Source organism: Theropithecus gelada, chromosome 2, assembly GCF_003255815.1.
Source record: "Theropithecus gelada isolate Dixy chromosome 2, Tgel_1.0, whole genome shotgun sequence".
Taxonomy (NCBI): Eukaryota; Metazoa; Chordata; class Mammalia; order Primates; family Cercopithecidae; genus Theropithecus; species Theropithecus gelada.
In genome coordinates, this window is record NC_037669.1 from 109283223 (window position 1) to 109355311 (window position 72089).

Here is a 72089-nt window from a genome sequence, read left to right on the forward strand (position 1 = left end):
GCAGTAAACTGAAACTGGACCCTTTCCTTACACCTTATACAAAAATTAACTCAAGATGGATTAAAGATTTAAATGTAAGACCTAAAATCATAAAAACCCTAGAAGAAAAGCTAGGCAATACCATTCAGGACATAGGCATGGGCAAAGACTTCATGACTAAAACACCAAAAGCAATTGCTACAAAAGTCAAAACTGACAAATGGAATCTAATTAAACTAAAGAGCTTCTATACAGCAAAAGAAACTATCATCAGACAGAACAGGCAACCTACAGAATGGGGGAAAACTTTTTCAATCTATCCATCTGACAAAGGGCTAATATCCAGAATCTACAAAGAACTTAAACAGGTTTACAAGAAAAAACCAAACAGTCCCATCAAAAAAGTGGGTGAAGGACATAAACAGACACTTCTCAAGAGAAGTGCAGCCAATAAAAATATGAAAAAAAGCTCATCATCACTGGTCATTAGAGAAATGCAAATCAAAACCACAATGAGATACCATCTTATGCCAGTTAGAACGGCAATCATTAAAAAGTCAGGAAACAACAGATGCTGGTGACACTGTGGAGAAATAGGAAGGCTTTTACACTGTTGGTGGGAGTGTAAATTAGTTCAACCATTGTGGAAGACAGTGTGGCTATTCCTCAAGGATCTAGAACTAGAAATACCATTTGACTCAGCAGTCAAATGGTATATATATATACTGGGTATATATCCAAAGGATTATAAATCATTCTACTATATACATGCACATATATGTTTATTGCAGCACTATTCACAATAGCAAAGACTTAGAACCAACCCAAATGCCCATCAATGTTAGACTAGATAAAGAAAATGTGGCACATATACACCATGGAATACTATGCAGCCATGAAAAAGAATGAGTTCATATCCTTTGCAGGGACATGGATGAAGCTGGAAACCATCATTCTCTGCAAACTAACATAGGAACAGAAAACCAAATACCACATGTTCTCAATCAGTGGGAGTTGAACAATGAGAACATATGGTGATAGGGAGGGGAACATCATACACTGTGGCCTGTCAGGGGTGGGAGGAAGGGAAGGGATAGCATTAGGACAAATACTAAATGTAGATTATGGGTTGATGGGTGCAGCAAACCACCATGGCACATGTATACCCATGTAACAAACCTGCATGTTCTGCACATGTATCCCAGAACTTAAAGTACAATAATAAAAAAAGAAGATAGGCAGTTTACATATAAAAACTCTAAATATAAAATTAACAAATAGAAAAATTATAGCCCTACTAACAGATCAAAAGACCTTTAAAAAATACCATTAAAATTTACTGAACACACAAAAATAAGAAAACCTAATGTTGGCAGGACCATGGGGAACCTGGTATATATAAGATGTACATTTACTATGAAAAAATGGGCCAACATTGGAGAAATTAATATAGACAGGCATTATTCAGACCGTTGACCTAGGAATTTTATTTGGTAAAATTATATCACAACAGAAGACTACAGAAAAGAAAAAGAAAAATGTATACAAGATGTTCTCAATACACCTGACGGTAATGAGAAAAGGAAAATAAAAATAAAGGAAGAAAGGATGGAAGAAGGACAAAGGAAAGGAAGAAAAGTAAGAAATAAATTTTCAAATAAAAAAATGAGAGGGAGGAAGGAAGACAGCAAGGAAAGGAAAGGAGGTAAAGAAAGAAAAACTGAAATAAGATAAATGTCCAAGAATAAGGAAATAGATAAGTAAACTGGCATAGCAATATACAGAGACAATATATAATTAATTAAAAGAAATACATATATTGGACCAATGCATGGAGGATATATATTCATACGTATATATGTGTGTGTGTGTGTCTGTGTGTGTGTTTTTGTGTGTGTATGTGTGTGTGTGTTTATTGGGCATAATGGGTCAAGCACTATGCTAGGCTTTTGCTACATTTAATCTTCACAACCTCTCTGCCTTGGCAGATTATTTTGTACCAAGTCTCACAGCTTAAATTTGGCCAAATAAACTATCTCAACTGCCCCCCCCCTCAAAAATCACATATTCACTAAATAGCACTGCAAAAATATACTTTATATATAGTGATATAAACATTTAGAATACAAGAGTCATTTTAAGATTTCATCTATTAAAAATGATAAAAATTAATTACAGCTTCTAATTTGGCTGCAGTCTTGTCCAAAATATTTTTTTGGTTGGGGGGTGGTGGGGTGAGGGTGAGAGGGAGAACTGGAACATGGGACCAGTATTTTAAAAAGAATGAGTTTGATGAAAAAAAAAATATTTCTACCCTCCTCCTATATAAAATTATAGGGTTTTTTTTTTGGCGGGGGGTGATATAATTTTATTTTTTTGGGTTGTAAGACCTTGGCCTTCGTTTCTAAAAATCTTCTGGTTTCTACCAACAGGGAGAAGCTCCAAACTGTCTCCATTAACCTCTGATCATAGCATGAGGTGAAGGGGAATCAGGCAAACAGAGAATATTTAAATATTCTCTTTGCATAAAAGCTGTTTAGCTGCTGGAATCATTTCCTCTTGCTGTCCCTGAGCTAAAGAAGTGGATCGATCAGCAGGGGAGGTGAACAGATGCAGCTGGACAGGAAGAGAGGCTTAGGGGAATCACATTTGAGCAGCCATGGGGGATGAGACACGGAGAGGAGAGTTCACAGAAGCAGCTGGAAGGACGGAGCAACAGAGGAAAGGGGCTCAGCAAGGAGAAAGCAAGAGACAAGATGTGCTCAGAGAAGCTCACAGCTTGCAATACTCCCTAAATGTCTGCACAGAATGAGAAAGACACTTATTCCCAAGGGAGACTTAAGCCATTTCCCTTTTTGCATTACAGCCTGCAGAAAAATTGAACACACATTTCAATCTTCCATTTGCCCTTTTTGGACATCCTGACCTCTGTGATCAAGGCCCACCCTAGATACATAACCCTGCTGGCAAGTCTCCTATTGTATTCCCATTTCCCAAAGGGTGAAGTCATTCATCTATATTAGGCATTGACCAGGAAAAATGTCAGGGAATGCTCAGCATTCTTCTTCTCTATAAGCATCAGGGACTCACTTTCTTCTCTCCCATCCCACACAGGTGAATGCTACATCCAAATGACCAAGAGTCAGAATCCTTGAAAGAATAGAATTCCTGACAAATAGTGAGATTAGAACACATTGAGTGAATAAGGGTGAATAACAAATTAACACTCTTCAGAAAGCCTTTCAATGAAAACCAGCCATCTGGAAAAAGCTGAAAACTCTGTATTTTTGGAAGCCACTGTTTACAGAACATATTAAACTTCTTTATTATTAATGTTACAAATAAGTAGAGAACAAAAACACTCACACCTTATAGATAGTTTCATTTTATTCCTGAAGATCGTCCTGGAAATTAAGATAATGATAGCCTTTTGCATTAATATGGGCCTCTATAGTCTACAGGCAATTAATACATGGTTTATTTTAATTATTTTCCTTAATTTTAAAGGTGGGATTTTAAGGAGTGTATATCATTTAAATTTCATTGTCAGAGGTACAGGATATTCTTTAGAATAATTATTGCCTGTACATACAAGTGCATTTAAAAATCATCACTCGCCATTACCTAGTCTTATCTTGAATATATAGCTAATTCCTGACAGTCCCTTCAGCACCTAGGACAGTGCCTCATTTTCATCATCATGTAACTATCTGAAGAAATAAATGGTATCATAGAAGGATAGGACTCTGCTGCAGAACTCTTTACACATTTCAGGAGATGGAAAAAAAGCTGACCTTCAAGATATAGGCACAAAGTAAAATCATATTTCTAGACATCATAAGTAGCAAACTTATGCCAGTTTATTTATTTTAATTGTATAAATTTTTGGTAGCCTCATCTCAAGTAATACTAACATGAAAGGCACATATTCAAACAGAAATACAAGTTAATTTTCAGGGAACCATTCTCCAATGAGTTTTATATGAATAGGCCATTACTTTCCCTTTTCCTCCCCGTGGACCAAGGTTACTAACATTGTTCCCTTTTACAAATAGCAAATATATATATACATTAAAAAAAACAAGATGAGGGAGGACACCAGAGAATGAATTAATATATTAATGTTCATTGAGCATTTAAAATATGCCTGATAAAAACACTGACACTTTTAAAAAAGTTATCTTAATCTTCATAATAACTCTAATAAAACAGTATTCTTGTCTAGATGAAGAAACTGAAGCTCAGAGATTTTATGAAACTGATCCAAAAGGTTCAGAAAATCTAAGTGCTTCTATTAACCAGGCTCCTAATTATGAATAAATTTGTGTGTTTATGTATTCACTAAGTTTCTCTCTCTTCCTCCTGCATACACACACAGAAAGACACAGAAACACTCATTGTAGTTACCATGAAAACTACAATGAAACATGGAATGCTGAGAGCAACACGATGTTTTCTGGATAGCAGAGACCAATATAAAATCATAGAAATATTGCATCCTCTCATGGAAATCAGGATCAGAAACTGTCAGATGAGAAGTCTTGATGGTAATCTTTAGATAGAATGATTAAAATGTAAAGCTATTGGGTTTTAGGTGAGATGGAACCTTGTAAGTAGATTTTTGTCTGTTCACTGCACAGCACCCCAAAATTCATTTTCCTGACTTCTCCAAGCAGTTACTAAATCCTCCCCTTGTACTACCCCAGAATTTTTATTAAATGTCTATAAGGGTTTTGCCTTGTTTTAATACACGGAATCTCTCCCAGAAGTTCTAAACCTGTAGCTCACAGCCCCTTCCCTCAAAAAAAAAAAAAAAAAAAAAAAAAAAATTGTTGTGCCTTTGTGCATTTTTCTGCAATGATGTTTTATAACTTCCCTCAGATTTTTCACTGCTCTAAGCTATAAGGTCAATCTCCATATCTCCTCTGGGTAGCACAGTGCTTGGCCCTCAATAAATGTCTGACCAATAAATGAATAAATGGCATTTGATGAGACTCTGAAAGAAAATGTGCAGTCCTCTCTGTGCTCTTTGGCCTCCTAGAGTTCTGTAAAAATTAAATAGTGGCTGGGCGCGGTGGCTCACGCCTGTAATCCCAGCACCTTGGGAGGCTGAGCCGTGCAGATCACCAGGTCAGGAAATGGAGACCATCCCGGCTAACATGATGAAACCCCGTCTCTACTAAAAGTACAAAAAATTAGCCGGGCATGGTGGCGGGCGCCTGTAGTCCCAGCTACTTGGGAGGCTGAGGCAGGAGAATGGAGTGAACCCGAGAGGTGGAGCTTGCAGTGAGCCGAGATCGCGCCGCTGCACTCCAGCCTGGGTGACAGACAGAGACTCCATCTCAAAAAATAAAATAAAATAAATAAATAATAATAAAAAAATTAAATAGTTTTGTTTTAGCAGTGCTTCAGCATTATGTTGAGCACGTGAACTCTGCAGCCTTCTGCCTAGGTTCCTGTCTGGGCTCCACCACTTATTAACTGTTTGACTTTAGCCAAGCTATTTGGCTCTCTAAGCCTCAGTTTCTTCACCTCTGAAATGGGTTTATAAAAAGACTTGCTTAATGTATCTGATGTAATTAGGTAATGAAAAAATATGTTAAATGTGCCTGGCACATGCTAGCAGACACCCAGTGACTGTTATGTGAGGATGGCACTGAATTTGCTGGTGGTGACTACAATCCCAGAACTCCCCCAATTACCCTTCTGCATATCTGGGACATAAATTCAGATAACATTAACACCGTAGTAGAGCAAAGCCTATTTCCATTTTCTTAACATGTAATTTATTGAGCACCTACAATAGCCTGGCATAGTAAGTGGCATAAGATGAAATTCATACATACACAAAAATAGAAACAGAAAATTAAAAATTAAAATATCATATTTGAACTTTTAGGAGATTGTGGCTAAGAAGTTTCTCTTAGTGTTAGGTTTCTTCTGAGTATTTCCTTTAACCACCCCAAGTCACTATGACAGATAATGTCGATTTTACTGAAATGTCTCCGACAAGGATGGAGAAGAAGCAGGGAGATGTTCTCACAGATGGTTCAGGCCTGTGTATTTTTTTTTTTTCCAGTAGTGTCCTTCCTGGAGCAAAAGGCTCAGATCTGTCCTGGAAAATTTTGACTGGCTTCCTTTGAAAAGGGAGTGGTTTTGGTTCACTGGACTTTGTAATATGTTTACTGCTATATGCTTCCTCCAATTCCTCTATCAGTTTTAATTCTGAAATATTTTGGAGCAATTGTGCTAGCAAAGTATATTAAGTATATTAACAGTAAATAAATATTCTGAACTGTTTAAACAACTTGAAGGCTGGTGATTATTGGGAGAATAATGTACCAAAAATCTTTCAGTTGAATTTTATGTTTTATTAAGTAATATTAGTAAAGGATTTTAACATGATGATATATGCCTGGCTGGATGCATACTTGTATGTAATTATGTGTGCACAGTAAGTCTACATGAATTTATACAAATCCATGCTGAAAGTGGTATACACTGGATTCTAACAAATCAAGAAGCTCATTTAACACAATACATTTAAAGACAAAAAGTGCACTTATTATTGCAAAGAAACTCTTGTATTAAAAAATCAGAAAGCCTCAGATTCAAACAAGACTTGAATGAAGTGCGTTCTGTTGCTGCATTTCTCATTCTAACAGCCTCTCCTCGCTGAGTTCTGCCTGGTGCATCAGGCCTTTCTGCAGTGGGATAATAACTGATGGCAGGCTAACACAGAGCCCAAGGAGAGCTCCATCAGGAGGTCTCCTGGGCTTAGGGATCAGTGTGCTTAAAATATTAGGATTTGATAGAGTTAACACTTGCCCTTGAGCAGATGGTTTTGAACATTCTGTCAACACTGCCAGTGATTACTGCAAACAGATTCTTCATCCCAGAGGGACAGGAGTGAAGTGCTTTCTAGTTCCCCAGTCTCATCTAAGAGATGTAAAACGTGTCATTTCCAGGGTCTTCTCTCAGCCGTGAGAAGCGCAAACGGTTCCCACACCCCGCAGCCTGAGAGCCATGACTCAATCAAGAGCATTTTCCTGGGTTGAAGAGGAAATACAGACCTGGCTGAGCTTAAACTTAACTTAAAATTTTCTATTTTGTGCCATGGGAATACTTTGGGTCACTGGAATACTTTGTCACTGAATTTCTTTTTACAGCCTGAAAGAATGAAGATTAGCAGTAATTAGACCTCACAACAAGTGTAAGAAGTGTGAAAATGGGAAGATTCTGTGGAAACAAGTTGAATTCAAAGTTTCCAAAGTAGGAATTAACACACCTGCCAGTGTCTATTTTGAACTTTGGCAAAGTCGTTTTGTCTTTTTGTCATTTTTTCTTTCATTTGAAATGTCTCTTCAAATGAACAGCATACATAACCCACTCATTTCAAGTGAACTGGTTTCTAAGAATTAAGAAATGAAACAATCAATGATAGGAAATCATGGAAAGCAACTTGCAAGATTCTCATTCTACAGTAGAACAAAACAGTAACAACAGAGAAGGCATAGCAACTGCAGCATGGTTCAGTAAGGCCTGCTCTCTGCATAGCACTGCATTTTGAGGAATGCCATTAGCCAAACGAAATTTCCTGTACCCCAAAATAAGAGTTCAGAAGACAGAGCCTATATTCATAGACACTTTGCTGGAGAAGAAGCTGACAGGAAACCTCTTACCCACAATGATTAGGACTTCATTACTAGAAAATAATGTGCAAGATAAACACCTCCATCTCCAACCTTGGAAAATGGTTATTTTAGGTACTGTTTGCCTGGTCCTGCCTGCCAGTTGATCTCCAGTGAGTGAACCTGAGCTGCTTCTCACCATTACTTCTGAGAGGAAATGCTTTGCAGGACAACCAAGCCTGCCAATTCCAACATGCAGAGGGTTTTTTTTAAAAAAAAAAAGAAAAGAAAAGAAGAGTGAACTATGTGAGAGGCAAAGCTTAAAGAGTGAAGATCTAGACCCCAGCTCTCATGCTAAAGGTTTATAGCCTCCCCTTCATTATATCGTCTCGCTGTGAAGCCTCCGAACACCTGTGCTATTAAATTTTTTTCTTAGATTTTTTTAATAAGAAAAAAATTAACAAAGTAAAATTTGTTGACAGTATTCACAGTCAATGCAGTGGGTGTTCCACCTATGCGCTGTCACATTTTTCATGTTCATTTCTGCAGGTGCTAAACACATGCTGACAACAACATATGTTACCAATCTTAAATGTTTTTTTTTTTAAACTGGTAATTAAGGAGTGCACACAGCTTGAAAAAAAAATAATACAGGTGAAAGCTACCTCTGCCTAGAGTTCTTCTTATTTATTTTTCTTCTGCCATTTAGGTAGTTTTAAATGCAGCATATATAAAAAAGTAAGCTCTTAAAATTATTATCTATGTAAATAGCAGTCATAAAACAAATTTGCAACTTAATGCTAAAAACACTTGAGCTTACTTCCTCCCTCAGAAAACCCCATGTATTCCTTCCTTTTTTAAAAAAAAATTTTTTTATTTTCTTCTTGGCTCTTTGTTGTTTTTCTTGCTCCTTTTATTCATGCATTTGGGCTTTCTGGAGAATCATACAAACTCTCCAAAAAGTATTTATTATGCCATACAAACCTCAAAGTTGTAGAAACATTCTCTAAGTAGAATACAATTCTTTCATCCTTTCGTTACTTTCTGACTGTGTACAGGATCACTACTACATAGTTAAATAATTAGCAAGAAATCATTGTAATTTTATCCCTATGAATTTCAGAGACAATTTCTTTTTATTGGCCATTAGGGGACTGAATAACAGCTTCTACATTCTTCTTCTAGGGACCGATGGGGTGATTGACGATGTTTTCAAAACAGGCAAGACTCAATTCTCTGACAGCTGGTAAGAAAGAGTTTTGAAGTGTTCTCCAAATGTGACCAAGTATCAAAATCAGCTGGGCACTCAACCTTCCTATCATTGATCCTCACCTTTCCCCTAACTGCAGGCAATCGGCCAAGCTCGATCCATCCTCAGAGCCCTTGCTTCTCCTTACCCAAGACCTTCACATAAACAAGCTGCAACTGGGGCAGTTCCTCTTTGGAAGCCGTTTCTTGAACACCCTGTGTAATGCTGCTTCACCCTAGAACTCAGACACTTGGCCGTGCTTCATGGACCTTGAGGTGGTTGTCGCTATTATATGTCATTGTTTGCTTCTCCGACTAAAATGTAAGCCACATAAGAAAAAGGATTACTTATCTACTTTGTTCACATCTAGCATGGAACCAGCAAAAAGTAGATGTTCAATCAATATTTGTTGAATAAATTAATAAGTCACTTAAAGATACAAATATGTAGGCTGTTTTCCCTGGGTATTATGATTCAGTAGGTCACAGGGGAAGTCAAAAATCTCTAGTAAAAGCACTTCAGGTGGATTAGATGATCAGAAAAATTTAAGAAACACTCTCTTATGTGCCTTGCTACCCAGCACGGTCCATGAACTGGCAGCATCAGCATTGTCAGGGAGCTTGTGAGAAATGTGGACCCCCCAGGCTCAGCCCCAGACCCACTGAATTAGAACCTAGGTTAGCAAGATCTCTGGGTGATCGGTACACTAATTAATGTTTGAGAAGCACTGTACAGCCACATGTATTTCCAGACCAAGTCTCTCTTGCCAATGAGGTACATAAATGGCGACATCGCCAGGACTCTCTGGCAAAGACTCTCACCTAGGCCTGGCAGCAGAAATGGGAGCTTTGCGATGGAAATTATCAGCTCCATACCTCCAAAAATGAATATTTAACTTCCACACCAGCAGTTCTCATAGTGTGATCCCCAAGCTAGCAACATCAGTATCACTTGGAAACTTACTGGAAATACAAATTCTTGGGCCTCACCTCAAACCTACTGAATTAGAAACCCTGAGGGTGGGACCCAACTATTTGCCTTTTAACTGGCTCTCCACATGAGATTCTGATTTTCACTAAAGTTTGGGAAACACTGTTTTAGAGCAGAGTGTGTTAAAATCATTGGGGGTTGGGGAGAGGGCATGGGGGGATGAGTTGCAGAAATCTCAAGGCTTAGGCCACAACCCAGCTCAATTAAATCAGAATTTCTGGGAATGGCAGCCAATTTTCAGTGAACTAAATCTTTTAATTTGATTCTGATGGCAGTTGAGACTGGGAACCACATTTCTATACCAGAACCAGATCTGTCTGGCCACTTGGCAGTAGTTAGTCACCAGAAGAACTTGGAAGCAAAATTAGATTCAGACAGTGGTTCTCAAACTGCAGCATGCATGAGAATCTCACCTGCAGGTCTTATTAAAACACAGACTGGCAGGTCCCATCCCTAGAGCTTGAGTTAGCAGGTCTAGGGTGGGGCAGAAAGCCTACGTTTCTAACAAGTTTCCAGGTGATGCCGACGCTTCTGGTTCAGAGAAGATACTCCAAGAACCACTGCTCTGCAGTAATCAGTCTCCAGGATAGCCCAGAGATACTCAGTTTAAAGCAAAGACAAGTTTATTTTGCCAAATTCTATAAAGGCATAAACACAGAAGGCACATTTGTGCTGGATCTGGATCAGTTTTTATTGTTTCATTCCCCAGGTGGCAGCCTCAGCACAGATTTAACAACTACATTCTGATGTCTCCCCCATAGCCTGAAGGTTCCCTCTCATTCATCCTCCCTCATCCTCACTCCACAACACCCAAGCGTGTAGGATCTTATTAGGGCCCATTTCACAGGCTTTATTCAGGAAGAATACACATGTCTCCCAGACTCTGACATCCTAGATCTGACAGACTGCATTAAGTTTTTCCAACATGGTCCAACTATAGAGGTCACTGGTCACTAAGTAGAGTCACCTGAAGCCAGTGGGCTCCAATATTTTGATCCTTGTAAACTGTCTCCCCTCCATGCTTTCATAGTAAGGAATTGGAAAGGAGGAGAATCTATTAAGTAGATAATTAAGAATTGGATGGGCATGGGTTCAGATCATGGCTCTGTTCCTTTACTTTAATTAATTTGTTTAATCTTTCTGTGTCTACTGATCTATAAAGCAGAAAGGAGGCTTATGAGTTACACATTCCTTGGTGCAAGTTCCTGCTCAGCCATTTATTGGCTATGTATCTTGAAGGAGGTTGCTTCTTTACCCCTCAGGTTTGTTCTAATGATATTACCACCCCTCAGGGTTGTTGTAAGAAGCAAAATGAGTTACTTTATGTAAAGGGCACAGAGTATGTCCCTGGTGCTTTATATATTTTAGACTTTAAGCTGCTCAGATCTCTGGTTCCTCCACAAATTGTTCAACCACTCACCTCCCTGCTTCCAAATAGTGGTTTATAATCTTCTATTTCCTAGTCTCTCATCATGTCTTGATCCCAGTTATCTGGTTATGGACCCTACTGTTCCACAGGTACCTAGTAAACTAGGCATTTTACATGGACTATCTCATTTAATCCTGGAAACAAAGTTAAGGGGTACACTGAGGTATTCTTAAATTATAAATGGATCAACTTAGGTCCGGAGAGATTAAGTAACTTTCTCAAGGATACACATGTCCTTTAATAATTGGATAATTGGGACTTAAGCAGATCAGACTTTTCAGCTGACGAATAAGCTACCAGTGATCAAACCCAATGGCCTTGTTTCTAGATTCTTATTGTCCTTGATCTCCCTGGATCATCAAAGGCAACTGACTACTCTCTCCCTGAAAGTCTCTTCTCTCTGAACTTACCTGTCACAGCATTAGACTATTCTTTTTCCTAACTTTCAATTCTTTTTTAGATCTCCAAACCAGTGTTATAGACTTTGACCTCTCTCCTAAACTCCAGACCTTCATTTCCAATTGTCTGCTGGGCATTTCTGCCTGGGTTTGACCAGAAACTCAAAAGCTCCATATGCCTCTACCTAGCTCATTCTCCTTCCTTATTTATTTTTGTTAATGCCACCACCATCTCCCTTGGCATTAGGGTTCAAAACCTCAGAGGCAGGTAGTTAGTTGAAGCCCCTACTTAGCTATTTCTACTCCAAACTCACTCTTTTCACAAGCTACACTACCTCTCTAAAAGGGCTTTAATGCCACTTCTCAGCAGCAATGTGGGCAATGAAAATTATAGATAACACCCCTGCCCTTCCGCCAAAAAGGGAAGGGAATGGGAAAGGGAAATTTCAAAATTAAATAAAAAATTAGCCATAATCTTTCTTTGCTTTTTTTTTTTATTATTATTATACTTTAAGTTCTGGGATACATGTGCAGAACGTGCAGGTTTGTTACATCGGCATACATGTGCCATGATGGTTTGCTGCACCCGTAAATGCATCATCCAAATTAGATATTTCTCCTAATGCTATCCCTCCCCTTGCACCCCCAACCCCCGACAGGCCCCAGTGTGTGATGTTCCCCTCCCTGTGCCCATATGTTCTCATTGTTCAACTCCCACCGATGAGTGTGAACACGCAGTATTTGGTTTTCTGTTCCTGTGTTAGTTTGCTGAGAATGATGGTTTCCAGCTTTATCCATGTCCCTGCAAATGACATGAACTCATTCTTTTTCATGGCTGCATAGCATTCCATAGTGTATGTGTGTCACATTTTTTTATCCAGTCTAACACTGATGGGTATTTGGGTTGGTTCCAAGTCTTTGCTATTGAGAATAGTGCCTCAATAAACATACATGTGCATGTGCCTTTATAGTAGAATGATTTATAATCCTTTGGATATATACCCAGTAATGGGATTGCTGGGTCAAATGGTATTTCTAGTTCTAGATCCTTGAGGAATCACCACACTGTTCTCCACAATGGTTGAACTAATTTACATTCCCACCAAAAGTGTAAAAGCGTTCCATTCCTATTTCTCCACATCCTCTCCAGCATCTGTTGTTTCCTGACTTTTTAATGATTGCCATTCTAACTGGCGTGAGATGGTATCTCATTGTAGTTTTGATTTGCATTTCTCTAGTGACCAATGATGATGAGCTTTTTTTCATGTTTGTTGGCTGCATAAATGTCTTCTTTTCAGAATTGTCTGTTCATATCCTTTGCCCACTTTTTGATGGGGTTGTTTTTTTCCTTGTAAATTTGTTTAAGTTCCTTGTAGATTCTGGATATTAGCCCTTTGTCAGATGGATCGATTGCAAATTTTTTCTCCCATTCTGTAGGTTGCCTGTTCACTCTGATGATAGTGTCTTTTGCTATGCAGAAACTCTGTAGTTTAATTAGATCCCATTTGTCAATTTTGGCTTTTATTGCCATTGCTTTTGGTGTTTTAGTCATGAAGTTTTTGCTCATGCATATGTCCTGAATGGTATTGCTCTTGCCTAGGTTTTCTAGGATTTTTATGGTTTTAGGTCTTATGTATAAATCTTTAATCCATCTTGAGTTAATTTTTGTGTAAGGTGTAAAGAAGGGGTCCAGTTTCAGTTTTATCCATGTGGCTAGTTGGTTTTCCCAACACCATTTATTAAGTAGGGAATCCTTTCCCCATTGCCTGTTTTTGTCAAGTTTGTCAAAGATCAGATGGTTGTAGATGTGTGGCATTATTTCTGAGGCCTCTGTTCTGTTCCATTGGTCTATATAACTGTTTTGGTACCAGTACTATGCTGTTTTGGTACCAGTACCATGCTGTTTTGGTTACGGTAGCCTTGTAATACAGTTTGAAGTCAGGTGGTGTGATGCCTCCAGCTTTGTCCTTTTTGCTTAGGATTGTCTTGGCTATAAGGGCTCTTTTTTGATTCCATATGAAATTTAAAGTAGTTTTTTTCTAATTCTGTGAAGAAAGTCAATGGCAGCTTGACAGGGATAGCACCTAATCTATAAATTACTTTGGGCAGTATGTCCATTTTCGTGATATTGATTCCTCCTATCCAAGAGCATGGAATGTTTTTTGATTTGTTTGTGTCCTCTCTTATTTCCTTGAGCAGTGGTTTGTAGTTCTCTTTGAAGAGGTTCGTCACATCTCTTGTATGTTCTATTTGTAGGTCTAAATCAAAGAAAGATTACGTATATCCTGTACTCCATTTTTCCTGTTAAGAAGAACCATCTAGGAAACTCTCTTTTTACATGTGAAGATGTTTGTCTTCACATGTGAGAGGAGACAGTAGTTGGCCATGCAGCTGGGAGAATTAAACTTATAATCCAGTAGTACCATAATATAAAGTATCATGCTTAATTGCCCACTGTTTTTTAAAATAATTATTTCCAAATAGTTTGAAATATTTGGACAAACTTATTCAGCCGTGGTGAATGAAATGCATAATCTTTAAGGTCCAGGAGAATCAAGGTATAGCTTTAAATTGTTAGAACTTGAAGTCTAAACTACTTTAATGATCTGGGTTAACTAAATGCCAGTTATTTCTCAACTTAGAAGCTCAAAGTTAGGGCCAAGGGTCTAAACTCCCTTCCCTTAACTGGTACGTAAAATCACAGAGCTCTCCTGATAAGTTGTTTACTACCTCATGTGTGAGTTTCTCGTGTGTTTTTAGTGATAATCATAATACACCATCAGAGAGAGTGCAGTGGTCTTGAGAGAGATTGATTTCCAAAAGTACTTCCATGCTCAGACTGACATGCTCTGAAACCTATGGCCAAAAAGCAGTTTGCATCACTGACTGGTTGTGGAACTGGTTCTGGGGCTGGCTGGTACAGGAGACCAACTGTACAATGAAACACTGTCTCCTGGCCGCAATATACAGGGCAGGGACGTGAGGATGAAGTATAATTCACCGATGATATATAACAGGTTTTTAGGAGCTCAAACTAAATCACCTGGAATTTTGCCAGACTCAAAAAGGAAAAAAAAAAAAAAAAAGCCGTAACAATCTTCTTTCTGCTAAGAATAATTATGTGAAATGTTCTCAGTAGGGTTGCCACCTTATTAAGTACCCAATTGTGATCTGCGGCTGCTAGGGACTGGCTAACAACATGATGAATGCTTTGTACAAGATCTATAGGAAGGACAAGCAAAGTTAAAGGGATATGTTATTTGGAAACATAAATGCAGCTGAAGTTCAGGGGCTCCTAATGAAAACATGTCTTTAACCATAATTATTGGGTGTAACCACACTCCCATAATGCTGAAGACTGGCCATCACTATCTAATTTTATTTCTTCTACAAATCTATGTCTAGTTCTACTCTAAAGGGCAACATAGAGATAAGATACCATGAATTTAATTATTTTAATATTGTTTAAAGAATCAAAAGTCAATCACTATGAGCGTCTTTTACAAGGCACAATCCTTTATATAAATTTAATTCATGTCACTGCAAGAATAAGCTAGTATTCTATTTACAACAAAGGGTTAAAATACAGATGCTGTGAATGAGATGTATAATCCTTAAGGCCTTAGGGCATTAAGACATATCTGCTCCTTAGGGTCCATCTTTGTCCATAATCAATTTCTTCCCTTGGAGAACATTAATTGTCTCTAATGATAGCTTTCCATCAATACATTCTTGATCTTAAAAGGCCTGTACAGCTTTTTCCTTTATTCAATCAAATCATCTCTACAATTGCCCCCCTTTAGTAAGATAATACCTTTTAAGCCTTGTATTTTAATATAAAAAATAAGAGGTAGCTGCAAATTCTAATGGAAGTGCTAACATTTGAGAACCAGGATGATGGCTTCCATTATCCTAAATAATGTTTGAAGATTACAGAAAGCACTGTGTTTCAAAAGGTGGAAACTAATCCACCACTTTCAAATTATTCCTTGTATAAAAATCTGTTCCGACATTAGGAATTTTTTTTTTTGCCCCAGTAACGGCACTGTATATTTAAATATTTGAATATGAAAGATAATTTTTCAGCTCTGAAATGGCAAATAATTGCTATTTATAAGGACAAAATGCTGAATAATTTGAGGAATTGACAACTTTAAACACCAAAGCCCTTTATTTTGTTATTCTCCTGATAAGCCATTCGCACACTCTTCACTCAAACCACCACAATCCTAATCAGTAGTTACTAAAATTATTTAATTTTGTGATGGCTAAAAAAAAAAAAAAAGAGAGAGAGAGAGACCTTAGTCTCTTCATGACCCACTAATGTGTCTTGCTTTCTTCTCCCATTTGCCTTCCTCAAACCTGCTTTTCTAAAAGCATAGAAATTCTTTTTTTTTTTTTTGTCATTCTACTGATTGTTTCCATTCAAATAGAAGATTGCTCTTGCACTGCTTTATCTAGGTTACCCAGGACAAATCTGTGTTTCTGTCCAAGGCCTCACCACAACTTCTGCAGAGATTGCCCTATATTTATAATAGGTAAGAAAACTTGAGGAGAGCTACTGATAGGACAAAAGCTGTCTGCCCTACAGAATTCTTCTTTGGGTAATTTCTATATTCAGTAGGAACATAGCAAAATGTCCATGCTGCATATAAAGTATCATTCTTATCACTGCAAGATTAGGAAACCCTCCTCACCGGAGTCCATGGCTTCCATGTGTGCTTTCTCTCTTATAAAAAATCTGCCAGCATTCTAGGAAATAGATGAAGAGACTCTGTGGAATGTAATTAACTGCAAAGCCCAGGTGATTAAAAAACCGATTAAAAGAAAATAACACACACAACACAGAAAAGACCTTATTCACTGAAAAAAGAGAGGGGGAAGGGGAGACAAACAGAAAAATTACTAATTTATTTGGGGTTTTGTCTAGTAATATGTGCAATTCTAAATCCTAAATTTACATTATGAATTAAAATATAAGCAATATTTTGTAAATATATTGGTTGCAAAATGAATACCAAAAGAAATATTAGAATTTTGTATGGCGGGAAAAGGTGTATATGAGGTAGATAATATCACCCTAACAAATATCAAACCTAAACAAAACAAGCATACAAAGTGAGACCAGTTAACAACCAAGATAAGAGATGAAAATTGCCACTGGAGCAGATCAACTTTATTCAATGCCCTGATAAGCACCTATTTGCTCTTCCCCATTATGCTTTCTTAGTATTTATAAATTATCATTTAATTATGCTGGCAAGTGGTAATTGTCAAATAAAGCTCAGATAGGCATAAGCCCTCAGGCTGCACATGACAGAAAAATATCTGTTAAAGCTGGGCTGATTCACACGCTTAGGAAATAATTTCCTTTCTTCTTTTTATCCTTGCCAACAAATTATATGAACTGGCACTTTGTGCTTTGTAGGCATTTTGAAGTCTATGCAGATTACAGAAAAGAAAAATTAGTTGTTTCAATATCTACCATTCCTAAATTATTCTGCTGATTTAAGACTTCACGTACCGAGAGAACAAAAGAGTGCCAAAGATCAAGAAATTCAAACCTTCCTCTACTTATAGTTTATGCTCAGGGTCATTTTCAATTGAGGAAATCAAGATTTGGAGAATTATTTTACATATTGTACAATGGATTTTACATAAAGTAGGAATTGGAACATGACATTCATCCCATTAGGAGAAATACAGAAATCTCGTTTTCCTTAAGTCCCTTACTACTTAGGTTTAATTAGTACCCATCCATCCCACCTCTTTTGTATTGAGTATTCTAAAAAAAAAAAAAAAAAAAAAAAAAAAGGAATCTTCCAGCTAGTTGCACCACTTTGGCTTGGCTGTGGAGCATAAACACAAATAGAGGATTATGATGTAAATAAAAAGATAAGTTGAATACCAAGCGACAATTTAATTCATATCTTATATTTAGACAGAATGTTGCGTTTTGGTTATATATGTAGAGCCACTTGTAAATTATTTTTAATTCCAAGGCTGAGCAGAGAAGACACAGAAAATATCTTCTCCCTCCCTTGTGAGAAAGAGAGAGGAGAGAGAGAGACAGAAAGAGAGACAGAAGGCGGGGCGGGCGGAAAAGCAAAACTTGAGTTCCTCTTGTGAGCAAAGATCATCAGCCTTCTTTTTGGTTCCCCATCTCACTCCCTCCCTCCAGCTACCCTGGGCTGCTTTGGGGGCCCTTTAGTTACCATGTTCCCTCTTGTCTCAGAGTCTTTGTACATGTTATTTTCACTGCTTGGAAAGTTCTTTAAAACTTCAATCCCACTCCCTACAACACCTCCAATCTTCTCAATCTATATAAGTTCTACCCATTTTTAAGATGCTAATTCAAACATCTTTGCCTTAGGAAAGCTTTCTCCAAACTCCCACACCCAGTTCCAGTCACCTGGTGCTATATACTCTTGCAACCCTTATTACAGTGTAAGAAAAAAAATGATAATAGCAAATATATAAATTTTACTATGTGCTAGACTACTGTATGTTTTAACAGAAACCTCACAGCAACCTTGTGGAGGAAGACACTGAGGCATATTAACATAAAGTAACTTGCCTAAGATTCTGAGGCTAGCAAGCGGTAGAGCCAGGGTGCAAACTCAAGCCTGGGTTCTGAGTGTGTGCTCTTAATCACTACTTCTTACCACTGTACTTACTTGCACAATTGTCTACTCACTATTTCTTAATCGCCTCCTCTAACCCACAATAGTTGGTAAGTACCATGAGCCTGTAGTTATGTCTATTTTGCTAAGGCCTGATGCATAAAAGGGACTCAACAAACAATTATTGAATCAATGGCCAAACGTTGAGCTCAAAATAAACATACGAGTTGAAAGCTGAAGACTGCTTCACATCCCTGAGCTATTTTAGCTGCCGACATTGTTCCTCCTTATTTGGGGACCAGTCTACTACCTTAATCCAGAAAGATGGCTTGATCTGGCAGAAAATCTTCATGTGTCTTTACTTCAGTGAATAAAATGCTTTTGTTTTTTGGGCTTTTGTTTTTTTGTTATAATGCATTAATTCCTTTTATTTTAAAGATTTTAATTAAAAAAACAAAATGTTTTAAGTGTCATTGGTATTTTAAAACACATAAGTTATATAAAAATAATCCATTTACACAGATACTTTCTTTTGAGACTGAGTAGATATTGAGACTAGTAGCATATATTACAATGCAGACTCAAAAATATATACCACTCTGAATGCATAGAGACAATGGTACATTTGGCATATTTTGCAGCCAGAATGCAGGGTGCAATCTGTGTATTATTAATACTAGGTACAATCTGTGTATTATTAATACTTATTCATAGTCAACAGAAATGTTAACAATGTTTTGTCAAAATGCATAACTCATATTTGAATATGCAGTCTAGTCTTGAATAATTCAATTCACAGCATTCATTTGAAAAGTTAACCATTTTCCTCTTTTTGCTTGGTTTGTACATACTTTTAGAGCATTTTAGTCCATGATGTGGGCTATTCAGCAACTCATGCAAATTTTCTTTTTAAAAAGGAAATAAAATGCTTTTTAGTAATCGGAATATAAAAACACATCCTGACTGGCACTTGGGAAACCAAACATAACTTAACCTTAATTCAGGCAACCCTTTTTAAATAAGAGATGTTCCTAGGCAGGCTATTAATTGGCAATTGCAAAGCTAAACTACGTTCGTATCTTGGTATTCATAAATACTTTCTGAGTAATCAGGAATGGTTTTCCACTACTTATTTATTTTCATAGGCACTACTCTAACGCAACAGAAATTCTTTTAAAACGAAGCCGCCATTTTTGAAGAATGCTTTGCATCGTCTGTATTACATTGTTGTTTTGCCACTTATGATCTACTCAGGATATTGTTTATTGCTGTAGCATTGAAGCACTTTTCATTATAATTAGAGACTTAGCTTTCTAAAAAATAAAGCATTTACTTCTCATTACCATAAAAATAAAACAAAATAAAAATCTATCCCATTTGAAGATTGAAGAAACTAAGGCATAAAAAAAACCAAGTGCCTTGCTTAAAAAACTGAAATTAAAATATTGTCCAATGACAAGTCATTTTACTTAAAAAATAGTGAATTCTGTACAATCACAGAAATTCACATGGTTTATCTGGAAGAATAGTGCAAATATAATATCAGTAAGGCTGTCAAAACATAGAAAATATCTTTTAATCCAAAACATCAATATTTATAAAGTGCAAATAATCTCCTCCTCCCTCCCCTTCTCCTCCTCCTCCTTCTCCTTCTTCTCCTTTTCTTCCTTCCCCTTCTCCTCCTCCTCCTCCTTCTCCTTCTCCTTCTTTTCCTTCTTCTCCTCCTCCTCCTTCTCCTTCTTCTCCTTCTTCTCCTTCCTCTCTCTCTTCTCTTTCTTTTCTTTCTTGTGTGCTGTTGCTAACAAATAATATTCTGGATGACTCCAAGGCCTATGACACTGAGAAGTATGTTCTGACTCTTCAGAGAATGAATAAGATATGTTGAGTATATAGTTTGAGGACAAAGCATAGTGATTTTATTCCAGGCCTCTACATCCTTGCCACCCATATGTGGATATGTGCTAATTCTTTTCCACTAACCAAAGGGAACTTGTAAATAAAATTCTTGACTGTTTTGTAACAAACAGAAGATTTAATGGATCATTATAAATCACCTAATAGGATATTGGTGAGACAGTGTAAAAAAACAGAACTAATGTTTAAAAGGGGAGACAGATCAAATCCACAGACATTTCGATCTGCTTTTTTAACCAACATTTTGTATATTGATTGAAATGTCGTTAAGCCCTAAAATACATCATTTTATGCAATTGCAACTTCTCATCTAACTTCACGGCTTAATCATCTGTACATAAGAACTAAAAAGATACCTGTTGGTTGGTTGCTAAATAAGAACACCATTCTAGCACTGTCCAACAGAAATATAATGTGAACAACATATGTAATTCTAAATGTTCCTAGGAGCCACATTTAAAAAGTAAAATGAAACAGGTGGAATTGATTCTCATAATGTCTTTCATTTAACCAATGTATTCAAAGGATTATCATTTCAACATGTAAGGGGACTAACAAATTATTAATAAGATATACGACATTATTTCATTTTTGTACCAAGTCTTCAAACTCTAGTGTGCATTTTATATTTACAGCATGTATCAGTTTGGACTAGCCACTTTCAAGTGCTAGACAGCTACATGTGGCTCGTGGTTACCATATTGGTCAACATGAGCAATTCGAACCCTGTTAAGTGAATAAGTATTTTCTCTCTTGTGTTTTAAGTTAATGATGTTTTGGTGTAGCCAATAATACAAAATAATGTATTTTCCAATATATAAAATAAGTTGCTTTGACAATGAATGTTTGAGAGGTAACATTTGTGCTCCCAGTTCCATAAAAAAGGAACATTTATAATTATCTCTGTTAGTTGGATTATCTTTAACAAGTCCATACAATAGTGCCTGATAGTGCTTATTACCATTGCTTCTGAATTTTCCAGTGAGGCTTGTAACTACACTTGGAAATTAAACATAGAAAAACACAGAGAAAACATATGAAGTAAACTTTTAATCAAGACTCCAAGGATGGTAAAAATATGTGTCTATAGCTGGTAGCATCTATGTTCTTCTGTCTTGTTTTAATTCACCAAACATAACCTCTGTGAATCATCCCATGATGCACCATCTCTGGTCTCTTAGTCACTTAATTTTGAAATATTGTAATTATAATTGATTTCTCGCTCTTTCTTTAGTCATACACTTTACTAATTATAAAATTTTGCCAATTCTGCCTCCAAAATGAATTTCATTTTTATTTCCACCTCTGCACTCTCATAGATTTAGATGGCAACTTTTTCGTCTGACCCTTCTTGAGAATGTGGCCACCTGCAGGCTCCCGGTCTTCAATGCACATAGTACAGTGCTGTTAGAGATGTCTCGCTGAAACATAGAGGAAAATGTCACCCATGCTCACAGTCTTCTAAGGCGTAGGATATAGTCCAAACTTCTTAATACGGCTATTGGAGCACTCCACTCTTTGATCCCAACCTACTTATCTTAAACCACTACCTATAACCCATTGCATCTTAACCTTAGGCTCACTGTTCCATAGTATACTGACCTTTCCTGCCCCTTGTCACATGCAGTCTTCCATCCTGGGATGTCTTTCCAGCCTCACTCCTCAGCCTAGTCTTCAAAATTAATCTTGAATTCCATCCCATAAAACTTTTTTAGATCTATCAATTAATTCAATAAATGTTTTATGAGAGCCTTTGCTGTATACCAAATACTAAGCTACATGTTGGAGATTTAAAAATATTTTTTTCTTAAAAATCCCCTAAGTCAGTAAGTGCTGTCTGCAATATAACATGGTAAGTGCTTTAATCAAGATATGTACAGGGAAGGAAGAAAAATTTTGCCTGTGTGGAGGGAGGGCAGGGAAGATTTTACAGAGGAGATAATATTTGAGCGGGATCTCAAAGGATTAATAATAACTTGCCAGGTAAAGAAAAAAAGAAGAATGTTCCTGGTAGATAAAAGTGAGTATTCAAAGTGCACAGAAGCATAAAAATATGTGCATGATTGGGGAGGAAGACAATTTGGTACTACTAAAGAACGGGCGATATTCAAAATATTTAACAATCAGAGTGGAATGAGTACTGACCAATCAGAATCGACAATTGTTTTCTTTCTACGTAACAACTGAATATTAGCCCAGAACCAAAGTCAGGTGTACTTGGCAAAAGAGGAGTGGCAGGAAAGAATAGATCAATAACAGATTAGCAGGGCTATGATAATGATTTGAACCTATTCCAGGAGGCAGGAGGGAAGCATTGAAAGCATTTAACAAGTAAAAATATGTTATCAGTTATATTTTAGAAAGATTAACCAGGCAACTATATTAAAAATAACTTTGAATGGGATGAAATAAAAGGCTAAGACAATCATTGGATGATTGAAGTAGTCCACGTAAGAGATGAAATGCAACTGAACTGAACCTGTGGCTGTGAAGATAGAGATGCAAGATCACATTTAAGGCATGTTTAGAAGATAACATTCACAGGACTTGATGAACAATTGAACATGAGGGATGGGAAGCTGGTGGATAGATAAACGATGCAATTGAGGTCTCTAGTTTAGAAAACTGATGCAGAGTGATGCCATTAAACTAAACAGAGACTACAAAAAGGAGGAATGCTTCTGTATATTTAGCATTTAAAATATCTAAGGAACACAGTCAGAAATGTGCAGAAGCCAGCTATCAATAGGAGATTAGAATCCATGAGAGATAAACTTGTGGAGCTACAGATCATTATTGGTGGTAAAAATAAGAAAATAGATGTTTTTCTGAGGGTAAGAAGAAAGTACGAAATGGGAATGGCTGAAGATAAAATCCTGGTAAATATCATCAATTAAGAAATGAGAAGAGAGTCAAGATAAATCAAGGGGGCGGAGCAAGATGGCCGAATAGGAACAGCTCCAGTCTCCAACTCCCAGCGCCAGTGACACAGAAGACGGTGATTTCTGCATTTTCAACTGAGGTACTGGGTTCATCTCACTAGGGAGTGCCGGACAATCGGTGCTGGTCAGCTGCTGCTGCAGCCAGACCAGCGAGAGCTGAAGCAGGGCGAGGCATCGCCTCACCTGGGAAGCGCAAGGGGAAAGGGAATCCGTTTTCCTAGCCAGGGGAACTGAGACACACAACACCTGGAAAATCGGGTAACTCCCACCCCAATACTGCGCTTTAAGCAAACAGGCACACACCAGGATATTATATCCCACACCTGGCCGGGAGGGTCCCACGCCCACGGAGCCTCCCTCATTGCTAGCACAGCAGTCTGCGATCTAACCGCAAGGCAGCAGCGAGGCTGGGGGAGGGGCACCCGCCATTGCTGAGGCTTAAGTAGGTAAACAAAGCCGCTGGGAAGCTTGAACTGGGTGGAGCTCACAGCAGCTCAAGGGAACCTGCCTGTCTCTGTAGACTCCACGTCTGGGGACAGGGCACAGTAAACAACAACAAAAGGGGCAGAAACCTCTGCAAACGCAAACAACTCTGTCTGACAGCTTTGAAGAGAGCAGTGGATCTCCCAACACGGAGGTTGAGATCTGAGAAGGGAGAGACTGCCTGCTCAAGTGGGTCCCTGACCCCTGAGTAGCCTAAGTGGGAGACATCCCCCACTAGGGGCAGTCTGACACCCCACACCTCACAGGGTGGAGTACACCCCTGAGAGGAAGCCTCCAAAGCAAGAATCAGACAGGTACACTCGCTGTTCAGCGATATTCTATCTTCTGCAGCCTCTGCTGCTGACACCCAGGCAAACAGGGTCTGGAGTGGACCTCAAGCACTCTCCAACAGACCTACAGCTGAGGTTCCTGACTGTTAGAAGGAAAACTATCAAACAGAAAGGACACCTACACCAAAACTCCATCAGTACATCACCATCATCATCAAAGACCAGAAGCAGATAAAACCACAAAGATGGGGAAAAAGCAGGGCAGAAAAGCTGGAAATTCCAAAAATAAGAGCACATCTACCCCGGCAAAGGAGCACAGCTCATCGCCAGCAACGGATCAAAGCTTGATGGAGAATGACTTTGACGAGATGAGAGAAGAAGGCTTCAGTCCATCAAACTTCTCAGAGCTAAAGGAGGAATTACGTACCCAGCGCAAAGAAACTAAAAATCTTGAAAAAAAAGTGGAACAATTGATGGCTAGAGTAATTAATGCAGAGAAGGTCATAAATGAAATGAAAGTGATGAAAACCATGACACGAGAAATACGTGACAAATGCACAAGCTTCAGTAACAGACTCCATCAACTGGAAGAAAGAGTATCAGCGATTGAGGATCAAATGAACGAAATGAAGCGAGAAGAGAAACCAAAAGAAAAAAGAAGAAAAAGAAATGAACAAAGCCTGCAAGAAGTATGGGATTATGTAAAAAGACCAAATCTACGTCTGATTGGGGTGCCTGAAAGTGAGGGGGAAAATGGAACCAACTTGGAAAACACTCTTCAGGATATCATCCAGGAGAACTTCCCCAACCTAGTAGGGCAGGCCAACATTCAAATCCAGGAAATACAGAGAACGCCACAAAGATACTCCTCGAGAAGAGCAACTCCAAGACACATAATTGCCAAATTCACCAAAGTTGAAATGAAGGAAAAAATCTTAAGGGCAGCCAGAGAGAAAGGTCGAGTTACCCACAAAGGGAAGCCCATCAGAATAACAGCAGATCTCTTGGCAGAAACTCTACAAGCCAGAAGAGAGTGGGGGCCAATATTCAACATTCTTAAAGAAAAGAATTTTAAACCCAGAATTTCATAGCCAGCCAAACTAAGTTTCATAAGTGAAGGAGAAATAAAATCCTTTACAGATAAGCAAATGCTTAGAGATTTTGTCACCACTAGGCCTGCCTTACAAGAGACCCTGAAGGAAGCACTCAACATGGAAAGGAACAACCGGTACCAGCCATTGCAAAAACATGCCAAAATGTAAAGACCATTTAGGCTAGGAAGAAACTGCATCAACTAATGAGCAAAATAACCAGTTAATATCATAATGGCAGGATCAAGTTCACACATAACAATATTAACCTTAAATGTAAATGGACTAAATGGTCCAATTAAAAGACAGAGACTGGCAAACTGGATAAAGAGTCAAGACCCATCAGTCTGCTGTATTCAGGAGACCCATCTCACACGCAGAGACATACATAGGCTCAAAATAAAGGGATGGAGGAAGATTTACCAAGCAAATGGAGAACAAAAAAAAGCAGGGGTTGCAATACTAGTCTCTGATAAAACAGACTTTAAACCATCAAAGATCAAAAAAGACAAAGAAGGCCATTACATAATGGTAAAGGGATCAATTCAACAGGAAGAGATAAGTATCCTAAATATATATGCACCCAATACAGGAGCACCCAGATTCATAAAGCAAATCCTTAGAGACTTACAAAGAGACTTAGACTCCCATACAATAATAATAGGAGACTTCAACACTCCACTGTCAACATTAGACAGATCAACGAGACAGAAAGTTAACAATGATATCCAGGAATTGAACTCATCTCTGCAGCAAGCAGACCTAATAGACATCTATAGAACTCTCCACACTAAATCAACAGAATATACATTCTTCTCAGCACCACATCACACTTATTCCAAAATTAACCACATAATTGGAAGTAAAGCACTCCTCAGCAAATGTACAAGAACAGAAATTATAACAAACTGTCTCTCAGACCACAGTGCAATCAAACTAGAACTCAGGACTAAGAAACTCAATCAAATCCGCTCAACTACATGGAAACTGAACAACCTGCTCCTGAGTGACTACTGGGTACATAACGAAATGAAGGCAGAAATAAAGATGTTCTTTGAAACCAATGAGAACAAAGATACAACATACCAGAATCTCTGGGACACATTTAAAGCAGTGTGTAGAGGGAAATTTATAGCACTAAATGCCCACAAGAGAAAGCAGGAAAGATCGAAAATTGACACTCTAACATCACAATTAAAAGAATTAGAGAAGCAAGAGCAAAGGCATTCAAAAGCTAGCAGAAGGCAAGAAATAACTAAGATCAGAGCAGAACTGAAGGAGATAGAGACACAAAAATCCCTCCAAAAAATCAATGAATCCAGGAGTTGGTTTTTTGAAAAGATCAACAAAATTGACAGACTGCTAGCAAGACTAATAAAGAAGAAAAGAGAGAAGAATCAAATAGACGCAATAAAAAATGATAGAGGGGATATCACCACCGACCCCACAGAAATACAAACTACCATCAGAGAATACTATAAACACCTCTACGCAAAGAAACTAGAAAATCTAGAAGAAATGGATAATTTCCTGGACACTTACACTCTTCCAAGACTAAACCAGGAAGAAGTTGAATCCCTGAATAGACCAATAACAGGCTCTGAAATTGAGGCAATAATTAATAGCCTACCAACCAAAAAAAGTCCAGGACCAGATGGATTCACAGCTGAATTCTACCAGAGGTACAAGGAGGAGCTGGTACCATTCCTTCTGAAACTCTTCCAATCAATAGAAAAAGAGGGAATCCTCCCTAACTCATTTTATTGAGGCCAACATCATCCTGATACCAAAGCCTGGAAGAGACACAACAAAAAAAGAGAATTTTAGACCAATATCCCTGATGAACATCGATGCAAAAATCCTCAATAAAATACTGGCAAACCGTATTCAGCAGCACATCCAAAAGCTTATCCACCATGATCAAGTGGGCTTCATCCCTGGGATGCAAGGCTGGTTCAACATTCGCAAATCAATAAACATAATCCAGCATATAAACAGAACCAAAGACAAGAACCACATGATTATCTCAATAGATGCAGAAAAGGCCTTTGACAAAATTCAACAGCCCTTCATGCTAAAAACGCTCAATAAATTCGGTATTGATGGAACGTACCTCAAAATAATAAGAGCTATTTATGACAAACCCACAGCCAATATCATACTGAATGGGCAAAAACTGGAAAAATTCCCTTTGAAAACTGACACAAGACAGGGATGCCCTCTCTCACCACTCCTATTCAACATAGTGTTGGAAGTTCTGGCTAGGGCAATCAGGCAAGAGAAAGAAATCAAGGGTATTCAGTTAGGAAAAGAAGAAGTCAAATTGTCCCTCTTTGCAGATGACATGATTGTATATGTAGAAAACCCCATTGTCTCAGCCCAAAATCTCCTTAAGCTGATAAGCAACTTCAGCAAAGTCTCAGGATACAAAATTAATGTGCAAAAATCACAAGCATTCTTATACACCAGTAACAGACAAACACAGAGCCAAATCATGAATGAACTTCCATTCACAATTGCTTCAAATAGAATAAAATACCTAGGAATCCAACTGACAAGGGATGTAAAGGACCTCTTCAAGGAGAACTACAAACCACGGCTCAGTGAAATAAAAGAGGACACAAACAAATGGAAGAACATACCATGCTCATGGATAGGAAGAATCACTATCGTGAAAATGGCCATACTGCCCAAGGTTATTTATAGATTCAATGCCATCCCCATCAAGCTACCAATGAGTTTCTTCACAGAATTGGAAAAAACTGCTTTAAAGTTCATATGGAACCAAAAAAGAGCCCGCATCTCCAAGACAATCCTAAGTCAAAAGAACAAAGCTGGAGGCATCACGCTACCTGACTTCAAACTATACTACAAGGCTACAGTAACCAAAACAGCATGGTACTGGTACCAAAACAGAGATATAGACCAATGGAACAGAACAGAGTCCTCAGAAATAATACCACACATCTACAGCCATCTGATCTTTGACAAACCTGAGAAAAACAAGAAATGGGGAAAGGATTCCCTATTTAATAAATGCTGCTGGGAAAATTGGCTAGCCATAAGTAGAAAGCTGAAACTGGATCCTTTCCTTACTCCTTATACGAAAATCAATTCAAGATGGATTAGAGACATAAATGTTAGACCTAATACCGTCAAAACCCTAGAGGAAAACCTAGGGAATACCATTCAGGACATAGGCATGGGCAAAGACTTCATGTCGAAAACACCAAAAGCAATGGCAGCAAAAGCCAAAATTGACAAATGGGATCTCATTAAACTAAAGAGCTTCTGCACAGCAAAAGAAACTACCATCAGAGTGAACAGGCAACCTACAGAATGGGAGAAAATTTTTGCAATCTACTCATCTGACAAAGGGCTAATATCCAGAACCTACAAAGAACTCCAACAAATTTACAAGAAAAAAACAAACAACCCCATCAAAAAGTGGGCAAAGGATATGAACAGACACTTCTCAAAAGAAGACATTCATACAGCCAACAGACACATGTAAAAATGCTCATCATCACTGGCCATCAGGGAAATGCAAATCAAAACCACAATGAGATTCCATCTCACACCAGTTAGAATGGCAATCATTAAAACGTCAGGAAACAACAGGTGCTGGAGAGGATGTGGAGAAATAGGAACACTTTTACACTGTTGGTGGGATTGTAAACTAGTTCAACCATTATGGAAAACAGTATGGCGATTCCTCAAGGATCTAGAACTAGATGTACCATATGACCCAGCCATCCCATTACTGGGTATATACCCAAAGGATTATAAATCATGCTGCTATAAAGACACATGCACACGTATGTTTATTGCAGCACTATTCACGATAGCAAAGACCTGGAATCAACCCAAATGTCCATCAGTGACAGACTGGATTAAGAAAATGTGGCACATATACACCATGGAATACTATGCAGCCATAAAAAAGGATGAGTTTGTGTCCTTTGTAGGGACATGGATGCAGCTGGAAACCATCATTCTTAGCAAACTATTACAAGAACAGAAAACCAAACACCGCATGTTCTCACTCATAGGTGGGAACTGAACAATGAGATCACTTGGACTCGGGAAGGGGAACATCACACACCGGGGCTTATCATGGGGAGGGGGGAGGGGGGAGGGATTGCATTGGGAGTTATACCTGATGTAAATGACGAGTTGATGGGTGCTGACAAGTTGATGGGTGCAGCACACCAACATGGCACAAGTATACATATGTAACAAACCTGCACGTTATGCACATGTACCCTAGAACTTAAAGTATAATAATAATAATAATAATAAATAAAGATTAAAAAAAAAAGAAATGAGAAGAAAAATAAATCCATGTTTTGTCTTATATTGAAGCTATTTATCAACCTCAATTCTATTCACTAGATCTTGACTTCCAGCAGGGCAGAAATCACATCTCACTCATCTTTGGATTCCCTTACGAGTATTTGGCACGTAGTAAGTTTGTGTGTATGCGCGCGCACGCGCGCACACACACACACACACGTACACACACACACACAATATTTGCTGAGTCGAATTGGGCTTCAGCCTCATCCTGGAACATTTGAGGACTATATATGTGTGGACATGTATATATTCAGGTGTGTATATTCATATTCACAAATATACGTATTCAATCGTTAAGACATTTAGTTAAATTACTCTCCATAGCTGTATTATTGCATATGAAAACTAGTTCCTCAGTATACCTCCCAAATTCACCCACAACCTTTAAGTGCTTTCTTTCTGAATTAATAGTTTAATCCATTTTCTATGGGTCATAAAGCCAGATATCTTATGAAGGCGGTTGCTGGTCTGTCGACAGTATAAACAGTGGACAATATGACCATGAAGAAGCTCCTGCAAAAATGGTCCATAAAATGATTGTTCTCTCTCTACCTTTCATCTTTGTAGAGATTGCGATGCTATGAAAAGATTCCAGAACACCTGCTCTGCCACTTCTCGGTGTATGATGTGTACATGTCAGGTTACTTTCCCCCTTGAATCTGTTTGCTCATCTGTAAAATTAGGATAACATGACCTACCTCTCAGGGTCAATGAGGAGAACTAAATGCAATCATGCAAGAAAAAGCACCACGCTCATTGTTCACATAGTAGTCTTCATTTTTGGTTAGCATGAAACATTATTTTCTCTTTTGGATAAATTAGTAGGAAGAATAAAAGATATCTCCCAGAAAAGGAACTAGAAGGTATGAATTAATTCTCTCAAAAGTGAGTCTCACATTGAGAATGAACATTTGCAGTAAAATTTATAATAATATGGCATAAAGTTTTTAAGAATGAAGAAAAAAGCATGGGTCTCTGTGTAAATGATCGTTAAAGATCTCTTTTAAATTATTATTTCGACCAATTTGAGTATAATTGTGCTTTTTACCTCAGCAGAGACACAGGCTGGAACTAGATAATGTAAGGGTTTAGGTAAAATTAAAACAAATTAATTGAATGCCAAATGCAAGGCAATGTGCTAGATGCTAAGACAAAAATACAGAGAATCCTCTCTCTTCACTTAAACCACTAACAAAATTCTGGCCCCCAGGAGAGACAACACAGTTGCTGTGTGGTTTGGTTAATTTGGGGCTAGGGGGTAGGATGGGTGGTGAAGTGTTTGCCTTGATATCCTTATATTTCCTAACATCAATGAAAAAGTCAACTTACTTTTTCTGCTACTATAAGAAGAAGCTGTACAGAAAGTATATAAACAGCCTAGGATCATTGAAACCCATGGACATTTGGTAAACTCTAGAGTAGTCTTAGTCATATTTAATTATTGCAATAAGAAAGAGGTCAAGAGCTTTAACATTAGAAGAAAAGTTTAAAAAACCAAGGGGCTTGTGTAAGTGATTAGCTCAGGAAAAGAAACTATCAGATGGAGAGTTGCAAATAAAAGGACATTATGATGTAGTTAAGACAATCATGGGCTTTTGCAGTAAAAAGATGTGGGTTCCAGTCCTAGTTCTGATTTATCCTACAATTAGCCCTTTGGTTTCTTCAATTTCTAAAATGGTAAAATGCTAATAGTGATGAATCTATCACAGGGTTTCTGTGAGGCTCCCATGAGATGAGGTATAGAGAGAGTCTTTGTAAGCTATGAAGCATTATGCCTGCGGGAACTTGGGTCACTTGGGCAGTAGTGCTATAAGGATTCTGACATGTTGCCAGCAGCTGATGTTCATTTGCACCTTTGTTTGACTAGCAGAAATTAGAAACTGTCTATTCTTCAAAATAAGCTGTTCATAAACAAGGTGACTTACTCAAAAGTACTAATTTTCTTAGTTTTTCTTAACACTGCTGCCATGACATCCTCAGTCTCAGCCAAGAGAAATGCAGATCTATTTATGTCCCCAAATGTAAAGTCAGGATTAACTATGAGAAGTGCTAGGGCTATTAGGGAATATAAATGTGTTCTTTATAATGCTTAAATTTCTCCTTATATTATGAATGTACATTGCAAAACATTTCTGCATTAGGTTAGGAAAATATTAAAATACATTTATTATGCACCAATATATTTCTCTATTTGTGTAAGTTTCCTTCTAGTCTTTCTTGGAAAATTTTATTATGACATATTTCTGATATCAATTAGATAAAAAGAACAAATGATATACCAACTACTGTATATCTATCCCCAGTTCAGGAAGTACAATGTTACCACGCAGGTTGAAGGTCTCTGTGAATCCCTCCTAAATTTCACTATCCCAGTCCCCAAAACAAAGGTCAGAATTATTCTGAATTTCTTATTTGTATATGTAGTAACAGCAATATACTGCTTACGACAAAATTGTGTTTCAATATATTTTCATCAGAATTTACATTTACCCGTCCACAAAGTATCTGAAATTACGAAAGTATTCTTAAAGCTTTCCTAGTTATTTTATTAATTAAGCTAAATAGAGAAGCTGGGCAATTAACCTAGGCCACAGACTCATTGGTGCTAAGTAGAACTAGAATCGCAATGGACAGAATAAGGGTTAGGAGGCAGAAAATGTGGTTTGAGCCCCAGCTCTGTTACTTGCTAGCTGGGTGACCTTTAGCTGTATCCAGGATTATTATAATGAGCAAACGAGATAATCTATGTGCAATTCTGTAACCCACTCTATAAATGTTGTTTATCAATATCATTAGGAGTAAAGACTCTTGCCACTAAGTCTGAGATGATTGCTCCAACAAGTTTGGGACTCAATCCCCATCTGACTCAGACTACAAATAATAATTTGTCACCTCACAATAATTGCTGTTATTTACTGTACCCTTAACATATGTTAACCCAAGGAATCTTTCAAAAAGCCCTGTGGGTCAATATTATGATCCTCACTTTCCAAATGAGAAACTTTATTTCCGCAGAAGTTAAATAGCATGCCTAAAGTTGTACCATTAATAAGGAGCAACCACATATTCTAAAGCCCATGCTCCTTACAGCTGGGCAATATTGCCTCCTAGATTTGGCCAAAGCTGCTTCATTTGGCTTAACAATCCCTATAGAGTCTTTTTAGGGTACTATAACGCCAGCCTTCTTCCAAAAGCAAGAACCAGACCACAAGCCTCCTGATTTTCAATATTGTATCCCAGGTTTACACACAAGATTTTTAAATTAAACCTTTACCTTGTCATCAGTCTTTTTACGTATTTAGTAACCTTATCAAATGGGAGAACTAAAACATGTTTTCTCAACTATCCATTTGAAAGGGAGGATCTTTAGAAAATGTCTGGATTTCCTCCAATTGTTTCCTTCTGTGGAATAGTTGAACATTTCTTCCAGTTTTTCAGTTTTAGTTGTTGTGGTCGCTACTGTTTTACCAGTCCAATTCTAAATTTCACCATTCTGCAAAAGTGGAGACCGAGTTTCAAAGAGGCAAAGTCCTATAGCTGGTGGCAAATCTGAGACTGGACCATTAGTCTTCTCCTGCCCAAGTCAGTGACCTTCTGACAATATCACACTGCCTCTTGAAGGAATACAATAATCATTTTTTTACATTTTAAATACAATGTAGCTTTTTGATTTGGTATTCATTGACACCATGGCATCATAGCAATGAGTCAATCTTAGAGTAAAACCCATGAACTTCTGACTTTTAAATAATAGAAACATTTACCAAAATGACTCATTTCCTGCTGGGGTTTAAAGGGAGGACAAAAAGATTTCTTTCTTTTTCTCTTGTTTTATTCATTTTTTTCAGTGCTCCTAAAGAGAAGGAATAACAGATTTAATTTTAAAAATTTTCCAAAACTAGGAAATAGCAATTCCAAAACACAAGTTAGGAATTTGGGGCTTACAGATAAATCTTTTAGAAAGAGGTTCTAAGAGCTGAACTAGAAAGTAATTAAGCTCCTTTCTCATTTACTGTAAAACAAATTCATGGGGTTTTTCCTAACAGTAAATAGTTGACTGCGTTTAATGTACAGAAAGAAGAAAAAGAAACACAGGTAAACGTGATCTTCCTTGCACTTTCTCCTTGAAGACTACAGTCCTAGGAAAAGTTATATTTCAATAAGGAAATGGCTCCTTAGCAAGCAGTTTTGCTGTATACTTGCAATGTCTAAGAAATCTTAGTTCAGTTCCACCAATAGTAACAGAAAAGGCATATGTACAAAAACAGATCATTGCTAAAACAAGGGAGAAATACAAAGGTAAACTCAAGATGGGACAGAACCACAGAGGAAGGGCACCTACCCCTTCCTCTAGGCTTTTTATTCAGTCTTGAGGGATGCACAAGTGTCAGCCAGACAGGAATACTAAGATGGCGTTCCAGGCCAAAGAAACCCCCCTGTGTGCAGGGAAGGGAATGAATAGCAATTTGGTGTTACCTAAGTACCAAGCACAAGATGAGTAGTTCCCCAAGATATGGCTTACAGGTATAAGAGAGAGTCCTTCGAAGTCCTTGAGAACAATCTAAATCTGTATTAAGACAACAATGCATGGAGATCTGTTAAGGGATATGTCGCAAGAATTTCATTCCTTATAATGAGTAATGACAATTAGGAATTTCTTACATTTTAAATTTTAAGTTAAAGCCAATTCAAGTTCAACCCTGCAGTAAAGTTAGTCTAAGACATTTGCATTCGAATATGTTTCCTTGAGTGGGAGAAAGAGAATGTCCTTTGGTAGGAGGGATGGGACAGTTAAAGCCATGCTGCCTACTTGTGACCATTCTTCTCCGTTTTTTTTTTTCTTTTTTGATGTAGTGGTTCAAAGTTTGGGAACCCTCTGCTTTGAATTACTCTTTATGATCAGATTCAACTGTCCAGTGCAGAATAAACTGATTGTAGTCCCAATACTAGCCTTATAATAACTCTGGCTTGGTTCTTTCAGGACCCTTAAGCTTTCCAAGAGTATATTGAGGCTGCACAGTGGGAGGCAGCTGCCCCTATGCACAACCTGCCATGATATAGTTATGCCAATGTCCAGGAACTAAAATATTTCCATTGAAACGATTGTATTAGGTTGAATAATAAGTAGTCCGTGTTCAAAACACAGGCTCAGTCGTTAATAGTAAATAACATTAACCTAAAGGGAGATCATTCATTCATCATTTAATGAGCAACTACAACATGTCATTCTGTGAAAGTTTCCATCAGGGAAAACAAAGTAGGGAGGTCCTTAGAGTGTTCTAAGTTTAGCATTTGTCATAGGCCTAGGATAAGCCCACAAGAAGCTCTACTTCAAGGCAGACTATAAGAACAATAACAGAAGTTCCAGAAAATTGCTATGAAGTTTCAGAGGCAAGGGAGATTAAATAAATTTAGAAAATTGCTCCAATTTCCATAGGAATAATAAATATGATCAAGAACAGAGAAAGAAATCAAGGATCACAATTTCCTCCCTGATTAGATTGCCCACTCTACTCCAAGAGGAATTTCAATTAGAAAGCCAGGTTTTAGTATACACCCCAAAATGTGTACAAAATTTTGTTTGTTAAAATAGATGAAAATTAAATTTCCAAAGACTAAAACCCCTCAGCTACTATTATTTAGAACTAAGGACAGCAAACAGGAATATCTCAGCTGAGCTCAACCACTGTGAGGACCCATGGAGCAAAAGAGAAGATCGCTAAGGTAACCAGAAAGCCGAATGTAATTACCCAAATTGGAATTCAGCCAGGCTGTGCAGGCAATACCCACACTCTTTAGAAAATGTCACAGACTCTTTTAATAACCATGGCAATTTTAGTCCATAAACATATATTAGTAGGACATATCAGAACAAGAATAAAATATTCTTGTTTTTTACACCTGTGAATGGATACACAGCCAGAGAAAAGCAGATAGAATATAAATCTCAGAAACATGATTATAAACTTTCTTAGTGGCAATATTCACTCTTATTTCTAAATGTAAGTTTTTAAAATGTAAGAAGAGAGGCGCCATGCCATGTGTGCAATAGAATGCAAATAGAATTCAATAGAATATTCAATAGAATAGAATTCAAAAATTCAAACGAGGTGTCTTATATAACTGGTGAAGAGCAATGCTAAATTCCTCATGTTAGTTAAGTATAAACATGAAAATACACTATTTACATTGGAAAGCCTAATGGTATGTATGGTATGCCATAGGATGTGTGACTACAGCGTCAGGACAAAAAAAAAAAAAAAAGGTCCTACTCGGTTTCAAATGTTTTACTTCAAAATTTTAAGTTATATTATAACATATATATATGGTACAGATATTTCTCCATGGAACTAAATTTTTTATTGTGCCTTCTTGCCAAAGTAAGTGATCTAGTTGTTGAATTAAATGATCCTATCCAACAAATATTTCATGAGTGCTTACTATGTTCAAGGAACAGTTCTTGTTCTTGCAAGCTTGTAGGTTTGTTAAGCACAGGAAAGAAAAATCAGTGGATTTTCGAGAAGTTAGAAATGTGAAACCATGAGATGCCTGAAGGGTGGAGAAAGACTACCAAAATGAAGCAAAAACTACAATAAATACCGAGACCCAACATTGACCCTGTTGGTATTTTATAAGCAATATTTTACTTGGGCAGATGATAATCACAATGTTTAATGAATATTTACTTTGTGCCAAACACTGTTCTAAGTGAGCATTTTTTCTCTCGTATTTTAATGGCACGAAACCTCAATATGGATCAGAGCGTGGGCTCATGTCTCATTCTAGGCCAGAGCAACGTCTCAGTATGGCCAGCTCAGGGCTCAAGTCTCAGGGCCACTATTTACTAGCTCTGTTACCTTGGACACAACACTAACTTCTATGTAACTTCAGTTGCCTTATCTGGAAAATAGGTGTAATTATATCTCTCTTTCAAAGTTAATAAGGCTAAGTGTGATAATGTTTATAAATGGATTAACACAGTGCCTGAAAGATAGTAAGCGACACAAAATTGCAATGGCTAAGAGGTTTATAAATAACTTTTACTAATGGTATAATACTAAAACACGTATTGTCATGAATCATCCTCAAGCTACAAACGCCCCCTTCATACAGCTATCCAGTTGGCTCCAGCCCTTCTTCCTCACTGCCTTCTGCTCCCTTGCCACCTCCAGGTAGCTGTCAAGCTGTCATGTCACTGAGAGATTGATAACAGGGAGCTGTCAGATCTCAAGCCTCTGCCCTACTCCCTTCCTTCTTTCTCTGCCGGCCAGAAGGTGATAGACTTGATGACTTTTTGTTGTATTTCGACCTTAAATTCATCATAAATTCTATTCTGGTAAATATTTTTTTCACATATATGCTTATATTTAGAGTCCCCTTTTCTCTTTATATTACATCAAATCCCTGCACGTTTGCCTAGAAACATTTCTTTCCCTTACTCTCTCAAGCACTCCCCTTATATGTCAATGTGAGCCCAAAGACTAATACTAATTGTTATCGATAAGCATTAGCATTAGAGCGTGGTTAACGGCGCATTTGTATCAGGAAAAGGAAAACCATTCCCATCTTTAAGCTTGATGTCACCAAGACGTTCATTCTTTTACGGTCTTTCGAGTGCCCAGAAGACCATGTTTTCTGCCCCATCTTTTTTTAGTTGATCCTTCATTTCCTTAGACACAAGTGGCCAAGATAAATATGAAGCTAATTCTAATTGCATTTTATTCTGTTCTGGTTCTGTTTATTAGTGAAGAAGACAGTTGAAGCCTTGCAATATTTTGGCAATATTAACTCTAATAGGAGCTGGATTTTATTGACATATTCATAATCATGTTTCTATAGAAAAAAATATGCTCTGAATTCTAAACGAACTTACAAGCAAATGTATGCAACCAAAGTTTTGAAAACTTGGAGTATATCTATTATTTAAAGTACATTGCATGATACTAGAAAACATAAAGAGATGCTGATTTAGAACCCACACTGGTGAATTGCATACTCACGCTGAATTGGGAATTTACTTTAGACTCTTCACAGAGGATGAATTACACCATTTTGTCCTGATATTGTAGTCAATCTCACTCACAAGTAGCATAGATTATGCAAACTTAAAGTGATCTGTGGCAGTAAGTACAAGACCGTCATACACTCCAGCCTTTAAGAAAGGGCTGGGAATGACAACTTAGAATGACTCCTGCCAGGTTGCCAGCTCCCAGCATACACAAGAAGATGCACCCCTTTATTGTCCTTGCATAGCAGTTGACTTTCATTGCTCAACTCTCGGTTTCAAGGTGACACATTATATGTGCTTCAATACTTAAGTAAAGAAACAATGTTTGGCTCAAAAGCCAATAACCTTTTACAAGCCACAGGCCTTTCTATTGGAATAGTCTGCCAAGGTTCTGAGTGCCAGTGAGATAACAGAATATGCATTTTGGTTGCTGATGTTACCAGCAGGCTTATGTCGTAGGAGGATGGTCCTGTGAGAGAATCAGCTTGCATATTCAATCACCGGAATATGGTCAATGATAGTCTGTATTTACATTTACATATAATTATTTTAATTTTAAAAACTTGCCAGATACTGACACAACAGATCATTTGGAATAAGTTATGTTTTCATGTAAAGTATTATTTTTCTAGACTGTAAATAAAACAGTGTTTTCTTTTCCACTTCCTAATTAGACAATTGTCTGATTGTTTCTTAAAAGGCTCCAATCACTTATGCTCTTTTTTTTTTTTTTTTTTTTGAGACAGAGTTTCACTCTTGTTGCCTAGGTTGGAGTGCAATGGTGCAATCTCGGCTCACTGCAACCTCCACCTCCCAGGTTCAAGCAATTCTCCTGCCTCAGCCTCCTGAGTAGCTGGGATTACAGGTGCCTGCCGCTACACCCAGCTAATTTTTAGTAGAGATGGGGTTTCACTATGTTGGCCAGGCTGGTCTCAAACTCCTAACCTCAGGCGATCCACCTGCCTTGGCCTCCCACAGTGCTGGGATTATAGGTGTGAACCACTGCGCCTGGACCACTTACGTTCTTAAAGAATGCCATATAGACAGCGCTTAGTATGAAAGAAAGTAAACATATAGACTTGGCCTATTTTTTTAAGCCTTTTCACACTTAGTAATAACTAAGTTTCATGTTTCAATTCCATTCAAAACTCCTATAGAATTTAGGTTCAAATTAGAAAATACAAAATATGAATCCTTCAGAGCAGATTCAGTATTGTGACACCAGCAAGCATAAAAAATAAAAACCTGATGTTCATTTCATTTGCAAATGATACAAACTTGGAATCAGGCAAAATAATAATGGATCCCAAATATCCAAGTTTACATCTAGCCCTTTTAGAAACAATTTTATTACAGGCCTTTCCACTAGTTCCTTTTGTAAACAGCAGTAAAAGTTTTCTTGACAGTGACACTGCTTGCTGTAAAACTGCATCCTCAATTGGTGATGGCTACACTATACCATCCTAAAAAATGTTGGTGAGCTAGCTTGTCTTTCAATGTTAGTGATTTATTCAGTTCCAGGAGACCCAAGATAATTTTGAAACAAATAGTGATATTAAAAGATCTAGAATTCTTCCCCAGAGGTTTCAAAATATGCTCAAAAACTATGTATGTTGCTTTTTTGTGTGCTTTTGCGAAATGATTCCAAATTTTTCTTCATGGGTTTAGAAGATGCTCAGAGTTTGAAGTATTCAGTACAAAGGGTGGGAAGCTAAGGAATAGGTTTGTGCCACATGCAGCTTAGAAACTTTTTTTTTTCCCCAGGAACAATGGTAATTATGCTGCAAGATGCCAAATGCAATGTTTGCTCAAATTGATTCTTAATACTCCAGAGCTGGAAAATAACAACATTTAGAAGCTGTTTTGATCTATTTGTCCAATGAAGCTATATCATCTCAAGCATCATTACTTGCTGATGATTTATATGATTTAAACGTAAAATAAGCATTTATCTGACTCTCACAGATAATAATCTTAAACCATAGAACTGCAATTTTATAACGCGTTAAGTGCTTTAACTCCTTTTTTCCCCCTTTAACTCTCTTCAGAACCTTAATATACTGGTGTGGTAGGGCTGCCATAACAAAAGTACCACAGACAACTGGGTGGTTTAAACAACAGAAATTTATTTTCTCACAATTCTGGAGGCAAGAATTTCAAGATCAAGGCATCAGCAGGGTTGGTTTCTTCTGAGGTCTCTTCCTTTGGTTTGCACATGGCGGCTATCTTAGCACATTTCTGCAGCTATAGCAAAATACCTGAGACTGGGTAATTTATGAAGAACATAAATTTATTGCTCCCAGTTATAAAGGCTGAGAAGTCCAAGATCAAGGTGCTGACAGATTTGGTGTCTGGTGAGGGCACATTCCTTGCAGATGGCTCTGTCTGTGTATCTTCACATGGTGAAAGGGCAGAAATGCAAAAAAGGGGCAAATGCTGTGTCCTCACATGAAGAAGGGCAAAAAGGCCTTGCTAGTTTCCTCCAGCCCTTTTATAAATTTGCTAATCCCATTCATGAGGGAAGAGCCTTCACGACCTAATTACCTTTTAAAGGCCTCATCTCTTAATGCTATCACAATCACCATTAAGCTTTAACACATGAATCTAGGAGAACATTCAGACCATAGCAGCTGCCTTCTGGGGTCTTCACATGGTTTTCTCTCTGTAAGTCTCTGTGTCCAAATCTCTCTTCTTATGAGGACCTTAGTCATATTGAATTAAAACTCACTCATATGATCTCATTTTAACTCAATTTTCTCTTTAAGACCCTATTTGCAAACCTATCCATATTCTAAGGTACTGGGGGTTAGGACTTCAACATATGAATTGGGGGCACAATTCAACTCTTAACATTTAACATATAAGACACATATAAGTCAGATAAAAGGGAGCTGTTGGGGTTAAAGGAGCTGGAGCCTCCTAGACCTGTCCTCCTTCCTTTCTCCTCTGCCCATCAGCACCACTCCTATTCTCCCACTAAACTGCCTCTGCGGAACCTTCTAGCAATGCCAGGATGTTTCTCAAATATTAGTGGATATTAAGCATACACAGCGCGCTGTGTCACATGGCATGTGGAATAGCTACAAAAGTAAATAAAATAAGGCTTGCGTTCAAATAACTCATGTCAAACCACATTGTCACGTATTACTTGAATGACAGCTAAGAGTTCTAAACACCCTGGATCTATCTTCACATCCATGAGAGAGGTAGCAGGGTGCTGTGAAAGGAACACAGGAAGTCCAGGCATGAGCATAGCTTTCTTTACCTGTCCAACAGGAGAATGCCAGGCTCAAGTGAGATAACAAAGATTAAGAAGCACTGTAAATTGAAAAGTGCTACAAATGCATAAGGTATTATGTTAAAAATTACTAAAACCAGCTTTTAAAATGCAGCATTGTTTCCTCCCTCTCATTCTCCACCTGCACATTCCACAGGCTAATTGCCTGTATTATTAAGAGTCACCTTACTTAATCAAATTTAAATGTTCAGCCTCTATTTAATTGAAGGTTCTGTAGCCTTAACCAAATGGGATAGGTTATTACTCATTTGATAATTTGGGGAATAGGTTAACTAAGACTGAGATAAGTTTTCTCCTTTCCAAAATAATCCCTTTATTTTTCCCCATACTCCCCACTTCATTTAGATGTTTTAAGTTATTAATATTTAGCTTTTGCACATGGATGGGATAATCCTCCTTTCAATCCATTCCACAACTCTCAACTGTTCCTCCCTGAGCCTTTATAACCTATTGCCCACCTTTTGTACAGCTGGGCCACCCTGAATATTCATTTTCTTAAAATTTACCTCATGACCTAAAACTTTCCATGGAGGAGTCAGGTCCTTAACGCTAGCTTTCAGTGCTTAGACAGTCAGGGCTCCACAGGCTTCCACCAGAAGTCAGACTTTCATGTTTCTTCTCCAGGAACCTACTATATCTTTCTCCCGGGCTACCCACAGAAACGGCTATTACCCTACTGCTGTCACCAGCTCTTTTTCCTATAAAGCCAAAGACAGAAGGCTCTTCTTTTCCCTGCTTTCCAAGGCTGTCTTTCTTCCATTTTGCTTTACTAAAACGTTGCTGGTGGGACTGGGGGCAGGGAAATGTCATTCTCTTCTCAATTTAGCAAGCATTAAGTGAGGGACTAGCTAGGCACTGTGGGGAGTGCACATGGGAGAGTCAGACACATCACCTGCTGTTTGGAGCTCGCAGTCATGTGGAGGAGATAAGTGTGGAAACAAGTAATGACAATGCAAGGTAGACTGGAAGGAGAGCTGTGCAGAGGTGGAAGCACACACAAGTGAAGGTGAGATTCTTGCCCACTATGGAATCAGAAACAGTCTCAGGGAAGATAAGACAATGGGACTAGGTCATGAGAAATTTCAAAAGGAGACTCGAAGAGAAAGGCATTCCAAGTTTCTACTTCTTCTGAAGAGTGTGAGCAAGAGCTCAGAGCTAGCATAGACCTGTTATATTTGGAGTTCAAATCTGTGCGGCTGGAAGAAGCTGGGAAATACTGCATGATGATGCTGGGGAGAAGTCAGATCACAAAGGATTTATGCCAGATGTGCCCCACTGGACACATACCTGTTATGAGTGACTCAGTCACCCTGTAGCCTCAGAAATGTTGCCAGGCTCTCCTGCCATAATTCAGGAAGAAATGACCCCATCTTTTTTAATGCCTCATCTTAAGAGCAGTGCTATAAATGAATAATCAATCATCCTCTTGAAAAGAAAAAAAATGACATGTTTATATACCTTTGGTCCATGTAAATTGTAAAACAAGCAAAAAAAGGTCGTAAGTTAAAACCCCCCATAAGATGATTAAAATTCAATTTCATCTTACATTAGTTACAGAATAATGAATTGATCCACCCTTGGAATAGTTTCTCAAGAGAAAGTACCACACAAGCTTAATCCTAGGACCTTGGTTTTTCTTTCTGTTTAAAACCTCTAATAAGTGGCATATCCATTTCACAGCTCAACTGTCACTAGGCTTTGTGACTTGCCATCTCTAGCCATCTCCAGCACAAATTTCACTTCACTCCAATTACATGTTCCCTAGAGTTTATAGTTGATTTCTACTTGACTGTTGGTTCTCATATGCCACTTACCATGGCCATACTTCACACCCTTTTTCTCCAAATCAGTTTTTTCTCCATTTTCCTTTTCTTTTTCATTGTATCAGCCATTCCTCCATAGCAACTAACTCTAAAACCGCAAAATCATTTTTGATTCATCTCATCCCTGATACTTTATGAAACTAAAATTCCAATTGATTTTCATGTCACCTTTTGTCCTTATTTTCAGAGTCTTTGAGTCTGGATCATTGGGACAGTTTTCTCATTGGTTTCCCTGACTCTAATCCAAACTGCAAAAGAGCTGCCAAACTAATCTTCTTTAATATATTACTTTCATCATGCTGATTCCCTGCTCAATAATCTTAGATAGTTCCCTATTTCAGATGCAACCCGAATGGACTGAAAGCCCACAAGGAAATTTCACAGATGCTCTCTTTCCCGAGTGATATGTATTATTATCCCAGTTTTACCAACAATGACAGTTACGGCTCCAAAATTTAACTTGCTGAAACCTAGTAACTGGCAGAACCAGGATTACAGCCCAGTCCTTTGAGCCCTGGTCCAGTGCCTTGCCTTAATAGAAATTTGTAGCTCCTGCGCTTGGATTTCAAAACTCTCCATAATCTGTTGGTCTTGTTTAACCAATTTTATTTTTTCTAACTTCCCATCATGTCTTTCCTCTGTAACCAGCCTTGGTTCCTCATTCCCTCTCAATTTGCCTACCTCATTTCTGCTTTTCCATGGCTTCCCTTGGACATATTCCTGACTTCTCAAACCTCTGACGCATGCCTTAAGCCCCATCCAGGGGCTCTGATGATGGCTCCGGCAATGACAGCCTTCTTCAGTTGAATTCTAGCAGCATTTATGCTCCAACACAGTGGCTCACAGCCTGAGGACCAGCATCCATGAGATAGGGTCGAGCAGGGGAAGAAATCATGGGTCTATAAATCCCTATGTGCACCAAAGCATATACTAAGTTGTATACCCCTCACATGTATTTGTTACTGTTTTCCAAAAGTTAATAGACATTTGTGATAAAATACATTAATCAAAACTAATTTGTGCTTGTCTTTTGCCATTATATATTTTCCTAGTTACAAGTACTAAACACTTATCAGCTATCACATAGAGTTTGTAAAATATCTGACACTAAAAAAGAGTCCTTGATCTCAATAAGCTTGGAAACCAATGGTCTAAATATTTAAGTATGTACAATTTGGTTGATTTGCAACTGCATATGTTCTTTAATCTTATAAGCTCCCATGAGGGTTTTAAAGAGTTTCTTCTAAGATACAGAAGAACTGGAATATACTTCTGAATCTTACAGCACCTCATCCGGCACTGAATACATGGGAGGTGCACAACAAGTACTTGTTACAAGCTTCCTTCAGTTAATGAAGTGTGATGGTATAGTTTAGAGAAATGTAGGCTTATTTGCTAAATGATAGGCTAAGAAAAAGGATGATTTGACAGCTTATTAAGTTGCCTAAGACACTGGAGCTTCCCACACTTTGTTCCAATCATGGCCATCTTGCATAGACTTTGGTGAAACCTCTCATTGCCACTCTTTATTGAAAAATATGAGAATATTAGTAGATAGGTTTGAGGCTTAGGGCTATGGTTTTATTAACACTAGCTGATCTGTAGATACTAAAATATCCAACTCCTGCTTATAAGGCAGAAATCAGAGGTAAGCCTTGAAGAAAATTATTTGAATTCCCTATTCATACACAGTACCAAAATCAAGGAGTGATAAAATTCCTTCAATCATTGCTCAATTTTCAAATTTAATTAGATTATAGTCTCAAATAAAGGCCTGGATTACATCAGATATCTGCACAGTTACTATAAGTTATAAAATATCTATCCTTGGGTAGAGGATTGAAGGAGAATTATATGTCTGACACAGAAAGGAAAGTTTTTATCGAAGAATAATGATTCATTATACAGCATCATTGGTGATAAAATTGTCCAAAAAGTCGATTTCCCAAGTAATTGAAATTTACTCGTTTACAGTTTCCAAATTTTCATATTAAAAATTATGCTTGTAAAATATATTACAGGCTTTCTGACTTATATTAAGCAAATAATATTACAAATAATTCTTCCTTGAGCTCATTACATTAAATATCAATCATTATTTTAGATAACTCAAGTATGTAACAGGGCCTTTTGCTCCTATATTAAACGGCCTCAGACTACTATACACTTTGAGTTTTGTAGGATTAAAAAAAATTATCCCGAAACAATTTTAGGCTTACTTAAAAGTTGCAAAAAAGTATAGTCTCCGTATATATCCTTCACTCAACTTCCTCTAATGCTATTATCTTATTTAACCACAATATAATCTTTAAAACCAAGAAATTAACATTGGTAAAATACTACTAACTAGACTGAAAACTTTACTCAGATTTCACCAGTTACTAATGCCAAATCTATGTTCCAGGATCCAACCCAGAACCCTACATTGAGTTTAATTTTTTGTCTCCTTAGCATCCTCTAATCTGTGACAGATCCTTGGTCTGTCCTTGTCTGTCATGATCCTGTCACTCTTGATGAGTACTAGTCAGTTTATTTCACAGACTGTTCTTCAATTTGTCTGACTTTTCTAATGATTATATTGAGGTCATACATTTTTGGTAAGAAATGCTACAACACAAGAAAGGTCATGCCCTTTCTTTGGTAATCATGTCAGAGAGTTCATGATGTGATATGTCTTATTCCTGATGATGTTAACCTTGGTCACTTGGTTAAGGTGGTGTTGGCTGAGATATTCCAAGTAACTATTTTCTCTTTGTAATTAGTAAATGTTTATTTGAATTACTAACACAGTTTTTCCAACTCTGTTTTCAGAACGAGGCATCAGATGTCACTCCTTATGCCTACCGCTAGTAAGTTGCCTTTCTAATTTAGGCTTCAATATTAGGGAAAACAATGATTTGTTAGAATTCTTTTTAAAATTAAAAAAGTGGGTTCTAGGCAAGGGTTTATTGTATACTTTTAAAGATATGTCTTTTTGCTGCTAGACACGCTTGGTAGTTAAATTCATGTTCCCAGTTTTGAGATTTTCTATCTAGAATCTACATTGTTAATAATGTCTGATAAGTGGACCTTCCTAAGCCAAGTATTATCTTAATGGTACTTATATATCAGATGAAGATACCTGAAAACTCAGAAATGGGATCATCACAATTTGACTTATTATATACATATTTCCAGCTCAACAAGCTAGGGTACTCTCCTGTCTGTAATCCTTTCCTAAAGGATGGAATGAAAAATGGAAATAGCAGAAGTTTGACATCCATTCATTTTATTCATCCTTAATATATCAGATATAGAGAGGAGAATCTGATGTGGCACCTATGAACCAAAAAGCTGTCTCACGATGACATGAATGTTAACCATCCTTTCAACATCTCTAAATTTCAGTTTCCCAGCTCTGAATCACCCAGGCTGAAGAAGCAACACAATATCTAATCTTCATATTCCATTTGTCCAATACTGTCTATACTTTGGAGAAATCTTACTAATAAGGTCTGTCTTCACAATGTCATCAAACCCACTCCTCTGCTTCTATATAGGCTTTCACGGAAACCATTTCAGAAAGGAAGCTATGTGCCTTAATCTCTAATTTTTCAGAGAACACTTCTTTCTTATTATATGTGTTTTAGTTTTCCTTTTTATTTCAAAGATCTATGTAGATGAAACGTATTTCCTCCTACAGTGAGATCAATCTTAAAGTATAGTCTATGTTTAACATACATTTAAGATATTTTATAGGTTTCTACCATTTTAATTTGATGAGGGTGAGCTCTAGCTCATTCTTCCTTTTTATATAACCTGATAAAAACTCCAACATTTCTCAAGTACAATGTCCAAAAAAAAAAAAAAAATGTGATTTATGGTTCCCTATCTCCCTTGTGCATGTTTCCTAAAAATGATTGAGTCACTGTTGTTCTGTTGTTTAATCTGATAATTATACAAGCACAAATCTTATATTGGAGCAGAAAATGTTAACACATATTGAAAAACCAAAAAGCATAGAACTGTAATCTGTATGATAAAATGTATTACTCTGTTTAAAAGGATTGTTTTACAGATGCAATTAACAATCAGCGATCATACAGTTTAGACCGGTGTTTTGATGCCATCTGTTGGAATAAGTCCTCTCTCTCTCTCTGTGGAATAAAGCTATAATTTTCAGTTTACAGTTTCATTAGGAAACACACAGTACAACAGTCACCAAAAGAAGAAAAATCCTAAACACTTTCAGTTTTATAGCCTTCCAGAAACAAGAATGTTGCTGAAATTTTCTAAAAGAGAGAGAATTTAGAAAATTAGCAACATGACCACAGATTGCTGTTTTATTTCACAGCCTTTAAATATCACCAGCAATGTTCAAATGCCAATGATGGTTTTTAAATTTTAGTTTCCATGTTTGAAATATGATATTCATTCTTTATTTATAATTTTTATTAACTTTAAGAAATGCTTTCCCTGTGCCTAAACAAATTATGTCACAATGCCAGTGGGAAAAGTTAACAAATAACCTGTCTATTAGAACACATTCCTGTTTGTTATTAGCTTATTAAATGCCAGATCACACCTTTGGGGGTTTTTGATACACTAGGGGGTGCTAGTTCTCTACATGTACACATTTACAAAGTGAAACGTTTTCTACAATTAATTTTGGGGAATTATACAAGTTGATCTAAAATTCTAAAACAGTATGTTGGCTGCATATTACATATGAAGAAGACAAACAAAAAGAACTCATTAAACTTGCACTAAGAATTAAACAGCAAGAGTCCAAGTGGAAATACAATTACACATTGCAAGAGGTAAGATCCATACAGTTTTGTTTCATGGTTCAGACATCAGTTGCTAGTATCAAACCAAACCTGAAAGAAAACCACAGCTTTTCAAAAAGTAAAGTATCAGACTTGAAATTCTTAGTGCTCTTTATTATGTCTATGGTGCTCCAAAAGAAATACAAAGCAACACTACCAGGGCGAAGAGGTTTCTTTACTAAATTTAGATAACTTATTTGAGATTCTCTTCCTTTGATATGTTATTCAAACAGTCTCAACTGACAAGAAGTCACCATTAAGATCTGAACTTATGCTCTACAGTAGGCTGGCAAATTATCTAAAGTAACTAATGGCTCTCTCTGTAAGGTCTTGGAATATTTGCATGATGAAAGTACACACACATGCACACACGCATCAGTGTAAAGAAAGAAAGAGTTTTACTTTTTGTATTTTTAAAAACAGAATCAAGTCCAACAGGGTCATCATCACAGATTCCATTCTATAGGTGGTATGTGGGTAGGGGGAAAAGAGTCTATTTTTTCCTTCTTCTCTCTGGGCTTAATTTTGCTCCTTTGAAAAGACTAACTGATAGCACTCCAGATATACTCAAATTAAGGCAAAGCGTACTAACCTACAACTTTCCACCTTCAGGGATGGGTTGAATTTCAATAGTTCTACATAGAGGCTCTGGCATTTGTTTGTCAATTGTCAGGATCTACTTCAACCTCATTTTGTTTCCCTCTCTTCCCATTCTACCAAGCTGCATGCATCTATCTGGTCTCTTTGGTCTTTTCTCAGTACAAGTAGCCCAAAAATTGTTCCCAGGTTGTTATATTTCCTGCCCCACCAAATGCCCTAGCAGTACTTGTAGGTTTTACGGACTTGCTATACACTGCTCACAGCAGGAAATACCACACCTAGCAGGAGTTTGTCCAAAACCCTTTGACATTATGGTAAAGAACATTTAAAACTATTTAGGTGAAGTCATCTCTTTGGATCACCACCTAGCATATCAACCCACAGCTATACCAGAAACAGAGTCATGTACTTTACATAAACAAACACAAATAGTCTAATACTCCAGTGGTGTGCCAACAATGCACACATACAGGGTATAGTACCTTGACTGTTTGAACAATTAGCCAGACCCATATAGGAGTACTGACGGGTTTTAAGCAATGATCATGCATCATCCTAATCCATGAGTATCCTCTATTATTTTATGATTTTATATTTCCAAACTACCTAGTAATGGCAGTTGCACTGCAAATATGTAAATGTTTAAAATTTGCATTCAAAATGGCAATTTCATGGGTTTATTTGTAGTCACATCAGGGACTCATCAGATTCATCAAGTTTTCATCCTTTCCTTGTAAACAAGGGCCAAATCAAGCATTGTATATGCCTTGGTAAACTAGATGAAGGCAAGAAAATGGTTTTCAAAACAGTAATCATTAGAATTGTCAATTTCTATTAACAAACAGTATAAACTGTGTCATTCTACATTTGGAATCTGGGAATCATAGATTTAGAAGGGGTTTAAAAGTCATTTTTATTAAACACCTTGCTCCCACGTATGAAGCTCCCCTGCTTATCACAGACAAATGGCTTCCCATTTTCAACTTAGACCCTGCCATCGAAAATCACTGCCTTACTGGCATAATTGTTGGAAAGCTCTGCCTGTCTTCTCACCATCTTTTTTTTTTTTTTTTTTTTAATACTGTAAGTTCTGGGACATATGTGCACAATGGGTTTGTTACATAGGTATACATGTGACATGGTGGTTTGCTGCACCCATCAACCTGTCTTCTACATTAGGTATTTCTCCTAATGCTATTCCTCCCCTAGCCCCCCACCCCGACAGGTCCCGGTGTGTGATGTTCCCCTCCCTGTGTTCACGTGTTTTCATTGTTCAGCTCCCACTTATGAGTTCTCACCATCTCTTTTTACAGGTCAGGCCATACTGTGTGTCGGAGCAGTTTTTAAGTCTGGACTTCCTGGGTTCATTCCCCAATTCTGTCATTTATTAACTTTGTAACCTTGGATAAGTTACTTAATTTCTTTGTGCCTTCAACATAAATGTAAGAATTTGGCCACTTTTCATTACTTTCATGACGGCCATCTTTATCCCCACCACTATTATTTCAAAAATCTCCTAATCAGTCTTCCTGCCCCACAAATCTATTATCAATGTGGCTGGGTGATCCATTTAAAATATGGTCAAACCAAGTGTCTCTTCTGATCAAATTCGTGCAATGGCTTCACGTTGAATTCTGAGTGAAAGTTCAGTTCCTTATGACAGCCTGCAAGCGTTAGCCACACTGATTTTCCTGCTCCTGAACACAGAGGCACACTCCTACATGGAGGCCTTTGCTCTAGCAGTTCCCACAGCCTGGAACCCTCCTCCCCTAGATATCTGCCTGCTCATGCATCTTCTCCTTCAAGACTGCTTAAATCCCACCTTCTCACTGCAAGCGGTTCTGGCTTCTCTAATAAAGGCAAACTGATCCCCACCTACCCCAGCACTACTGAGGTTTCCTTCGTCCTGTCTACTTTTAAAAATACCATTTCTCACTTTCCAATATATGATGTAATTTCTTAATTACTCATTTTTCATGTCAATGATTGTCTTTTTTTTCCACTAAAATACAGTTCATAAGGGAAGGAGGTTTTATCTATTTTGCTCATGGCACCTTGCACACAGGAGGCATTTAATAAATGTTTATTAAGTGAATGAATTTTAGGATAACAAATAAGTTAGTATAAATACAGCACTTAAAACAGTAGCTAGAACATAATAAATTCTCATATAATTATTTTTATTACTCTGCTGTAATTGCTGTTGTCTTTACTTTTGGTGACATTCTTCTTACAATTATCCGAAGCATCCATGCTTACTTCCTAAGCTATAGTTACTAAAGGTCTTTGATCTATAGGATCAGGTCACTGCCTAATTCATGGACTATCCCAGTCAAAGTTGACAGTATATTAGAAAGCTTATCTTTGGAATTTTTCTTCCTCTTAGCATGGGGTGAGTCCACAGGTGGCATGAAGCTTACTCTACCAGAGGGACTACCCCCTAATTCTCACTGGGACACATGTCTGGCCATCTCTCTTGCTATCTCTTTGTACTCCTGGCCCCTTCTGGAATGGTTCTGAGTCCCAGGCCACTTGCCTTGAGCCTGTCTCCCTTGTCTCCTTCAAAAATAAATAACCATGCAGTATTTCCCAAAATTATTTGACAGTGTAATAGCCTTTATGTTGCTCTTTTTGAGACAATGCTCTAGACCAGAGGTTCCCAGATGGTCTTAGCTCATGGTACTCTAATAGCTCAGTAATTTTTTTCAAGCATCCCTTAGTCAAAAGAAATTTCATCCATTAAGTCATGAGATCCAAACAACCTAATCAGCATTTATGTCCTAACGACCTGGTAGTCATTTGAAGAAAAGCATATATATAAGTTGAAAGAAAAATGTTCTTTTTTATCCTTAGATAACCACAGTTACTTACTAATGGGATGCTTGTGTCTTTTGGGTACTATATAACTTCTTTTTTTTTTTTTTGAGACAGAATCTATCTCACTCTATTGCTCAGGCTGGAGTGTGCAGTGGTGTGATCTCAGCTCACTGCAACCTCTGCCTCCTGGGTTCAAGCGATTCTTGTGCCTCAGCCTCCTGAGCAGCTGAGATTATAGACACCCACAAGTGAGCCCAGCTAATTTTTGTATTTTTAGTAGAGACAGGGTTTCACCATGTTGGCCAGGCTGGTCTCGAACTTCTGACCTCAAGTGATCTGCCTGCCTCAGCCTCCCAAAGTGTTGGGATTACAGGTGTGAGCCGCCATACCTGGTCTATATAACTTCTTAAAACTTGGAGTCTGATTGGACATCACCACTCTCATTTTCTGGTCTTGTTAATTATTAGCATGGAAATTGCTTTCATCACAGAAACTGGCAAAACCACAGCTTTGAAGAGATGTGACATCATCAAATGAAATGTAGTATGATTTAGTGTTGAAACTGTGAACTTAACTCAAGCTAGTAGTTCATGAGACATCTGATAGATGATGGGTATGACTGTTTCCCTGGAAAATTTTGGAAACTGCACCTCTAAACCAGTGGTTCTCAAACTTCATTGTGCATAGGAATCACCCAGGATTTTTGCTAAATGCTCATTCAGATTCAGTAAGTCTGGGGTGGGGCCTGAGATTCCGCATTTCTAACAAACCCCCAGGTAATGGAGATGCTACTGGTATACACGCACACTTGGAGTAGCAAAGCCCTAGACTACTTAAGCTCTCATCATTGGGATTATGAAGTTATTGTCAAGGCAATATTTATTCGTTCATAGGAGAACTTGAGAAATAAAGAAAACTTCAAATGCTTTTTTATCAACTAGTAGCATTCAGTTCTTCATGAACACTCAGATTAAAACTTGATTCACATTCTGAGAGTGACTCAGGAGAGGTTGACAAAGATCCCTCTGTTATTTCCCAGAGTTAAACTCTATGACACTGCACAATCCAATAGACTGGCCATTAGATATGAGTTTAAGGAGAAGGATACATCACTCAGAGAGTTTGTTGTTGTTTTTAAATTGTGTCCTGTGTGTATAAATTTTCTAAGTTTCAGGAAACTTATTCTGAGTGTCTTTGCGATTGCAATCTAAAAATTATTTACTGCAGTGACACCATGGAAACTGATATTTCACCAGCCAGGATCACTAATAACTGTTGGGCCATCGACTGGCTGGAAAGATGAGGTAAAAAAGAGGATAGATAAAAGTGGGGCTAGCCAGGTGCGGTGGCTCATGCCTGTACTCTTTGGGAGGCCAAGGTGGGTGGATCACTTGAGGTCAGGAGTTCAAGATCAGCCTGACCAACATGGTGAAACCTTGTCTCTGCTAAAAATACAAAATTAGCCAGGTGTGGTGGTGCATGCCTGTAATCCCAGCTACTCAGGAGGCTGAGGCAGGAGAATCACTTGAACCCAGGTGGCATAGGTTGCAATGAGCTGAGATCATGCCACTGCACTTTAGCCTGGGCAACAAGAGTGAAACTCCATCTCAAAAAAAAAAAAAAAAACCACAAAAAACAAAAAACAGTGGGTCTAATTTTAAAATACACAGTTGTGTTAGCATTTGTTAAAGGAGAGGCAAACATTATAAATGCAACATGCTCAAAAATTTGACAGAAGTTTTGACCATTCACATGAATATACGTGGTTTCTACATTTTTTCCTGATCTAGGCCTTTCACATAATAGATAATAAATATTTGATGAGTAAATAATCCTCAAAAATAACAAGGGTTAAATTAATATGGTTATTAGAATTACTTCTAAAATTAGATTTACTTATATTTATTAACATTAGTTTTAAAATTAACTAATTAACTCAATCACCAAATATTTTAAATTGTCTTTAAATATAACTTAAATTAACATTACATAGGATGCAAAAAAAGTAGATTTCTGTCTACAAGCACAAAGAATGACAGTTTTTGCCTGGTTGTAAGGAGTCGTGGTGCTTATTCTCTGTGTTTCTACTTTACATGTATGATCAGTCCTCTGTTTTACACATCTAAGAAAAAAAGAGTTGTACAAATTGCTGATTCCCTCTCTCACCACAAATTTCAATCTCCCCAAAAGAAATAGGCCTGTTTGGCATGTCAGTGATCAAAATACTCCACCTGGAAATGCTTTCAAAATATCCTTCAAACAGATGCTTATAAGATTGAAGAGAACATGATCATCATAAGAAGAGGTCTTAAAAATATAGCAAATGAGGACAGTGACAGGAACTGGGGGTGGAGGATATTCCAAGAAAACACAGTCTTCATAGAGAAATAATTACTTTCAAATACTTGGGAAATATCATTTGAAGATGAGATTTATTTTATGCTTCTGGAAGCTAGAATTAGGTTCATTGAGAAGTTTCATGGAGGAAAGTTTTAGCTTAATGTTAGAAAGATCTGTAAAATAATTGATGTCAACCCAATATAAAATCGGGTGGCCTTGGCAGGTCACAAGTTTTCTGTCGTGGAAGAAACTTAACCAATGGCCAGAAAACCACCCACATTAGTTTGCTAGGACTGACATGACAAAATACCACAGACTAAGTAGCATAAAAAACAGAAATTTATTTTCTTACAGTTCTGAAGGCTAGAGGGCTAAGATCCAGGTGCCGGCCGAAGCAAGTTTTTTCTAAGACGTCTTCCTTGGTTTACAGAGAGCTGTCTTCTCTGTGTTCTCACATGGTCTTCTTTCTGTGTGTGGGCATCCCTAGGGCCCTTTTGTGTGTCCTAATCTCCTTTTCTAATAGGGACACCAGTCAGATTGGTGACATAAGAGACAGGTCCCTGTAGCAAGTGGGGGTGAGGGGAAGGGATTGCACTAGATATTACCAAGGAGCCACCTTCTAGTTCTCACGTCAAACTTTGAGGCAAATAAACATAAAATAAAATCTCATTCACCCAGTGTCCAATTCTCTGGAGCACTGTTTCAGCAAATGATTTGCCATTTACAATGGGATTGTTCTAGGTTGATCTCAGGTAAATAGCATAAGCTAAGTGAAAAAGTCTGATTTCAACTGCTATTCATTTTACACAAATAGTATTAGCATAAATGATGTCAATGCTATTTTTAAAATTACTATTAATATTTATTGCTTAAAATTATAACAAAATAATTTGTCTACCAACTCTGTCACCTATACCAATAAAATTCTTCATTTGGTATTTTCTTCTAGTGACTCCTAAGTGTGCATAATTTACAAATTTGTAGTCATCATGAATATCTGTGTTTTTCATTTATTTTACAAATAGTTTAATATACTGAAGCAAAGCTTTTATAGTCATTCTTAATAGATGAACAATATACCTTTAGCATATAGACCATACACTAAGCCAGCGGTCCCTAACCCTTTTGGCAGCAGGGATCAGTTTTGTGTAAGACAATTTTTCCACAGACAGCGGAGGTGGGGGAAATGAGGGGTGGTTGCAGGATGAAACTGCTCCATCTCAGATCATCAGGCATTAGTTAGATTCTCATAAGGAGTAAGCAACCTAGATCGCTTGTGGGGGCAGTTAACAATAGGGTTTGCACTCCTTCGACAATCTAATGCTGCCGCTGATCTGACAGGACGCAGAGCTCAGGCGGTGATGCTCGCTCACCTGCTGCTCACCACATGCTGTGCAGCCTGGTTCCTAACAAGCCACGGACCACTGCTCCCTGGCCCCGGGGGTTGGGGACCCCTAAACTAAACCTTCATGATGGATATTTAGTTTGTTTATGTTTTTGTCTTATCACAGGTAAGGTTGATCTTAATATGTAAATGAATATTTCTGTTTTTGGAACAATTAACTTGAAATAAATAAAAGTTTAATTATTAATATAATAATTATAAAATAAAATTAACTTGGATGAATGAAATAAAAGATTTAAGTATTTTTATGGCTTTTAATGCATTTCTACATTGGTTTTCAGTGGAGCAATACCATATGATGGCGCTATCAGCAATATTCAAGTTCACTAATTAAACCAAAAATTCATCTCTGTTGGGTATTGCTTCTCAATTTATTTTTGTTAATTAAGTAGGAATAAACCAGAATCTCAGTTTTGCTTAATTTTACAAGATTTTGGCAGGAAAAAGAAATATCTTTCTTTTTTTTTACTATTATTATACTTTAAGTTCTAGGGTACATGTGCATAACGTGCAGGTTTGTTACATATGTATACTTGTGCCATGTTGGTGTGCTGCACCCATCAACTCGTCAGCACCCATCAACCCGTCATTTACATCAGGTATAACTCCCAATGCAATCCCTGCCCCCTCCACCCTCCTCATAATAGGCCCTAGTGTGTGATGTTCCCCTTCCCGAGTCCAAGTGATCTCATTGTTCAGTTCCCACCTATGAGCGAGAACATGCGGTGTTTGGTTTTCTGTTCTTGTGATAGTTTGCTGAGAATGATGGTTTCCAGCTGCACCCATGTCCCTACAAAAGACACAAACTCATCCTTTTCTATGGCTGCATAGTATTCCATGGTGTATATGTACCACATTTTCTTAATCCAGTCTGTCACTGATGGGTATTTGGGTTGATTCCAAGTCTTTGCTATTGTGAATAGGGCTGCAATGAGCATACGTGTGCATGTGTCTTTATAGCAGCATGATTTATAATCCTTTGGGTATATACCCAGTAATGGGATGGCTGGGTCATATGGTACATCTAGTTCTAGATCCTTGAGGAATCGCCATACTGTTTTCCATAATGGTTGAACTAGTTTACAATCCCACCAACAGTGTAAAAGTGTTCCTATTTCTCCACATCCTCTCCAGCACTTGCTGTTTCCTGACGTTTTAATGATTGCCATTCTAACTGGTGTGAGGTGGTATCTCATTGTGGTTTTGATTTGCATTTCTCTGATGGCCAGTGATGATGAGCATTTTTTCATGTGTCTGTTGGCTGTATGAATGTCTTCTTTTGAGAAATGTCTGTTCATATCCTTTGCCCACTTTTTGATGGGGTTCTTTGTTTTTTCTTGTAAATTTGTTGGAGTTATTTGTAGGTTCTGGATATTAGCCCTTTGTCAGATGAGTAGATTGCAAAAATTTTCTCCCATTCTGTAGGTTGCCTGTTCACTCTGATGGTAGTTTCTTCTGCTGTGCAGAAGCTCTTTAGTTTAATTAGATCCCATTTGTCAATTTTGGCTTTTGTTGCTGTTGCTTTTGGTGTTTTAGACATGAAGTCCTTGCCCATGCCTATGTCCTGAATGGTATTACCTAGGTTTTCTTCTAGGGTTTTGATGGTATTAGGTCTAACATTTAAGTCTCTAATCCATCTTGAATTAATTTTCGTATGAGGAGTAAGGAAAGGATCCAGTTTCAGCTTTCTACTTATGGCTAGCCAATTTTCCCAGCACCATTTATTAAATAGGGAATCCTTTCCCCATTTCTTGTTTTTCTCAGGTTTGTCAAAGATCAGATGTCTGTAGATGTGTGGCATTATTTCTGAGGACTCTGTTCTGTTCCATTGGTCTATATCTCTGTTTTGGTACCAGTACCATGCTGTTTTGGTTACTGTAGCCTTGTAGTATAGTTTGAAGTCAGGTAGCATGATGCCTCCAGCTTTGTTCTTTTGACTTAGGATTGTCTTGGCAATGTGGGCTCTTTTTTGGTTCCATATGAACTTTAAAGCAGTTTTTTCCAATTCTGTGAAGAAAGTAATTGGTAGCTTAATGGGGATGGCATTGAGTCTATAGATAACCTTGGGCAGTATGGCCATTTTCACGATATTGATTCTTCCTATCCATGAGCATGCTATGTTCTTCCATTTGTTTGTGTCCTCTTTTATTTCACTGAGCCGTGGTTTGTAGTTCTCCTTGAAGAGGTCCTTTACATCCCTTGTCAGTTGGATTCCTAGGTATTTTATTCTCTTTGAAGCTATTGTGAATGGGAGTTCATTCATGATTTGGCTCTCTGTTTGTCTGTTACTGGTGTATAAGAATGCTTGTGATTTTTGCACAATGATTTTTTATCCTGAGACTTTGCTGAAGTTGCTTATCAGCTTAAGGAGATTTTGAGCTGAGATGATGGGGTTTTCTAAATATACAATCATGTCATCTGCAAAGAGGGACAATTTGACTTCTTCTTTTCCTAACTGAATACCCTTGATTTATTTCTCTTGCCTGATTGCCCTAGCTAGAACTTCCAACACTATGTTGAATAGGAGTGGTAAGAGAGGGCATCCCTGTCTTGTGCCAGTTTTCAAAGGGAATTTTTCCAGTTTTTGCCCATTCAGTATGATATTGGCTGTGGGTTTGTCATAAATTGCTCTTATTATTTTGAGATACGTTCCATCAATACTGAATTTATTGAGCGTTTTTAGCATGAAGGGCTGTTGAATTTTGTCAAAGGCCTTTTCTGCATCTATTGAGATAATCATGTGGTTTTTGTCTTTGGTTCTGTTTATATGCTGGATTACGTTTATGGATTTGTGTATGTTGAACCAGCCTTGCATCCCAGGGATGAAGCCCACTTGATCATGGTGGATAAGCTTTTTGATGTGCTGCTGGATTCGGTTTGCCAGTATTTTATTGAGGATTTTGCATCAATGTTCATCAGGGATATTGGTCTAAAATTCTCCTTTTTTGTTGTGTCTCTGCCAGGCTTTGGTATCAGGATGATGTTGGCCTCATAAAATGAGTTAGGGAGGATTCCCTCTTTTTCTATTGATTGGAAGAGTTTCAGAAGGAATGGTACTAGCTCCTCCTTGTACCTCTGGAAGAATTCAGCTGTGAATCCATCTGGTCCTGGACTTTTTTTGGTTGGTAGGCTATTAATTATTGCCTCAATTTCAGAGCCTGTTATTGGTCTATTCAGGGATTCAACTTCTTCCTGGTTTAGTCTTGGAAGAGTGTAAGTGTCCAGGAAATTATCCATTTCTTCTAGATTTTCTAGTTTATTTGCGTAGAGGTGTTTATAGTATTCTCTGATGGTAGTTTGTATTTCTGTGGGGTTGGTGGTGATACCCCCTTTATCATTTTTTTATTGCGTCTATTTGATTCTTCTCTCTTTTCTTCTTTATTAGTCTTGCTAGCAGTCTATCAATTTTGTTGATCTTTTCAAAAAACCAACTCCTGGATTCATTGATTTTTTGGAGGGATTTTTGTGTCTCTATCTCCTTCAGTTCTGCTCTGATCTTAGTTATTTCTTGCCTTCTGCTAGCTTTTGAATGTGTTTGCTCTTGCTTCTCTAGTTCTTTTAATTGTGATGTTAGAGTGTCAATTTTCGATCTTTCCTGCTTTCTCTTGTGGGCATTTAGTGCTATAAATTTCCCTCTACACACTGCTTTAAATGTGTCCCAGAGATTCTGGTATGTTGTATCTTTGTTCTCAATGGTTTCAAAGAACATCTTGATTTCTGCCTTCATTTCGTTATGTACCCAGTAGTCATTCAGGAGCAGGTTGTTCAGTTTCCATGTAGTTGAGTGGTTTTGATTGAGTTTCTTAGTCCTGAGTTCTAGTTTGATTCCACTGTGGTCTGAGAGACAGTTTGTTATAATTTCTGTTCTTGTACCTTTGCTGAGGAGTGCTTTACTTCCAATTATGTGGTCAATTTTGGAATAAGTGCGATGTGGTGCTGAGAAGAATGTATATTCTGTTGATTTGGGGTGGAGAGTTCTGTAGATGTCTATTAGGTCTGCTTGGTGCAGAGATGAGTTCAATTCCTGGATATCATTGTTAACTTTCTGTCTCGTTGATCTGTCTAATGTTGACAGTGGGGTGTTGAAGTCTCCCATTATTATTGTATGGGAGTCTAAGTCTCTTTGTAAGTCTCTAAGGATTTGCTTTATGAATCTGGGTGCTCCTGTATTGGGTGCATATATATTTAGGATAGTTAGCTCTTCCTGTTGAATTGATCCCTTTACCATTATGTAATGGCCTTCTTTGTCTTTTTTGATCTTTGATGGTTTAAAGTCTGTTTTATCAGAGACTAGTATTGCAACCCCTGCTTTTTTTTGTTCTCCATTTGCTTGGTAGATCTTCCTCCATCCCTTTATTTTGAGCTTATGTGTGTCTCTGCATGTGAGATGGGTCTCTTGAATACAGCAAACTGATGGGTCTTGACTCTATCCAGTTTGCCAGTCTGTGTCTTTTAATTGGAGCATTTAGTCCATTTACATTTAAGGTTAATATTGTTATGTGTGAACTTGATCCTGTCATTATGATATTAACTGGTTATTTTGCTCATTAGTTGATGCAGTTTCTTCCTAGCCTTGATGGTCTTTACATTTTGGCATGTTTTTGCAATGGCTGTTACCAGTTGTTCCTTTCCATGTTTAGTGTTTCCTTCAGGATCTCTTGTAAGGCAGGCCTGGTGGTGACAAAATCTCTAAGCATTTGCTTATCTGTAAAGGATTTTATTTCTCCTTCACTTATGAAACTTAGTTTGGCTGGATATGAAATTCTGGGTTGAAAATTCTTTTCTTTAAGAATGTTGAATATCGGCCCCCACTCTATTCTGGCTTGTAGAGTTTCTGCCGAGAGATCTGCTGTGAGTCTGATGGGCTTCCCTTTGTGGGTAACCGACCTTTCTCTCTGGCTGCCCTTAACAGTTTTTCCTTCATTTCAACTTTGGTGACTCTGGCAATTATGTGTCTTGGAGTTGCTCTTCTCGAGGAGTATCTTTGTGGCGTTCTCTTTATTTCCTGAATTTGAATGTCGGCCTGCCTTACTAGGTTGGGGGAGTTCTCCTGGATGATATCCTGAAGAGTGTTTTCCAACTTGGTTTCATTTTCCCACTCACTTTCAGGCACCCCAATCAGACGTAGATTTGGTCTTTTCATATAATCCCATACTTCTTGAAGGCTTTGTTCATTTCTTTCTCCTCTTTTTTCTTTAGACTTCTCTTCTCACTTCATCTCATTCATTTGATCCTCAATCGCTGATACTCTTTCTTCCAGTTGATCGAGTTGGTTACTGAAGCTTGTGCATTTGTCACGTATTTCTCGTGTCATGGTTTTTATCTCTGTCAGTTCGTTTATGGCCTTCTCTGCATTGATTATTCTAGTTATCCATTCTTCCATTCTTTTTTCAAGATTTTTAGTTTCTTTGCGCTGGGTATGTAATTCCTCCTTTAGCTCTGAGAAGTTTGATGGACTGAAGCCTTCTTCTCTCAACTCGTCAAAGTCATTCTCCGTCCAGCTTTGATCCATTGCTGGCGATGAGCTGTGTTCCTTTGGAGGGGGAGATGAGCTCTTATTTTTTGAATTTCCAGCTTTCTGCCCTGCTTTTTCCCCATCTTTGTGGTTTTATCTACCTCTGGTCTTTGATGATGGTGATGTACTGATGGGGTTTTGGTGTAGGTGTCCTTCCTGTTTGTTAGTTTTCCTTCTAACAGTCAGGACCCTCAGCTGTTGGTCTGTTGGAGTTTGCTTGAGGTCCCCTCCAGACCCTGTTCGCCTGGGTGTCAGCAGCAGAGGCTGCAGAAGATAGAATATTGCTGAACAGCGAGTGTACCTGTCTGGTTCTTGCTTTGGAAGCTTTGTCTCAGGGGTGTACCCCACCGTGTGAGGTGTGTGGTGTCAGTCTGCCCCTAGTGGGGGATGTCTCCCAGTTAGGCTACTCAGGGGTCAGGGACCCACTTGAGCAGGCAGTCTGTCCGTTCTCAGATCTCAACCTCCGTATTGGGAGACCCACTGCTCTTTTCAAAGCTGTCAGACAGTGTCGTTTGCATCTGCAGAGGTTTCTGCTGCTTTTTTTGTTTGTTTGTTTAGCTGTGTCCTGTCCCCAGAGGAGGAGTCTACAGAGACAGGCAGGCATCCTTGAGTTGCTGTGGGCTCCACCCAGTTTGAGCTTCCCAGAGGCTTTGTTTACCTACTTAAGCCTCAGCAATGGTGGGCACCCCTACCCCAACCTCGCTGCTGCCTTGCCGTTAGATCGCGGACTGCTGTGCTAGCAATGAGGGAGGCTCTGTGGGTGTGGGACCCTCCTGGCCAGGTGCGGGATATAATCTCCTGCTGTGCCCGTTTGCTAAGACCCTTGGTAAAGCGCAGTATTGGGGTGGGAGTTAACCGATTTTCCAGGTGTTGTGTGTCTCAGTTCCCCTGGCTAGGAAAAGGAATTCCCTTCCCCCTTGTGCTTCCCAGGTGAGGGGATGCCTCGCCCTGCTTCAGCTCTCGCTGGTCGGGCTGCAGCAGCTGACCAGCACCAATTGTCCGGCACTCCCTAGTGAGATGAACCCAGTACCTCAGTTGAAAATGCAGAAGTCACCCATCTTCTGTGTCGATCAGCCTGGGAGCTGGAGACTGGAGCTGTTCCTATTGGGCCATGTTGCTCCGCCCCTTCAAGAAATATCTTTCATATGTTTGTTTACCTACTGGACTATGTTGTTCTTTGTATTCATAGCAAAAGTATATTTTTAGACTCTGTATTGCCAGCTGCTTAGATCACTTTCTCTTCTAACTTATCGAGACACTTGAAGCTATACTTTGCAACAAAGTACTTCTTTAGTTTCCTCATATTTTTAAAGCATGCTAATTTTAGGTGTTTATTAAAATAGTACAAATTTGGGCAAAAATTTGCAATGGTTCATCTGACTTCGGTAGGTCTTGAAAATATTCACTAACCAAATGCCCTAGGTACAACCAGGCATGGCTTTCTAGACAATGTTAACATACGTCAGAAGTCTTAAAGACAAATGTTAACCTTAGATTTAGCTTTTTTTTTCTTTCCCATATCAGCTTGATTATAACAGAGTCCATTACTCAGCACCTTAATACTTATTACTTTCATTGCATTCACGAGTACTTATGACAGTCATTTGCATCATAACTTACACCAAACCAACTACAGTTGAGTTGTATGAAAGATGCGGATTAGCCTAAGTCCAAAGGATGCTTTTTCTTTTCTGGATATATGTACAGGATTATTTATTGCCACAAATTACTTCTCTTTTATTAGGACGCTGTAAACTAATGACTTTTGGGTATATAATATTTTCTGCATACAATCATTTCATAAACCTAGGTGCAAAGTGCCATGGTGTGCACCTCATTAATTTGTTTATTTGCACATTTTTAAATTCATTGAACATTTGCCGAATTCCTCCTAAATATTGAGCAGCCTGCTAGAGACTAGAGATGCACACATGAGTAATATATACACCTGCCCCTCCAGGGGAATAAAGTCAGGTATTGTTTTAACTGAAACCAATTTTCTATATGTCCTGCAATTTTTAACTAAAGGTTACATTTTGGCCTCTTTAATCAGAAATTTAAAAACATTTCTTTAGATTAATAAATTCCTAAGAGAGACTAAAATATTATCATGATATAATTATTGCTATAAATATTTTATAAATTTGAGCCAATAATATCATCCTCCTAGAAATTAAAATGATGACTATGAGGATAAGTCTTCCAACTATTTCTAAGCTCTTTAAAAATGAAGAGCAACATCAAAATAAAGCATGTCAAAGAGATGAAGAAGATGTACCCATCTGAAACAATCTCTAAGATGCATTTTACTTAAAAATTAAAGCAAGATGTAAATGAAATATTACCTTTAATAAATCATTACAGTGGTTGCTTCTGTAGAGGGGAACTGTGGGCCAGAAGGGAAACTTGTCTTTTCACATATACTTTTTGAACTCTGTACATGTACATGTACATGTACATGTACTTGTATTAAATCTCCAAATACAATATATTAAAAATAAGGTCATATTGTTGCTCATCTTAAACAATTCACAAATACATATTCACATAAACAAAGTAAAGGGAAGGATGGGGAGGCCATCCAGGCAGGAGAACAACAAAATAAAGGCCAGAGATAAGCAGGTTCTGTAGGAAGTCCGAGATCCAGGTCTTTCATTACCAATACAACCACCATCTTCACCAACATAACTCTCATTATTCAGCATCTATATAGTTTCAAGCACTGCTGTTATTACTTTGCATATAATATTTTAATTTTTTTCAAAACCATATAATTATTCGGTGAAGAAATGAACTCAGATATTATGGGACTTGTTCTAGACTACACAAATAGTAAATGGCCAGGAAAATCCAAAGACTAGTCCATAGAAATCATAGACCATGTCATTTTTTTAAACACCACTCTGCCTCTCATGGAGAAAAAAGCTAGAGTAAAGGGCTCTGAAGTCTGTATTACACTCCAAAAAAAAAAAAAAAGGGAAGCCAATATTAATGTGTGATATTGAATGGGCTGAAGAAATCAATGACTGAAGAAACAATTCGTTGGATAATGTCACTGTGAGTGGCTGAGAACGAACTTATTGATAGCATTGGGTACTAAGGAATTCAAGGCTTTTTACAAAGAAAGCAGCTGCAGGAATTGAGGAGTAATTTGAAAAAGATGGGAAGAAGGGGAGAGAGCCCAAGAATGGGTCGGATGTCTCACATCTGAATTAACTGGAAGGAGAGCAATCATTTTAACATTCAACAAATATTTATCAAAAAGCTACTGAAACAGAAGGAGAAGCCAATTTAGCAGAGGAAAAGATCATCTGCTGAGTATTGTCAGGTTCTAAGAAAATCTGCCCCCTAAATTCTGCCCTTGGGCATGTGACTCTTCAGACCTACTGTTAGAAGTAAATAGCCGTAGAATGTTTCGAGAGCCCCTCTACAGGTGAAAGGTTGCAAGGTGTCTGACTATTGCTGCTCTCCTAATGCTCTGAATGTATTTAGCAACCACTAAATTCTCATAACTAAATATTTAAATGGGATTAAACTCTACATATTGTTACCAACAAGTGTGATCTATTTTGTACTTGCAGAAGTAAAATCCCTAAAACTTTATCCCCCAGTCACAAACCATGGAGGTCCTCATCTCCACAATGTGAACAAAATTCCTGCTTCCTGGACAGAGATCCTTCAAGGATCAGATGGGATAATGTAGGCTAATGGTTTTTGTAGCCTGTAAGTCATAAGGCAAATGTTATGGGGTGTTGTTCACATACGTCCATCTTCTAAGTGCCATCATGGACAGCAGAGTACATAAACAAGTATGCATGTGGTCTCTGCCTTTACATGAGTGGAGGCTCTGCTATCAGACTTCTGGTTTCAAACCCCAGACTTACCTTCTCTTTTCTTTGTAACTTTGGGCGAGTCACCTAACCTCTCAGCGCTTGGCTACTTTCAACTGCAAAATGGGAATAACTGTACGACCACTCAGAGAGATTGCTATGAGGAATAAATCATATGATTATGTGTGAAGCACTTAGAACATTAGATGTCTAGGAGACAACCAGTAAAATGTTAGTTACTGTTTTTATTATTATTAGATTAAAATTTAGTTTGGGGATGAGATAGATTATATATTGATGACAGATACAAACATGTACATACACTCACATATAAGATATATGTATACAAGATAGATGTGTCTATATATACATAAGTACACTCCATGTATATAAAGTAATAGTTGAAAAATGTCATATGGGTAGAACAAAGTCAGTCTCTGGGACGTGCAGTAAAGTAGAATTTCTTCTTGGAAGGAAGAAAAAAGTGTTCCTTCCTGCCTCTTGGCCAGGTTAGTCTATGCACTGAACCAACTAAACAACCACATATGTCAACCTTGTCTTTGGGGCATCTGTGTTTGGAAAACAGGACTATCCATACGGTTTCTATGTGCCATAGAATATTGTTCTTTTAAAAAACACACCATTTCTAGCTTCTCACCTCTGTTCTTTAAAAGTATAACACAGTGCTTAATAGAATCCTGAAAATAGCTTGAAAAGAGCTAAAAACTAAATCCTGAATTTTCTGGTTTGTACATGATGTTCCCCTATTTATTTCCACAGTATGCTTGTTTCCTGAGCTGCGGCTTGAATGATATCAACTCCCCTGCCATGCTGAGGAACTTCTCTTGCTCAGTGTGTACATAACCAGCTAGATCTTCCAACGATACAATAGCAACAGCAGCTGAGCACCTCTGACTTTTGAGTCCAAGTCATCTTGAGGGATACAGGACTTTAGTCACTGTTGATAGGGTCCTGCCCTCAAAGGTATTACTGTCTAGCTGGGGAGATAAAACATCTACATTTAAAGATAGACAACCATGAAGGGCCACCAATATGAGGTACCATATGGGGCTGCAGATGTGACGGGGTACAGGAGAAATGAAGATCACAGTGTATGACAGAGGAGGTGAAATCAGCTAGGAAGCTTTGATAGAGATCATGTTTTAGCTGGGCCTTGGATCAAGGAAAAGACTTACATACCTAGAGAAGAGAATGGAAGGCAGACCTGGCAATGTCCTTTCCTTCTTCTTCAGGGCATGATACCCTCTTTGTCTCTGATGAAGTGGATACCTGGGAGAGAACACTGGGCTGGAGGACAGGAAGCCCAGGTTCTAATAACACATTTGCTAATAAGTAGCAATTTGACCTTCACTCCACATTTCTGGATCTTCATTTCCTCCTCTATTACATGCTGGTATTGGACAAGATTTTCAAGGTGCATTCCAGGTTTTCAATGATGTTCTGAATTCTCTGAGTTGTTTCTTTATTTACAACTTTATAAAGTCATTCTCAATTCTGATCTTTATCTCCTAAAATGCAATCTCAATTTACTCTACCTGCCTCATGTTACTAGTCTCCAGTGTCATAACTATTAACATCAAAGTCAAACAATTCCAGACTCTAGTCTGGTCATCTTCCTTGTGTTCTTATATTTGGGAAATGAATAACACTGAAAATTATTTTGCACTTTTTGTTGTAGTTCATAGAACTAAGATTTCCTTGACTTCAAAGAGTATAATCAATGTGATGTAGCATGAAATAAAATCATAAATGAATTGAACTCTTCCCTGGAAATTTTCTTGGTCAGTATATTCATTGTAACATACTTTAGAAACATTACATAAAATGTGATAATAATGTAATCTGCTATTCAATAGATTTAAATATGCAAGGGTCAGTATTAAATCCCAAATTTTCATATTAAAAGCTATGTATAAGGTAAACCCAAAGTAAACATAAGTCATTTTGGTCTATACTTGGTTAGGTGGGCAATGCAGTTAATTCTAAGCTAGACATCAGCATTTTGTAGATGTTCATTTTTAAAAACAGGACCATTTTCCCAAAGATCTCCAAAAATTTTGTTGATTGTTTCTAAGTAATTAAATAATAAAGGAAAATATAAATATTCTATATGAAAATATCTAACAGATATTCCAAATATCCTCTTTCTATTGAATATTTTAAATTTATTTATAGAATTTTTTAATTTAATATTTTAAAATTAAATAACATATTATAAATAGGTAGCAATTACTAGCTTCCACATGTTGGTACACATACCAAAATCAACACATAGTACTCCTAGTCAAATACATGCCTCTACCTCCACTGCCTCCCAAATCTCCACTAAAATAACAGAAAAGAAATTTTTAAAAACGATAAACCCACAAGGATAAAAAAATGGGAGAGGAGATGACACAAAACCAAGAGATGTTATTAAGATTTTGGAATGAAGTGATGAGTGGTAACTGGCTTGGCAGAAAGAAGAAAGTGAAACCCAGGTGTCTGCCTGGGCAGAAGCAACAGGAAGCACACGGACTCATGCAGCAAGGAGGAGGTAGTGCTTGGAAATCTGTACCGAGAAAAATTAGACTCTCAGGCCCCTCCCCTACCAGGCAGAGACTTGAACAGAGAAGTGTCTCTCTAAATTAGGAGACACTGGTATAGTAAAAAGTGGGAGTGTGAAGCCATTGAGAAAACGTAGGGTTGGGGAGGATTAAGTAATTGTCTTTCAGCTGCTCTCAAACATTTTGCTCTCTGTACCACTTTATACTCTTAAGAATTTTGAGGATCATTTTTTGAGAAAGATCTTTTGTTTACATTGGTTATATGTATCAATATTTATTTATTACAAATTACAACTGAAAAAATATTAATTCATTTAAAATAACAGTAGCAAGTCCGTTATATATTAATATAAATAACAGTTTTATGAAATGTAACTATATTTTTCACAACTAAAAAATTAGTGAGAACAGTGGCACTTTTGCATTTTTACAAATCTCTTTAATGTCTGACTTAATAGAAAATAGGTTCTCATAACTGCTTCTGCACTCAATCTATCATAATATGTTGCTTTGGTGGAAGAATACCAAGAAAATCCAACTTTGCAGAGTTACATAGTTAGAAAGACAGCATTATTTTAATAACATTTTCAGATAGTTGTGAATATTTTTCTTCAATGATACACCAAAATTTGATGAGTGGTAGTTTCTTAAAGAAGAGTTTCAATACAGAATTTGAAAGTGCATCAGTGAACTTTTTGTATTCTGTTACGTTAAAATTTATTGCATAAACCTATCTTGCATTTTTCCCATGCATGATTTGGTAACATCCTGAACTGATCATTTGGAAAATACTAGTTCATTGATGTAGGCATCTCTTTCAAACATAGGTGTACTTTGTTATATAATATTGAAAAAATCACATGGTTACTATCATCAGTAACCCCACTTAGGAAACTTTCAAGCTAACGGTGGAGTATACAAGTCTTCCAAGATTCTCACTTTCTCCTGAAAACGCAAATTCTATCATGGGCAACAAATACCATCAATTGTTTTCCCTGAAGTGATAAGGTTACTTTGTTCATTTTTGCAGCCTGTCTGTTTAATAGCCACATTTGAATGCCTATTCTTTGTCAATCATTCTTTCAACCAAAGTGGCGTTCTTTGAAAAAAGCAGATAGTTCCACAAATGCTTTTCCTCAAGACAATCATTGCACTGTGGCATATTGCAGAAGTGCTTTACGCATACTTCCCATTTCATCATAGAAAATATAAAAAAAGATATGCATTTGAGGGTCAAGGTTAAATAATAATCAATAACTCTTACTGTTCACTAAAGACATTTTTAAATGAAAGTGGCTTTATTTTTTGCTTTAACTGTTAAATCCATGTTGGTGAAGAATACAATAACGACTAGCAGAGTTTGGTGCTATTACATTGGTTAGTGCTAAACAACAGCAATTTTACCCATGGTTGAGTTTGCATCATAAGTGCATATATCACCACCACAAAAATGCAAATAACATCTGATCTTAGTATTATTGTGGAAATAATTTTGACTCTAGAATCCCTGAAAGAATCTTAGGAATCCCCTGAATTCCACAGACTGTATTTTGAGACTCCCCAGCCTAAATACTTCATCAGAAATTCCTCAAAATCTGGTAATCAGGTTTTCACTTCCAGGCAAGATACTGAACAATTTCTCTCTAGAGAAATGCCAGCTTGAGATTTAACCCCTAAAGATAATGACATTTAAGGGGTTACCAATGAAACAGCCAATGAGTCCAATCAATAGAGAATCCTCTTCTGCCCCTAACACACACACATACACACACACACACACACACACACACAAACACACACACACATACAGCTTCCAGTATTTTCTTGGACCTTCACATTTTAAATATGACACAAAGTCAAAGATTACTAATATTTTTAAAAATTCTCTATGAAAAAAACAGACAGATATAAACACACAAATTCTTAAAGCAGAGGCAATGCAATTAGTATATTTTCTCGTTACTAATTATACATAAAAAACTATTATATCCATGAAACAAGAACAGATCAACAAAGAGCTTTTGAGCCTTAGAAAATACGGCAGCAAAACTTTAAGAAATTCAGTAGCATATTTGGACGATGGAGCTGACAAAATCTTGAATGTAAAACAAAAGACAAAGTAATGAAAAAACAGGAGAGAAAAGAAACATAGAAAACTAATCTAAGAACTTTAAAAGCTGAGCAATAAGAGTTCCAGAAAAAGAAAACTTTGAGGAAGGAAATTAGCCGATAATATTTTTCCAAACCCTAAAGAACTTGGATTAATAGATGATTGTGATATTTTAGAACTTTGAAGATAGAGAAGACCATACCAAAAAAGGTGGTCATATATGAAATATCATCAATCAAAATGGCTTCATAGTTCTCAACAAGAATTTTCAAAGATAGAGCACATGGAGCAATGTCATCAGAAAACAGATTATTTCTTCTACAACAGAGGCCTGCACTTAGCCAAGTGTGAAGGTAGACTACAGACCTTTTTAGAGTCCTGTAAGGAATCAAAAGTACTTATCCTTATCCTTTCTCAGGAAACTCCCAGGAAATAATTTACCACAATTAAAGTAAGGGAAATAAACAGGTGTGGGATCCAACCCAAGAGAAAAGTGAAGTAAATTGAACCACGGCAGTGGGGAATCCCAGGATGATGCTTATGTAGCAACCTGGAGAGCAACTAGTTTGATTGGAGCAGAAGGAAGAAGCCTTCAAGAGGGTGGTCTTCAAGATAAAATGAAACTGATATTATCTAGCATACCTGATCATATTGAGAGGGATGTAGTTCTAATAAATGATGTAAGGAAGAAAACCTATCAAACAAAATATGAGACAATGATTAAGTCCAGAAAAAAGCGAAGTTTAGAAGAAACAAAATGTGACCGTAACATACCTTGTGATTTAATTATGAACAAAATTTATATGATCTCAATGTAAACACCAATTATTCATTTAAACGAAATGTTGCCTCAGGGGAGGAGAAATAGGGTGGGGAAGAGGTCTCAGTAGATGTGTGATTTTCATGATGAATCTTAACACTTGTTGACTTTTTAAACTATGTATATGTTTGACTTTGATAAAAATTAAATTAAGAACAAAATACAGCTCTGCAGAAAATTTTCCATCACGTGATTCTTTACTGCTCCCTAAAATGACTATACAGTCATTGTTCCACCATCTGCCAGAGCAGTAGTTCTCACATTTTTTCCTCTGAGATGCACATGACAAGCTACGTGTGTGACATAATCCCATGGATATTCCCATCGTGCTAACTCTAACATGATGTTTCTCTCCTGCTTAAATTATATCAGATATCATTCGTGGCCAGACTGGGCAACCCCATCTCTACAAAAAACTTTAAAAATTAACCAAACATGGTGGCAAGTGCCAGCAGCCCCTGCCACTTGGGAGGCTGAGGTGAGAGGACTGCTTCAGCCCAGGAATTTGAGGTTGCCATGAGCTATGACCGTGCCAGTGCACTCCAGCCTAGGGGAGTAAGAAAAACTCTGTCTCAGAAAAAAAAAAAACTTTTTGTAAATGTTTAATTATATCTGATATCTCTTTGAGATTTTAATTTAAATTTTTGGGGGATATATACCCAGAAGAGAAATTGTCGGATTATACAATAGTGAGCTCTGTTTTTAATTTTTGAAGAATCTCCACACTGTTTTCCATAGTAGTTGTACCGGTTTACATTTCCACCAACAGTTTGCAAGGGTTCCACATCTTCACTAACACTTATCTTTCCTTTTTTCTCTAACAAATGTCAGATGATATTTCATTGCAGTTTTAATTTGCATTTGATGACTGCTGATGTTTGGCATTTTTCCATATACCTATTAACCATTCATTTAAAGACATTTAAAGACATTTAAAGACATGTCTGTTCTGGTTCTTTGTCCACTTTTATATGGGTCATTCATGGTTTTGCTATTGAGTTACAGAAGTTCCTTATTTTTTTACATTGACCCTTTTATCAGATATCTGGTTTTCAGCATTATTTCCACTAGCCAAAGCAATCCAAATGTCATCAACAGATGAATGGATAAAGGAAATATGGTATACACATACAATGGAATATTACTCAGTCTTCAAAAAGAAGGAAATTCTGCCATTTGTGACAACATCAATGAACCTAGACAACATATGCTAAGTGGAATAAGTCGGACACAGAAGGAAAAATACTACAACTCATAGAAACAGAGTAGAATAATGGTTTCCAGAAGCTGGGGTGGTGGGTGCTGAACAAGGAGGCTTCATTAAGGATATAAATTTTCACTTATGCAAGATAAGTTAGTCCTAGAAGACTACTGTACAGCCTAGTGTCTATAGTAAACTACTGTATCATATACATTAAAACTTTACTGAGAGGGGAGATCTTAAGTACTCATATCACACACACACAAAATAAAGAGAGCAGGAGGGAACTTTTGGAGGTGAGGGATATATTGATGGCATTGATTGTAGTGATGGTTTCATAGGTGTATAATGATGTCTAAAACATCAAATTGTATACATTAAATATGTAGTTTTTTCCCTGCCAATCATACCTTAGTAAAGTGGTTTTAAAAAAGAAATTATGGCTGGGCACAGTGGCTCACACTTGTAATCCTAGCACTTTGGGAGGCCAAGGTGGGCAGACTGTCTGAGCTCAGGAGTTCAAGACCAGTCTGGGCAATATGGCAAAACTCTGTCTCTATAAAAAATACAAAAATTAGCTGGGCATAGTGGTGTACACCTGTAATCCCAGCTACTTGGGAGGCTGAGGCAGAAGAATTGCTTGAACCTGGGAGGTGGAGGTTGCAGTGGGCCAAGATTGTGCCACTGCACTCCAGCCTGGATGACAGAGTGAGATTCTGTTTCACACACAAAAAAAAAATTATATAGAATATAAATGAATACAATATATTATAAGATAAATTTGAACAATTTTTTTTGAGTCAAGGTCTCACTCTATCACCCAGGCTGGAGTGCAATGGCAGAATCTCAGTTCACTGCAACCTGCACCTCCCTGGGATCAGGTGATCCTCCCACTTCAGCCTCCTGAGTAGCTGGGATTATAGGCATGTGCCACCATGACTGGCTAATTTTTGTACTTTTTGTAGAGACGGGATTTTGTCATGTTGCCCAGGCTGGTCTCAAACTGCTGGGCTCAAGCCATCAGCCTGCCTCAGCCTCCCAAAGTGCTAGGATTATAGGCATGAGCCATCACACCTGACCTGAACAATTTTTAATATGTCAAAAGTTCAACATTCACAAATATCCCTAATTTATCTACACTTACTAAGTGGTTGACATACCTCAGGACTGATCTCAACATATCCCATGTCATACATAACACTGAGTTCAATAACTGCTGAGTTATAACATGATTCCTAAACTCAGATGCCTACTGGAGTCAGGTGTGTAAGAAAAGAGTTAAAACATGCCAACCTCTCATTCTTTCCTTATTCCACTGTTGATAGAGTCATGAATCAGAGAACTTCCTTTTTATTATAAGAAAAGCAAGGGATCCTGTGTAATTTTGAATGAAAACTGATCCTCAGCCTCAGTATCTGACAGGTCAGTGGGAGTGGTAGCAACTGTGGCAACCTGTACAGGGCAAGTCATTTCTAAGGTAGCCACCATTCAGTTCTGGCCAATTATGACCACGCTACAATAGAGGCATCTTCTCATGCCCGTCTCATCTCCATCTTACACTTTCACATC